Source organism: Centroberyx gerrardi, chromosome 4, assembly GCF_048128805.1.
Source record: "Centroberyx gerrardi isolate f3 chromosome 4, fCenGer3.hap1.cur.20231027, whole genome shotgun sequence".
NCBI lineage: Eukaryota > Metazoa > Chordata > Actinopteri > Beryciformes > Berycidae > Centroberyx > Centroberyx gerrardi.
Window position 1 is genome coordinate 15,031,063 of NC_136000.1, and position 69,577 is coordinate 15,100,639.

At 42.8% G+C, this 69,577-nt stretch overlaps 1 protein-coding gene across 1 annotated transcript; it reads left to right on the forward strand.

The window, feature by feature from the left end:
- The first annotated feature begins 8,540 nt into the window (after positions 1 to 8,540).
- tln2b (talin 2b) lies at positions 8,541 to 57,474 on the forward strand. The gene is made up of 56 exons (XM_071915542.2): positions 8,541 to 8,676; positions 8,771 to 8,868; positions 9,004 to 9,133; positions 9,793 to 9,948; positions 10,447 to 10,589; positions 15,276 to 15,403; positions 15,729 to 15,792; positions 15,975 to 16,079; positions 18,210 to 18,365; positions 19,158 to 19,259; positions 19,366 to 19,442; positions 20,790 to 20,973; positions 21,550 to 21,663; positions 22,501 to 22,609; positions 23,292 to 23,500; positions 23,747 to 23,845; positions 24,561 to 24,728; positions 25,162 to 25,456; positions 26,422 to 26,588; positions 27,502 to 27,630; positions 28,924 to 29,037; positions 29,250 to 29,363; positions 29,537 to 29,671; positions 29,894 to 30,022; positions 30,146 to 30,248; positions 31,527 to 31,735; positions 32,162 to 32,281; positions 32,535 to 32,732; positions 33,378 to 33,517; positions 34,104 to 34,197; positions 34,719 to 34,808; positions 34,926 to 35,048; positions 36,075 to 36,218; positions 36,449 to 36,610; positions 36,837 to 36,977; positions 37,731 to 37,912; positions 38,436 to 38,568; positions 38,688 to 38,789; positions 38,930 to 39,100; positions 39,289 to 39,435; positions 40,040 to 40,141; positions 40,674 to 40,793; positions 41,475 to 41,621; positions 42,772 to 42,938; positions 43,305 to 43,488; positions 43,971 to 44,096; positions 45,354 to 45,470; positions 46,041 to 46,226; positions 46,756 to 46,863; positions 48,272 to 48,377; positions 49,883 to 50,007; positions 52,076 to 52,201; positions 52,303 to 52,365; positions 52,764 to 52,946; positions 53,032 to 53,157; positions 56,290 to 57,474. Exons 1-56 carry the CDS (start codon positions 8,541 to 8,543, stop codon positions 56,416 to 56,418), a joined length of 7,635 nt encoding a protein of 2,544 aa, XP_071771643.2. The 3' UTR covers positions 56,419 to 57,474.
- Positions 57,475 to 69,577: the final 12,103 nt, after the last annotated feature.

The window sequence follows — 69,577 nt, forward strand, 5'->3', positions numbered from 1 at the left end:
GATTGGAGTCACCTGATTTACAGGACATGACACTCCAGGCAGAATATATGTGGGAGCCGGAGCTGTGAGCATGCTGTCTAATACTGATGCCCACAGCCCACTGCAGGGTGATCCATTTTGAATATTTATGTGAATGAAGTCGACTGAGGTTTGCCTTTTGTAATCTGTGTGTCTGTGTGTGTGTCATTTGCTTTGCTCTCAAACTCCCACATTCGCCTCACCCTCCACCTATTGTGCTATATTTGCCTGTGTTACAGTCTTTTTGTTATACAACTAATATGTGATTGTGCTATTCACTGTGCTCATGCTTTGTCCGTCTTTGTCTTCATTTTATATTGAAGTATTGTGTGGTAGATGTGCCTTGCATGGTGGGAAAGGCTGCACCAATTTGATTTTGTTGTATGGTGTAGGCTCCGCTGTGTGAGACACTGGGGTCGGAGGGAGTGTCTTAACTGTGGTCTTGGGAAAACTGTAGTGCAACGATTTCATGAGCAAAGTCTGCAGACATTTTCATATATTTTTCAGAAAGGTCGGAAACTCAGATTAGTTAGTTTCAGTAGCCTTGTACTTGCATAATCTTGCGCTAATTACTGCCATATTACATCTGTGGAATCTTTTCACCCTGCTCCTCTTTCTCCCTACGCCTCTCTGTCTGCATCTGATAAAATAGCATTTGAATTGTGTCATACTGTTAGTGCTGGCACACACCAATCATGTTCGGTACAGCAGGAAAGAGAGGAGAAACATCAGCTTAATTGAGTCTCCCTATTGGTTTCAGGGACATGGCTGAAAGAACCTGGAAGAGCATTGTCCTTGATTTGATTTCATTTTGCAGTATACTCTCATTCGCTCCCAACTTGAAATACTGTATGCTTTGGGGAGCTTGTGTACTGTTGGGGAAATGTATGAACTCCTGCTGGGAAAACATAGATTGTCAATAGGCTACTGCCAAAAGCCTCAACCTTCTTGGATTGCTGAGATGCCTGCAAAACACAATAGTTTAATATTTGGCTGTTAATTACCATGAAAAAATAGGGATAAAATGTCAAATGGATATAATCCTGACTGTCGTTTGACATCGTCCGCTGAAAGTTTTGTGTTGAAGTTGTACTTGGGAGGCCCACTGCACCATGGGCACTAACTCATTCTGCTGTCATACGCATTCACATACTAGGGATTCTGGTTCCCCACATCATGAGTTATGGTATGTACAACAACTCCATGGTGTTAAGATCGTATGCTCAGGAACAGATGCGCTGTATGCTGCTAATGTCACCATAGAGTTGCTGCTTTACAGCTGGTGTGATAACTGAGAGGCGGTGGTAGCGTTTCTGAGAACATGAACTCAACATGCAACTGTGTGGGTTGAGCTGAATAACAGAGAATACACTTAGAGAATGCTTCTAGCTCCACACAAAAACATTGCAACGTTTGAGTAGTGATAGTGATACTATTAAGCGGGTTGTTATCCATTTTGGTTAAAGATTATGTGAGTAATGTGAGTTATATTTATATTTCTAACAGTATTTGGTGGATTTGACAAAGATTAATTGGTCTGTTTGCTTGTTTATGCAGTGTTAGGGCACAAGTTAAAGTAAGCATATGAAGACTTTTATTTCAAAAGTGAAATATCCACTATTTTAATAAATGAGAAATCCTGTTTTGCTGGCATGAAACTCTGTATTCAGTAGTTAAAATTAGACTAAAAAAATGTGTTCTCCTGTATGGATGTGTAGCATTTGGGAATCAAACTCTTCATACAGTATGTAGTGAACAGTACATATTAGGCTAACCTGTGTGGGTGAAGTGGTTCAAGCCAATTGACTAGCGCCTCTTCAATATTATTATGCTATCAGAAACACAGCAATTACATGCCCAAAGGTGCTCTCCAACATGAGATAAGTAGAAATGTGGGCAGCAAAAATGTGATATAGTGTGTTCCCAATGGTAATAAATGCACACACATTATTCGTTAGCTTTATACACCAAAAAAGATTGAAAATTCTGTATTAGCACAACTTTAGGTTTAATAGTGAGAGTAGATGTTAAATTTTGAAATGCTTGAATCAGTCCAGAAAAAGCAAACTCATTTTTATCTTTATTTTTATTGGCTTTTATTTTTATCTTGATTTTGCTAGACAACTCCTTTTTGGGCTCAAATTATTTTTTTACAGTTCAGAAAGCTGAACTTTTGACTCCAAACATGTTCACTGTTTCTGTACATCAGTTTGTCTCACACAACCATCAGTCTAAAACCAGATGTAGTGTACCAAAAGCCACATGAAGGATTCAGCAAAATTGAGATTTATGGATGTGAAACGTTGTTGCTGATGATGATGATAAAAATCATCATGGATTGAGTCCTTTGTTGTTGTAGGCAGATCCACATTCATCAGGGTATGTGAGGTTCTAAAAAGATTTGGAGAACATCTGTCTGCCTCCCCTCCTCCAGCCACTCCCATTGAGCTAGAGAATCAAGACAGACTGACTGACTGACCGAAGGACTGATTGACTGACCGGCTGGCTCACTGACTGACCGACTGCAGCTGCTGGGTGGAGCTCTCCTCTAGTTGCCGTTTCCGCCTCTGTCTATTAGTAAGCTCATCCTTCACATCTCTATATGAGATGAGGGATGGTGTATACTGAAGAATACTGTGTGCTGTAAGAGCCTAATGTATTGAATTCAGGACTGTTAAGCATTGTGGTGTGTCGTAACTTAATCATTTAAATGCTTTACAATTAGTTGGACAACCTAAACCAATAAGATCTTATAAAAGTAATGTAATTGGGGCAAGTAAATCCCTGAGCCACTTACATAATCGACTCATCATAGAGAACTGACTTTCTGATCTGCCTAGTACAACTTATTGTACAAGACATTCAGCTGTTATCTTCAAGAATTAAGATTTAAGAATTAATGAAATTCCTTTTGGTCTAATGCCACATTATAAGTATTAGTAAATGCCAGACAGAATTGTCTTTAAGGATTAGGAAGAAAAGGTTCTATTTCTTGCACCCAATCCTGGTGCTGGATCCTTTTGAAGCAGTGCTGCAGGACGTTCTACTTTGCTGGATATTTTTAGCGTAAGAGGAGCTGCTCTCTCCCGCCCTGCGACAAGGGCAAGATTCATAATTTCTGTCAGTATCTGTGCCCTCAAATTGCATTACGGCAAAGCCTGTAGCCCAAGAGCAAAGCCTATAGCCCAAGAGACTGGGTCATTGAGGCATGGTCCATTTTTAAATGTTGCTGAAAACATATTCGGTGGTGTTGTGGTTGCCTTGGGATTTTGATGGGGGCTTTACTACCTTTATGATCTGAATTAACAAGCACTGTTCTACCAACAATCTATTGATGAAGATATAACTGTGCAAGCCACTTATGATATGACAGGCTCTTTGATAGAATTCCTGGTGAACTGAAAATAGCAAAGGCTAAGCCAAATTCATAATGCTGGCCATCCGGTGATCACTGTGTTCCACGGGGGGAATGACTCATTTATTTATCAAATGGTTGGAGGAAATGATAAGCGTGCAAGTGAAAACCTTTGACTGATGGTTAATTACGGGAATTGTATTCAGTTAGACTCTAGATTCAGTGAGTGTTCTGTGAAAGGAAATGGGTGCAAGGACATCTTGATAAGAAAAGAATATAGTTTCCACACAGCATAAGAAAGTGGACATTTGGAATTGGTACGTGTTAACCTAGGACATTATTAATTTTAATCTACCAATTTGAAATGATGTGATAATATACAAAACTGTAATAATTATATTTTTACACCCTTGCCACCTCTGAGAGAGAGAGAGAGAGAGAGAGAGAGAGAGAGAGAGAGAGAGGTTAAATCATTTTGAATAAACTTGCACCATCCATCAATCATTTGGCAGCTTACAAACATTTCACTTTTTGCCCCAGTGTTCCATAATCATATTCTCCTGATGTTGTTAGTGTGGTGAAGGCGAGCTGACAGAATGATGTGTCTGTGGCCCCATGTGCTACTTAGAGGATGGCCCTGGGCTATTAAATAGATGGATAATAATTTGGTATATGTTTGCAGTAAATCAAGTATGCCTCATAACAGAGGATGTATTTACGATGGCTGATTAATGCCTGCTCCTTGCACACTGTTCTTAAGACCCCTGATTTACCGAATTCCAATTAGGATGTGGAATGCTCAAACTGATAGCTTGAAAGTCATTAAATTTAGAAACAGAGCATGAGGGTTGCAGCCTCAAAATCTGGTGGGATTAACACACCTGACCTTGACATTTCTCTCCACTGTGGAGTCGAACGGTAATTTCAGTGCAGAGTTGCAAAAAAAATCTGAATCGAAACAGATGATCAAGACAATAACAGATAGTTTGCGAGCCTTGTTTGCTATTACTTACACGTCTATATGACCCACTTTTGGACCGTGTGCTTGACTGTGTGTGTTCCGGGAAACACTAAGTGTTTGTCTCCAGAGAAATACTGTGGACCTGCAGGAAACTGACCCTGCTTTCAATCATACAGGGATAAAAGGCTAATGTTGCGCTCAGAGTGTCAGTGCAGGATGTAAAGATGAGAGAAAGGGAGGTGAGGTGAGGAGCGATTGAGCTTATTAGCATATCCTCAGCACGCACACGCGCTTTCATCCTGCCGCTCTCAACAATCTGCAGAACTGCTGATGATGGAATTATTTTCAACCCTCCACTCAATGCCATTGACACACTACATGGTTAAATTACAGCATAATAGTAGTCTACAAGCCTGGAGATACTATGCTATAGTAAATGCCAATTCAATGCGTTTGTGAGGTTAGCGAAGGCTGCATCCACTGTATTTTACTGCTATTTGACTAGCCATTTCATTTGAGCTTTGGGGTTGTTTTCAACTGTATTACAGCTTGTTAAAATCTCATTTTCTTCCTTTACAATAGTTCTGCTCGCTGTAGACATGCCATACTAATCTAGCTTTGATCCCAGAGTGGCTGTTTTTTGTACTCACAGCAATTGCTGCCAGTTGAGAGAGATGCCTGATTGTGTTATTAAGACCAGAGATGTCTGTATCTATTGTATCTATATTTCTCTCCTATACACAAATGCTACTTGAGGACACGCAGTCTAAAATGTCCTGTCTCTTACTGAATCTCTACTGTTTCTCCTGCCTGCGACCTCAGTTAAACAGCCTGACCTTGAAATTCATTTAGTGATGATGGGGGGATGGGTGAGGTTTGACGCTGTTAGACTGGGGGATTCTAATCACATTATAAATATATTATTACTGCCTCATCTCATTTCAGTCTAAATCTTGCATTTTATTGTGTTTCTTTCCTCCTGATGTTTTTCTTCTATAGGTCAGGAAGGTTTTGTCATCCTAAGGGATGAGTAATTACTTCATCAGAGTAAATTGTTGAGTGTTTGTTCTCCGTGTATCGCTGAATCTTCAGCTTCTCGTTTGTTGTGACTGAGAGAAATAGTCACTGTATGGAGGATAGGGAGAGAATCTTGTATGTCTTTGATGAAACATAAAGTATGCATTCGATAGACCACAATATACTAACTTTTGATGTAAATCGCAAGGGACAATATTGTACAATATTGTGGTTGACATGTGATTATGACTATTGCACTGAACACTTTTGAAGCAGCTGTAAGAGTTTGTTTACCCATCACAGCTGGAAATCACGGCCATGGCTCTCTTCCCATGTAGTCCAGGAATTCCTCCTCCAGGAGGACAACTGATCCTGGCTTGTGTTGTACTCTGCATGCTCTGCCTCCTCATATCCACACAGCATGAGAAAATGTTGCAAGCAGTCACAGGCATTTATTCTGGTATTGTTAATATGAAAACCACAAAATTGAAGTACCCGAATCATTGTTGTAGTAGAGGAGTGTTATTCTTTCCGACTTACACCCTCGATTATGCTCCAAAGGGTCATTCTACTCGAAATTTGATGTTCTACTAGAAACATTTGGAAGAACCGTCCAAACAAACTGATCAACCCTTGACAGACCGACATCACTTAAGTTTCCTGTCCAACTGTCTCCCTGGTTGTTGTGTGACAGACTGGTCCAGTAATGGCAGTAGTTATTGCTCTCAGGCTCTGTGCTGCTGCTGTTATTACAGTCAATCATTAGAGCTATATCCCCTCCAGATGGCTCCTGCCTTCCCTGGTCTCTATTGAATTGTCCATGTTTAAACTCCCCACCAAGCTGCTCTTTGGCCGTTTTCATATCATGTAATGTTTGGAGTAGTAAACAAACCTAATTTCAGTGCAGGAAGCTTTTCAGATGGGCAATTGATGGTTATGGGAGATGGGGTTTAAAAAGTACGGTTTTAGGTCCACAGTGATGTCGAAAAGGGTAATAAATAAGATAGATTCTTCTTAACAGAAAGTAACATAAGCGAGCTGATCCTCATCTCTCCTCTCTCCGAGATGGATCCATCCGTGCTTGAAAGCTGAGCTAATGAGGAGTTGGCTGCACTGGAGTGTTTGCACGAGGATCCTTGTGAAAAATGGGCTCTCACACCACTGTAAGCTCGGGGATTATGATTATCCTCCTGGGTTTCATCATGTGGCTTCTTCAGTACTTACTCTCTGAAGTGACTGATGCTAGTCACAACAGATACTAAAGTGATTGTAGCCATAATGTCAGACGTATTCCTCAGCGAACATCTGGTGTTGCAAGTAACCTTGGCTTTTTTGTCATCCCTCAACCATTATAGTAAGGCTAAGATGCAGCTGTCAGAAATATACTCTCTAGAGACAAAAATACAACACTTTCTGTGCACGCTATGTAGTGTGTGTGTGTGTGTGTGTGTGTGTGTGCCTGTGTTAGTGTACACCTTTGTATGTACCCATGTGGCCTGCTTTGCTGTCAGTTTGGGGCCTCAAGCTGCTTGTCTAGGAGAGAGTATCTGTGCAGCAGCGGGATGACAAAAACTCGGTGGGGCTTCTCTGCCAGGCTGTATGGAGGAGAGCCCATGCAGCGCCATTACCCCTTCTTCTTTGTGCCTGTCTTTGCCACTTTGCATGGAGAAAAGCTCAGGCAAGCAGGGGCTCTGAGGGGGGGCAATTGGAGAGGAGCGCCTGGCCATGACAGAGCCACAGCCACAGGCGAGCTCATTCACAACACCATCATTATAGAAAATTTACCTCTCTAAAACTAAACTCTGCCATGGCTCAAAGGGGCTTTGGATGAGCTATGAATCCTGACCACAAGTAAACTTTTTGTTTCCTACTGCGGCTATCCTAAAGCTCTGAATTATGTCAATTCGAAGATTTGAGTTTCTTCCTTCATATCATCATACCATGGCAAAAAAAATGCTGAATTTCTTATAATAGTGTTGACATAGACAATAGGGTACAGTAAAATCTATGCTTGGAAACTTTCATCTACTGTGAACTACCCATCTTTTGCAGCATTTATCAATACACAGGATATGATGTTAGTATCCCTTGTGCCATAATCCAAGGTGAGCATTCATATAGAGGCCCAATTCAGAGTTTAACAGAATGATATACTACCATACCAATGAGTACCATAGAAAACATCAGGCTACACTGTCATAAATCTACAGCACCATAAGACAGGCAGCAACATTCACCAGGTACCTACTCTAGTTTCAGCGTGAGTGAGTGAAACTAGAGCTAGAAAACAGTAAAACTAGAGCCAGAAAACTGTAACAAGATGGATCGGCTTTGAATGAGTAACAGAATAATTTCTGTAGTCAAAAAAATAGTAACGGGACTTTAGGTCTATAATATCTTTAATTAAAGGGCAGGCAGTCCCTCTGGTATAGATGGCCTTATTTTGAACAATTTACACTGTTCATGCCTTTCCCTGTTGACGCCAAGGACCAAATAGCAGAGAAAGCAATAGCACTGCAGTATAGGTCTCTTTTTCTTTTTCATAGATATGAGAATTTCAGAGTAGAGTACCTGAATTGATTCACCCTAATTGCAGTATGTGACAAACAGCCACTGATTTGTCTCAGAGTGTAGTCTGCTTCTGGCAGGGGGGACGTGAGCCAGGAAAAGCGCACATAATGATGCGGCTGTGGAATGTCATTTTCAGTGTTGTGACTTGGCTCCTGTTATTCTTGCCGATTAGAGAGACGTGCTCTTTTTCCCTTTTCGGCTGAAAGGTTACATTGCTTACCTTGGTTCAGCTAATGCTAAACACACTGATATCAGGTAGAACTTCCCCATACACCTAACCTTTTAATATGAGAGCAGTGGGGAGGAATGAAGAGCCGCTGAGGCAGTGCTGCCCGGCAACGCACATTCACTGTCACATGTAGAAATGTCCCTGAGGAGATAATTGTGATGATTTATTTTGTACCCTGTGGTGTTGTATTATACAGAGTCTTATCTGTCACCCCGTTTTTCATGAGAGCAAATTTTAATAATGGCCTGTTGATACCAAACAGAGTGCAGATGGTCAATTTGTGCTACTGGCCAGTAGTGTGAATTTACTATTTACACTCTAAACTGTTTCTGTCCCTGTTATGTTTTCCAGGTGTGAAGGTTGGTGAGGCCATTATACCACCCGCCAAGATGGTGGCCCTGTCACTGAAAATTTGTGTCCGCCAGTGCAACGTGGTGAAGACCATGCAGTTTGAACCATCCACGCCTGTGTATGATGCCTGCAGAATCATCAGAGAAAGGGTCCCAGAGGCCCAGACCGGACAAGGTACCAGATGACCAGATGAATGGCAAAGCTACTTTACATGATGGGAACATTTAGGCAGCTACATTTGCATGCTCTGTCTCTCTTTGTGTTTCAGCCTCAGATTATGGGCTGTTCCTGTCTGATGACGATCCCAGGAAAGGAATCTGGCTAGAGTCGGGTCGAACCTTGGATTACTACATGCTGCGAAATGGGGTAAGATTAAGTACTCACTTATATTGACAGAGGTTTTGAGGGGGATCTGAGATATTCATGCCTCCCTGCTTACAGTATGTTGAGGACGATCAGTAGTGTTGTTGGTGTCACCATGCTCCCGCTCTTGTTTCTCAGGATGTCTTGGAGTACAAGAAGAAACAGAGGCCGCAAAAGATCAAAATGCTGGACGGTGCAGTTAAAACCATCATGGTGGACGACTCAAAAACGGTCGGGGAGCTGCTTGTAACCATATGCAGTCGAATAGGTTAGTGATATACTCCCCGCTACAGCTGATATGAATCTTGTCAACCCATCGCCCAGGCTTGAATTATTCATCCTCTATCTTATTTTTAGTCCGAGGCATATCCAGTATCCACTACATATGGAGATAAAAGGTTCCCTTATGTTGCTGTGTTATTACATAAGTTCATGTTAGAACAGAAAGGCGTTTGTTAAGTACTTTGGAGCATTTATGTACGCTTGATAAAGTCCTAATCACTTTTTGTTTAAAGCATGATGGGCATGATTTATCAAGCTTGTTCCTGCTAAATGATGGAGTGTTCTTGTGAAGGCCCAGACAGTGCCATCCTCGCCTGTCTCCCTGGTGTTGCCGAAGCCGTGTATTTCAATTATACTGTGCCGCAATCAAGCTCAATTGGGTGAGGAGAAGAGGGACGTGTGTCTGGCAGATCTCTTTATTGGCCACTGTTTGTTTAGAGTAGGTCTTTCTGCTTGGCTTCTTCTCCTCCTCAGCTCCCATTTTAGTTTGCTGGCTCTGCACCAGCTTTCCTCGATAGGTGTTTCAAGGCAGAGAGAGGGAGAATGAAAAAGATAAAGAGAGCGCAAGAGAGCAGGAGAGAGAGTGTCTCCATCATGGCACGAGTTATCACGCTGGTCCTAAGCGTCTCTCCTCCCCCTTTTCAGGAATCACCAACTATGAGGAGTACTCCCTCATTCAGGAGACGACGGAGGACAAGAAGGAGGATGGGATGGGGACGCTGAAGAAAGAAAGAACCCTGCTGCTGCGAGATGAGAGGAAGATGGAAAAGCTGAAAGCCAAACTCCACACAGATGATGACTGTGAGTTTGAGAGCGGGCTTCTCAAAGCGGCCAGAAGTGTCGTCGACATCTTGATAGCTGTACACCCTTCCTATTTTTACATGAATGAATCAGACTCAACGCCATCATCTGAACATGTGCTTTATCACTCAAGTCTAATTTATAGCATGGACATATCAAAGTTTAATGAAATTAACACTGTTATCTTTTGCCCAGAGGACACCAATTAAATTTTGAAACATGCGAATATATAAATCACCCTCCAACTTTGGCTGAAAAATAGCTTTCTTCTCAGCAGAAAATAATGCGGATGACAGTCTTCATGCCCCGTCAAGACGTTCACTTGCCTGTGATTAATTTGGTAGATTGTCTGTCTAAGTCTATCTGTCTGCCTGTCTGCCTTTTCTAACTGCCTGATTAATTTCGCCATCAGTATCCTCTTCTAGTAAAATCTTTATCAAGTGAGTGTCAATTCATTTCAGTACGTATGGTAACAGAGTATGTATATTGATCTGATAGTGAACTGGCTGGACCACAGCAGGACATTCAGAGAGCAAGGAGTGGAGGAGAGCGAGACTCTGCTGCTCAGGCGCAAGTTCTTCTATTCGGACCAGAACGTAGACTCACGGGACCCTGTCCAGCTGAACCTGCTCTATGTTCAGGTAAGGCTATTCATCACATGCATATGCACGGACACACACTCATGAACACATACACACACATGCACTCATGCACGCCCGTGTGCATGCAGACTTAAATATTTCCTCTTGCACATTCAGACAATCGAGCTTCCTGATAATTATCCCTCATAGATCAATACTGTATGATGACTTGTCTATATTAGCCACAGTATACTGGCTTCAGCCCAGCTAGATTTAGCTCTGGTATGGTGCAACGTGGATTGCATCTTCTCGCAAATATTTGTTTTGTGAAGTAGACATCAAGTATATTATTTGTATTGCATTTTTGCTTTATTGGATAGCACAGTTGGGAATGAGGAAAAGCAGAGGAGAGAGAAGATGACATGCAACACAAATCTAGAGCTGGACCCAATCTCTTTATGCTGGGAGAGCACTCCATAGCCCACCATGACACAATTGTTCCAGTGAGGCTAATGAATGAAATATTGAAATACATTTAACAAAAGAGACAGGAGACATTCTAATTAGACTCAATAACCATTCGTCCTCTATATTGTAGCTTGCAGCCACCTTTTGTCCAGGTCTAGACAGATTGTGAAAGGTGGTTGGCTCAGATGCGGTCCAGACAGGTTTGACTTGGTTCTGAAGAGCCAGCCAGGCAGCAGCACAGCTAAACCTGGCATGTGAAGGCAAAGCTTCAGTCTTAGATGTTTAGTTCCTATGTGATTCCCTTCACCACAGTGTTCCACTCCCCTTCATCCAGCTGGCCTTGCAAGCTCACAGCCTTCTACATAGGTATCAGCACCACTACAGCTGCTTGTATTGCCCAAGGTGGGGCTCCAGCTCCTAGATGTCCAGGCTATTTTAATGTGGCTTTTTCACTTAGCAAAGGATGATCTGAAGCTGGGCATGTCTGGGTGAGGCTGCCTGTGTTTGCTGCTCTGCTTTTGCTGGTGTGTTTTGTGCAGCTTAGTTTTTCTCTCTCTCCCTCTAACTCTCTCTCTATCTCCCTCTCTCTCTATGTGAGTGTGTGTGTGGTTGGCAGCGCTGGTTCTACCAGTGTTGTAAACCAAGGGAGAGCTTCTGGCACCGGGGGCTCCCCTGGGGGGTCAGCTGAGTCGGCACCACACTAGTCAGGCTTTGCTCACTGCACACCTCACTGCATTCACATTAGCCCCTCCAGCCTTGAGGTGGGGAGGAGAGCTCCCCACTGGCACCTGGACTCACAGAGCAGGGTGTGGAGTACCCGCACACACACACACACACACATTCTGTCAGATAGAGAGAGAGAGCAAGAGAGAGAGAGAGAGAGAGAGAGCAGAAGAATGGACTGCAGAACATGCACACACAAATGAATGCAAGACATATTGTTCCAAAAAACACACGAATCATGTTGCATGCACTCCCACACGAAAATAAAAAGCTCTGATGTCGTGAGGAAAAAGCAGCACATATGTATAGTCATTCATATTTGACTCCCTTCATCTTTTCAAGCCCAGCTGCATTGGGAGTTCCTGAATATGTCCATAACAGACATCCACCCATAGATGACTCTGCTCTCCTCCCCTCTATCTGTCTGTTCCTGTTTGTACCTCTCTCTCTCTTGCCCTCATTTTCCTTCCCGCCTGTCTTCACTCCCTCCTCGATCTCATACACACTCTGACATAATCGCTCACGTCCCCACCCCTCTTACCCCAGCACATATTATAGTACAGTGCATATCATGCTCTCCTCACAACACAGACTCATATTTCCTTTCACAATAACAACCCCACCCCCGCCCCCGCCTCCTTTTTCTTCTCCGTTGCCCTTCCCCATCCATCTCTCCCTCTCTCTCTCTGTCTCTCTCTCTCTCTCTCTCTCTCTCTCTCTCATGCTCAGATTGTTACACAGGCAGATCACAGAGCCTCTTCACATGGCAGTGGCTCTAATTTGTCACTGTGTTAAAAAGGGCAGTCAGAGCCAGAAGATAGATGCCTTTCTTAGGCTGGATGGAACATACCCCAGGCTTCACATTCGCCCCCTGACTTATCTCACTGCGAGGCACGGCACGGACACACTCTCTCCTTTCACCCTCTTTTCTTTTCTTTTCTTTTCTTTCTTTTCTTTTCTTTTCTTTCACCAACCCAAACCCTGTAACCCCTCAGAAACTCAGTTAGTAGGTTAGTTCAGATTGTACTGATTATGATGTTATTGCTGGCATTTCTTTGGGAGAGCATCCTAGCGATGAGCTCAAATGTTTATTAATGATGTGAAGCTTCCATGATTTCAACCCCGCCCACACACACACACATAGTGGAAGCTCTGCCAGCAACAGACTAATCTCTTTTACTACACAGCCACTCCCTTTCTGTCATGTATCTATGCTAAGAACAGGATAAACCTCCACAGCAAGAGCATTGCCCTGTGCGTGATGCTCATGCACTTTTGCTCACTTTTCTTGATTATGTGTATTTATTATATGTACTAAGAGACAGAATAGTCCAAAGCAAGAACAAATGAGCCTTGAATCTTGTTCCAAAATGCTACATATCCACTAGAAAAAAACCCAAAACAAAATTAAACGAACAAAATACATATACATATATAACCCGAAGTTCATCATTCAGTATAGAGGATCCAGTACCAAGTACCATTATTCCCTTTTGTGCAATAGTTTTGTAAGAGGTCAATCTTCTGGCATTTTTTTTTGCTTTATTGGAATATTTACATTAGAGAGAAACAGAAAAAATGGGAGATGCCATGTGAAAAAGGTCCATGGTTGGCTTTGAAGCCAGGACATTGCTGGTATAGCATGAGCCGTAGCCAACTGAGCCACCAGGACGTTCCCTCTCCATGTTTTCATGCTGGCATATTTGCACATTGCTTCCAGAATAAGCTTGTGTGTTGTGCAGGTCATGAGGATCTTTATTATTCATTTGCTCATTGATTTATTAGCGAGCCTGTTGATCGAACACAGCGTGCATTTAGTTGCTTAAGTGTATCCCTATGTCAGCATTTATTTTTATGGCCGTATTATACTCTGAGCTCTGCTGGGGCATGGTGGACTGGTCGACCTCAGCATTGTAGCCTTAGGCTGTATGTGTCACCGCTTCTGATGTCTTGTGGTTCACTTCCACTTGTGCAGCTCCATTAGAATGTCCTAGAAATCAGCGCCTGTATCGCTTGCCATGTCCACTATGAGAGATTCAGGGTCTTGCCTCGCTTTCTTCTCTATGGGCAAGAATGGTAAAATGATACTCTAGCCAGTCATCTTCCACACAGAAACAACGGGTTGGCCAAATGGACACATGTACCTGCAGGACTTCTCATTATTCAGAGGTTTGCTTATTGATTTGAAATGATCCAGTCACGGTTGAATTCAGTTTCACCAATGCCCTTTATTTAGATATCATTGAAAGCAACTCCGGGAATAGTAATGCCAGACTGAATAATGTAGCTAAACAAAGCAATGTGGAAATTCAGGATGAAGACTGGTCCCTAGCTGTTCTCTTTCTCTTTCTCTCTGTGTACGGGGGGAAAATGGTGATGGTGGCTTTTCTGAATAAATGAGGTCCACTGGCAAATTCAGCATACACCAAGCAGCACTTATTTCAAAATTTCAACTTTCATAAATAGCTTGCCTGTTATTCCTACCATCTTATTCCACCAAAATGCACTATGGGTGGCAGTGAGCAGTGTGTCAGGGCCAACTTTGGAGTGTCTTCTTGTGTTCAGTAAGAGCTTATATACTCCACTGTGAATTAGACTGGGGAAATGGCTTGATTGCCAGTGGAGGAGATTGTTGTCCTCATAACAGCAGTAAGCTGCAGTTTAGTTTGCCGTTGATGTAGGCCTAATGGGACGTAAGAATGAGATGAGTTGGGCCTGTGCACTGATATGCTAATGCTAAAAGCTCTGATGGAGCCTTTCTCACTGTCAGCTAGCCTCTCAGCTTTGGGAGCCATTAATCTTGCAGCAGTGAACTAGAGAGAGAGAGGGGGAGAGAGAGAGAGAGCTGACTGCCCCCTGGAGAAAACAGCATATACTGACAACCATTTGAAAGATGTCAACAAAGGCTTCTTCCCTCTCCAGCTTCCTAAACGGTAAAGATAATGTAGACAGCCTGCTAGAGTGTGGAGTTGACTGAGAAGGCATTGAAATATAAGCGAGTTTCAGCTGCACCAAACAGACTTTGCTGTATTATTGTGCTTCACAAAAAAATCATTCAGTCTTTAGATTTCTTAATGATATGTTTAGGACTATTTCGTAATACAGATGGGATATTGTAAGAGACTGATGTGTTTGTATGATGTCTTTTCCTTTTTAATAACACGTAATGGGCTGTGATGACAAATTGTTGACGCTGTTACATTTGAAAGCCTGGAGAATGGCTTTTATTGTCACAAACAAATCTTATTTGGCTCCCCTGTGTGAATGAATCTAAGTTATGTGTTTGTGTGATGTTCCTGTTCTGGAAATACACTTACTTATTCACTTAGTACTAGACACCCTCTCTGAAGCTACATTCAAAGCACAAAACGAAGTGCTCATTATGGAGCTCTGTTGGGTGAAATCCTGGATAATTCTCTTCTCTTCCTTTGTATTTCTATGATTTTTCCTGGATCTGCATGTGAGAGCGTGTGTGTGTGTGTGTGTGTGTGTGTGTGTGTGTGTGTGTCTCACTTACTCCCCCCCTCTCCTTTCATCCGTCTGCCTCTCCTCTAGGCCAGGGATGATATACTGAACGGCTCCCACCCTGTCTCCTTTGATAAAGCCTGTGAGTTCGCTGGGATCCAGGCTCAGATCCAGTTCGGACCCCATGTGGAACACAAACACAAGCCTGGATTCCTGGAGTAAGCTTCCCTTATCAGAGAGATGCATTAACACCAACATGAACCTCATTCGTCAAACACTCCGCACAGTGTGTGTTGTGCTTTTCACATGTTCAGTTCACAGCCATCCATATACAGCGGTTATCTCCTTGCACTTCGGTACAGGCCATTCCTTCAGGGATTTCCTCTGCTGGAATGCTCAGGGGTGATGTCAGCTGTTACAACTGCTGTCTGATATGTAGGCACTAGGGCAAGAATGACCTCATATGTGGAAGTATGTTAATAGAAAAGGAAATGCCTGTAGCGCAAAAGAGTAACCGTGTAAAAATGTTATTTATCTCCATAGCCTGAAGGAGTTCCTACCTAAAGAGTACATCAAGCAGAGAGGGTCCGAGAAGAAAATATTCCAAGTATGTACATTATTATAGCGCTGTTTAGAATGTCATGTATATATTATGTTTGCCCGTGGAGAATATATTAATTGCTTCTGTGTTTGGGCATGAATTGACAAAATACATTATGTAGATCACAGTGTCTAAGGCATATTAACGGGTGTAATGTTAATGAGATCTCACTGTTGTTCTCTGCCCAGGATCATAAGAATTGTGGCGAGATGACAGAGATCGAGGCAAAAGTGAAGTATGTGAAACTTGCCAGATCCCTCCAGACCTACGGAGTGTCCTTCTTCCTGGTGAAGGTAAGGTCCGACACCAGTCCCGACGACTTGATTAGGGGGGGTTGAGCAACACAGAGCAATCAGGAATCAAGAATAAGGTGAATAATCTGGCGCTAATTTACACATTTGGTAGCCCAGTAAATGGGGAAATTAGTGGAAAAGATGCAAAATGTTCAAAACAAAAAACAGAAACCATGGCTAAAATAAGCACATGCTTCCCAGTCTGATTTATCAAGTGAGCAAGTGACAATTCTCCATGTTAGTTCCCTGATGCAATGGCCACCCTTCATCTCTCTGCATTGAAGATGAACTTGGCGTTCATATTGACCTCTCATCTAAACAAATCCGTCATACACACTCGACACACATAGCACACTAGACAATATGCATACATTTCTTTCAAAAGCGATTTCTGCAATTAATAATTACTGAGCAATATCAATTTAATGAGTAATCTCGTTACAGCTAACAGACACATAAATGCTCCAGTACTAATGAGTGGCAGCTGTTGTCATTAGAAAGCTGTTGTGATATACACTGTCAAACACGTATGGAAACATGTCGAAAACTCCAAAAGATTTATATTCCCATTACAACAACAAACCAGCAGATTCACTGTGGAAGACCGAGCGTTTGCCAGGCAGTAGCACCACACAGTGCTTTGAAATGCTTGTGACGATGGCAGTTCTGTGCTGGTTTGGTGAACGGAGCAGTGGAATGGGAGTGCAGCGTGCGAACATGATGAAGTCGCACCAGCAGGTATTTTAAGAGCTCTTTGGCAGCAGCCCATTTGGTCCTGTAGGAAAAAGAGGAATAGTGCTGTTGTCTGCTATGGTCTTAATGGACTATAAATGGAATGTTTGGCCCAGTAGTTAAAGCAGACTGCAAGGTCAAGATTCTCTTTGTGTGTGTGTGTGTGTGTGTGTGTGTGTGTGTGTGTGTGTGTGTTTGTGTGTGTGAGAGAGAGAGAGAGAGAGAGAGTGCACGTGTGAGTCCACATTTGCAAGCGCTGTCTGTGTGCGAGGTGGAAATGTAGTGATGGAGATTTCAAGAAACTGTTAAATAATTCACTCCGGCTGCACTCTTCTCTCGCTGCTAGCAGAGGCAAAAAGCACAGACTCATCTTCGTTGAAGCACAGTCTGAGAGTTTGTTGTAACCTTCCATTTGTCATCTGTCAGTCTTTAATCACCACAGGTTCCTAGGACAAGCTCTCTTTTGCTGTAAACTTCACAGATATGGAAGGAAATAAGTCTGCGTGTGTGTGTGTGTGTGTGTGTGTGTGTGTGTGTGTGTGTGTGTGTGTGTGTGCAGCCGTGCGTGCAGGTCTGTGTGTGTTTCAGGCCAATAAAAGACTTCTGACATTGATCCACCCTTCTGTTGTGAATTCCTGCACCAGCAGATGTTCCCAAACCTTAACCGAGGTTAAACGATGTGTGATACGATCTCATTCTTTGCCACGCACTTCAGATTAGAAAATCGAACTTCCTGCTTGAATACAACCCGGATAACTATGATGCTCAAGTGGCATAACCAAAGACAATGGAGGTTTTGAATAAATCTCTATACATAGCTATCGTGATTACTGGGATAATGTTATCTGTCCTTGTGTTTAAGAGCATTGAACTGTTGAAGTTGTTCTACTTCGTGGCTTTTGTTCCATTCTCAGAGCTCTACATTTTGACCCAGAGATGAAAACAATAGCCCGGAGGCATGAAAGGTATTTTGAACTCCCCCGTCTCCACAAACCGCTAATTTCTGTGTCGTCCTCTGCACCCCTGGAGGAAAGCCAAGTGTAGGCTCAAGCTCTGAAGTGAGCTGTAATAGATTTTCAGTGGGCAGAGAGGAGAAGGCACTGGAGCCAGGCGGGCAGAGAGATGGTGGAAGCTCCATGCTGGTGTGCTGACAGTGACTAAAGCCTGGGGAGACCCTGCTCAATAGAGCAGCAGTTAAACAAGGCTGAACTCTGCAGGGTCACTTCGCTTCTGCCCCTTTCCTCCTCCTATTGGGGCTTCGAGCCTCAGACACAGCGTGCGTGTTACAGCAGCACCAGCGGAAGCGCACAGCAATTTTGCGTTCATGCCTTGAATGAATCATCTGTGTAGGTGTTTGACACCTACAGAAATGTTGTCTGATGTTTTCCTATCCGACAGGAAAAGATGAAGAGCAAAAATAAGCTGGTCCCCCGGCTGCTGGGGATAACCAAAGAGTCGGTGATGCGAGTGGATGAGAAGACGAAGGATGTGGTGCAGGAATGGCCCCTGACCACAGTCAAGAGATGGGCTGCCTCCCCCAAGAGCTTCACCCTGGTACTGTCCCATTCTCTCCAACAAGTCCCCAGCCCCACTTAGGGAGTCAGACTCATAATCTTATGTGTTTCTACTGTACACAGTCAGGTTTACACAACTCTACATCAGGTATCTATTCTTTCCCAGATTTTCATTTTCCCACACAAACAGCATCGTGAAGATTGTTGAGACCTCAAACTACAATATTGAATGTTTTCTGCATGCTAGTCGGCTATTTCATCCGAGTTTACAATAGATGCCAGGGGAAGAATATGGAGAATTTGGATGTTTTATTCATCTGAAGGCTTTTTCAATTTTGTATATCGGCTGTTGTCAACAGCACTCTCTTTTTTCTCCCCACATTGTCTTATTAAGCCAGACTGCTCTCAACTGGAAAGCAGTACTCCATTTAAAGATTGATACAATATGCAAATTAAAGAAAAAATACTTGGAGGTATATTTGCCAACATTGATTTGCACTGAAATATTTCACCCGTCTCTCCATAGAATGCTTTGAAGTGAGTAGTTTTGCGATTCTGAAAACGAGAACATCTCATTTTTAATCAGCTCTTTGAAGAAGTTGGATGTGGTGTGGAAGCCAGTCAATTTTTCTTTTCATTAATAGTATGAATGATGAAGGTGTTGCCAGGACAGTTTATGCAAAGCTTCACCCTCAGTAAGGCATTTTTATATTTCATCTGTGAAAAGACTGTAAAGCTCGTTAGGACGTAAAAGGAGAATGTTGGAATACTGAGAGTTTAAGGACACTTGGTTTGCCCTGAATCTCTGCTCTGTCTTCAATACACTCTAAAGGATTTTGGAGAGTACCAGGAGAGTTACTACTCGGTTCAGACTACAGAGGGAGAACAGATCTCCCAGCTTATTGCTGGATACATCGACATCATACTCAAAAAGGCAAGTAATTATGAATCAAACGTAACAACTTGGTGAATTACAGTGCAGAATATGATCCCTAGCATACATTGTTCACTGTGATTTCTGTTGTTCGTCTTCTCTACAGAAGCAGAGTAAAGATCGTTTTGGCCTCGAGGGAGATGAGGAATCCACCATGCTGGAGGAATCGGTCTCCCCTAAGAAGTGAGGAGGGTTCATGTACTAACCACTGCAGGGTCTTTGCACTGCTAAGCACAGGAGTATGCTGACCAGTCAGATTCAGGCAGCACAGCCTAGTTATTCCTCATGTGAATTTAAACCTCACAGTTTAATTGTGCATATAATTACATTTCTGCATGCCCAGCATAGTACCCCCAAGAGGAGTAATGTTAGAATTAAACACACAAACAGCGTTTTGAATTTTGAAATAACACGGACACCAGTCTCTATATACCAGAATAGAAATTGGTCTTTCTTGTGCAATTTTTGTTTCAAACCTAAATACAAAAACTGCCTCAGGGTAAAGCTACTACATTATCATATTAATTCACAAAGGAAAGCTAGATTGTTTGGAATACACGAGTTAAGATATCATCTTGTTGGAAGCTGTTTTCTTCAATAATTGTCATCTCCCAGTTGGTTGCCGTCTCTCCTGATTCTGCTTTGTAGCTAAGGCAATGAAGGTAATGCAGATGGACCAGCACTCTGTCACACAGAGCTTGGAGACGTGTTGATATTGGAAATCCGCACGGCTCCTAGTGAACCCACTCTATGACAGAATGGGGCATGATATTCCTGCTGCTTATGGGCCAATTGACTCATGTTGTGGTTCTCAGCACAAAAACATAATTGCTGCCTCTCAAAACAAGCTATAATTAACCAATAGAGTCGGCAGCATCTGTTGAGCAGGGCAAGAAAACAGACATTTTTCTGAGCAATATTTTTTCAGTTGTTATTATCTAAATGAGTAAAAGTTAGATTTTAATAGTTAAAGATCCACTCACAAGTAACGGAAAAGCAACTACTGAACTATAAACTCTGAGAGATCACCGTAATCCCATAGTGAATTTCCTTTTTGATCCAAAATGACATTGTCCCTCTTCACAGGCACAAGTGGTCACTCAATAATTTGAGGAGCATAATGCCTTCTCAATGACCAGATCATAGAGACAATCATCTAAAAATGTGATGGCAGTTGATATAACCATAGGCCTTGCCGTAAAACACCATTACAAATTCACCATCCCTGGGTAAAATCATTATGCTGGTGTTTCTTTTATTTTGACCATATATTTCTGATCTTTCCACTGCACACAATCTCATTTAGATCTTGACTTTGGGCAGCAGGATGACTTAGTGGTTTGAGAAACTGCCCATAACCAGCAGGTCACAGATTTGATTCCTGCAGCAGTGAGCATTTGTAGCATACACACACACAAAGAAACAGTTTCCGAAATTCAGCTGTAAAAGCTGCTGTAAAATTAATTTTGAAAAACCTGTTTTCTCATGCACTTCCTATCTCTTTCTCTGTCTCTTTCGCTCCTATCTTAGGTCCACAATCCTGCAGCAGCAGTTCAACCGGGTGGGTCGTGTGGAGCACGGCTCAGTAGCACTACCAGGTATCATCCGCTCGGGGTCCATCGGCGGCCCTGACACCTTCAATATGGGTTCTATGCCCTGTGCCCAGCAGCAGATCACCACAGGGCAGATGCACAGAGGACACATGCCCCCACTGGTGAGTATGACCATTTTCAATTGCAAACGCAGCAACAGCAAACATGTCGTCCCTTTGGAATAATTCCCTCTTGTAATTTTGAAAATATAGGCCTATAGTGCCCCCGCTGGGCTCATCTCTGTAATTTTGAAAATGGTGGATCACAGTGGTGAGATGCATCATTCCCCCAAGTTTTGTCAAAATCCTATCAGCGTCTGAGATACCATGTGTGACACATGGACGAACAACAGTGTAGCTCCCTCCTTGGGCTGATCAGTGTCATTTTGAAAATGCCGTAATGCAGTTGTGAGATGCATCATTCCCCCAAGTTTGGTCAAAATGTGATCACTCCCACAATGAACAATATGACAATAGGACTGTGTTTGAGAGCTGGAATGAAGAGTTCTTCACACTCGCACTAAAATACCTGTCTGTCTCCTGCAGTTTATGGGCATCACTTGCAAGATTAATATTTTCTTAATTTTGCACTTACACAAAATGCATGCAATGCATTTTAGCCCATTTTGTGTTGTCATTTACTTATGGTATGTCTTGGTTATACATTAATACAGAGTGTGAAACGTGTTGTCTTATCAGAGTTTGGCCCAGCAGGCCCTGATGGGGACCATCAACAGCAGTATGCATGCAGTGCAGCAGGCCCAGGCTGACCTGGGACATGTAGATAACCTGCCTCCACTGGGCCACGACTTGGTGAGTTCAGCCCATAGTTCTCCTTAAAGCCCCCATCCCCCTCCCCCACTTATGTATGCCTGCTTTCTCTATATAATAGCCTGTTCTGTGAATCTTTTCTGTTCAGTGAAGATTTAATTATTTTGTATTTTGTTTTAAATCAGTTTATTGAATTCCTAGGTAACACTTTACAATAAGGGTACATTAATTAAGGGTTAGTTAATGCTTAATAAGCATTAACTAACCCTTAATTAACAGTTAACTAATCATTTACTAATGGTGTTCATGTTAACTATTATTAAGTAATTAGTATTAATTTATACATTATTTAATAGTCATCTTTATAAACTATTAAATAATGTATGAAGTAATACCTTAGTTAACATGAACACCATTAGTAAATTACACATTAGTTAACTGTTAATTAAGGGTTAGTTAATGCTTATTAAGCATTAACTAGCCCTTATTAAGCATTAACTAACTCTTAACTTAGTATACCCTTATTGTGAAGTGTTACCAATTCCTACATTCCTACTAGTATTAAATAGTATTGTAAAAGATGCCGCCTTGGCCTTTCTTTCTCTCTCTCACTGACACGATGTGCAAGCGAAGCCTTAGAAACAGTCAAGCATTCATATCACACCAAAATCCATCTTATTTCTCAAATTCCATATAATTAGGTGGTAGAACTGACTGTAAATATGGAGGATGTGTTTTAAAGCTTGAGATGAGTATTTCCAAAGCTGTGGGAGTTGTGAAGCCCTAGTCCTTTAATCCTTGCAGAAAAAGTTTATATGAGCTGAAAATCACCCACTGTGATGAAAGTCAATAGATCTCGTTTTCCTCCTCTGCTGAAAGGCATCCAGGGTTTGGGTTCAGAACAAAGTGGATGAATCCAAACATGAAATACACTCTCAAGTTGATGCCATCACCGCTGGAACAGCATCTGTGGTCAATCTCACTGCAGGTGAGTGTCCAGAAGAATACTAAAATGCCAATATGGAATATATCTTTTTCAGTTTTCATTCATTTCCTTTCACCAGAATTCACCAGAATTCTTGTTTATGAAGCCTTTGCTGGACAAAGCTCTAAAGGAAATCGCCCTGTTATTAAAAAATATTGTTTATCTGAAAGTCTTAGCAACCCCCAGCGTGTAAATCAATAAACATGTCAAATGCACACTGCGGATGGACCCTGAGTTCTCCTTTAATAATGGAGCATTTCCCATTTTCCCTGGTAAATATTTCTATTGATAAATAAATCTTGAACATGTTGTTCTGAAGCTCGACTTACTGGCAGTGTCTTGCCTTGCTCCCCCTATTGCTTGGCACAGCGCCAGCCAAGTTCCTGCCAGCCTTTTGCTGGGTTTTAATCTTACCTAGCCATCTGTTAGATGGCACTTAGACCCCCCCCCCAACCATCCAATAGAAAGTTTTTCTTCTCCACAGTCACTTGCTCCATCTACGTACTTATCTCCATGGAACCATGTCAAATGGGCGCTAATTATGACACTGACACTGATGTGTGTGTTACAGTATTTGACAGGCAAGCTGCCCCGTGGATTAGGTAAATCAATGTGGCAGCAGTGCAGCAAATTAAGATGCACAGCAGAGGTACGGTATCTAATGATGGTGATCCGTCCTCTGCAGGTGAGCCTACAGAAACTGACTACACAGCGGTGGGCTGTGCCATCACCACCATCTCATCCAACCTCACGGAAATGTCCAAGGGCGTCAAGCTGCTAGCAGCACTAATGGACGATGAGGTGGGCAGCGGTCATAAGCTGATGGGTGCTGCCAGGACGCTGGCAGGCGCTGTATCAGATCTGCTCAGATCTGTTGAGCCTGCAGCCGCAGAGGTGAGACGCACTGACACTGAATATTGTACTGACCTGGCCTTCATTCTGCGCTGTATCCCAGCAGATACAAAGACACGCTTAACATTGCATGTTTTTCTTTTTATCAATGTCCTGGTGAAGATATATTACGGTAGTGTTTATTGGTGTGATTTTCGATCCAGGAGTCTGTTTTAGATAATACATGGAAGCCTGTGTGAGAGCAGGCCAGGCCAGTGTAATGAATGTGATGATGTCATCCCCATGCAGCCCAGACAGACGGTGCTGACTGCAGCAGGAAGCATCGGTCAGGCCAGCGGAGACCTGCTCCGTCACATGGGGGAGGGCGAGACCGATGAGAGGTTCCAGGTTGGACACCACCCACACACTGTTCCTATGACACTGCTGCCAAACAGGAAGACACATATACTCCTAGACCCCCTTTTACATTTTCAACACACGCTTATGTAATGACTTCAGGCTTTATTATTAGACCATTAGTTTATGTGAAGTTCATGACATTGTTTCAGGAGGAGAGCTTTGAGTATTGAAATGACAACACAGTATGCCAGACACCCAATAGCATAAGCTTATCCACAGCCTTCACCATCTGCCTCATTTATCCCTTTATATTACAGTCATATTCATTTAACTGGCACATACACATCCTCTAGTTTTCTTACATCCTTACATCCTTACATTACCTCCTCTTTAGTATTTATCCTTTCAAGAAGGCATGGTATACTGTATGCACAGTCTTGGTCTCCATGATCTTAGGCCAACACTGCTCTGCTGTATACAGGTTAATGTAGTTTGCAATCATAACTTAATATTATATTTATTCACATAGTATATCGTATTATTCACTATCTACTTCATTATCACTAGCCGTCTCTTATTAAGAACTCACCCTTTGCACTGTTACAATAGGATCTTTCCTTGTACAGCAGATATCCAGTATACACACCATATGATTAAAAATAATGAGTTGAAAACATAAAGATTGTAGACATCAATAGACCTTCCTTGGTCCCTTCCCACATGTGCGCAGCTGTGTTAAACGACATTGATGAATGTGTTTCAGGACATCCTGATGAATCTGGCCAAAGCAGTGGCCAATGCAGCTGCTATGTTAGTCCTGAAGGCCAAGAACGTGGCCCAGGTGGCCGAGGACACCATGCTGCAGAACCGGGTGATCGCAGCTGCCACTCAGTGCGCCCTGTCCACCTCACAGCTGGTGGCCTGCACCAAGGTACTGATCCAAAGCCTATTCAACTCAACAGCCCGTGTAGTAAAGGACACAGCACAAGCTAGGGGATGATCAGAGTAGAATGGCAGCTGGGAATTAATTACAGTAGCTGCTTTAGCTCCGTCGACTGCAGGCTTATGGTCAGTTCTCTTTTAATTCAATTCATGTGAGAGGTTGATTTTCTTTAACATCCAAAAACTGAACTTTAAAAGGTTTGTGCATCATATCCTGAATTAAATAATTAAGAGTGAATGCTTTATCATTAACTAATGAACAGCAGTTTCATTTTACATGTTAAAATGACTGAACTGAAAGTGAATTGACCAACACTTGGTTGGATGAAACAGGAATTAGATGTAGTCTGTCGAATTTCAAAATAGTCTTCAAGAGTTTCTGATTGGCTCGAGTTCTGTGCCCATGACTGTCTGCGGTGCAGGTGGTGAGCCCTACCATCAGCTCCCCAGTGTGTCAGGAGCAGCTTGTGGAGGCAGGGAAGCTGGTGGACCGCTCTGTGGAGACCTGTGTCAAGGCCTGCCGCTCGGCCAGCGACGACGGGGAGCTGCTGAAGCAAGTCGGGGCGGCAGCCGGTGTGGTGAGCCAGGCTCTCAGCGACCTGCTGCAGCATGTCCGCCACTACGCCAGCTGTGGAGAGCCCATTGGACGTTACGACCAGGCCACCGACACTATCATGAACGTCACAGAAAACATCTTCACTTCCATGGGTGACGCCGGTGAGTTCAAGGGAGAAGCAGGGGGAGTGTGGAGAGATAGAAATGGTTGTGAGTGAGAACAGAGATTTCTGATCAGTTTGGTATTCCATTAGTTTGTCACAAATCAGTTTGCTATCTATTATCCAAGGACTTGGAAAGTTAAAAAAAGATGCTTGTCATCTGTTGATCTATTCTGAATCCTTTCTTTCTTGTTCTGATGTAATTTGACTGGGAGGGACTTAAGATATTGTCAGGTTATGTTTCATATTAAGTGATCTTAAAAATTCTCCTGCTGAAACATTTTCAAAGCTCAGGGTATTTGTTATGGTTCAAGCCATGAGGCTGAAGAATTTCCAAACTCAGCCAATCCTCAAGGGGTTGTAGAAAACATGTCATCCAAAACCACTACAGAGCTCCCAATCTGGTCTCAATCAGCGTCAGGGAGGCTTTGAAACTTAAAAGGAAACACATGACCTGGGCATTTTTTGTGAAGGCAAAACTCTTTCTTTCCCAAATCATCAAAAAAAGAAAGAAAATATGTAGCCGTAGATCAACATTCAGTGATCAGAGTTCATTCTGGAGATAGAGAGTATTGCTTGATTCCCAAGGCCAGGATGTAGTTGTAAAGCACCTAGATGTCTTGTCTTTCATAGTCTTCTCCTGCTTGAGTTATTTCCAGCTGGTGGTGGGTGTTTGGGAAATACAGTTTTTTATAGCAGGTGTGTGTGGGGAGATGTGTTCCATGTTACATATATTTCTAAAACTCTAATTTATGTGAGAGAGGATGAGTCACTACAAACCTTCAGCTGTAAGGATACATGAAGGTGAAAACCATGGTGCGACTCCTAAAGAGTAGGACAATCAAATAAATATCCCACTGTTAGCTGTTCAATACTGGAATGTACATTTTCTTTCTGTTCTGTGCGTGTACATGTGTACTTGTGTACATGTGTACTTCATGTGTGTGCATCTGTATGTGTAAACAGGGGAGATGGTGCGACAGGCCAGGGTGCTGGCCCAGGCCACCTCTGACTTGGTCAATGCCATGAGATCAGATGCTGAGGCAGAGGTGGATGTCGACAACTCTAAGAAACTGCTGGCTGCAGCCAAACTGCTGGCTGATGCCACAGCTCGTATGGTGGAGGCTGCTAAGGTAAAATAGTGACAAGGTTACTGTCCAAATGTAATCCAGTAAAGAATTAAACATGTAACTGGTAATGTAATCCACTGTAATACTCCAATTTAGTAACATAATCTGATTACTTTCAGTTACGATGATTAACTATGTTGATTTATTCCAATTTAAAGGCTTTAATTTGAATATGGTTGTTACAACAATGTACAACTACTATTAACTGTTATTTCAAGGTGTGTAAAAATGATGTTAGCTTCTAAACAAAGTCTTAATACCTATCTGTTGTTGTGTAATCTGTTGCTCCCCAACTTGAGTATTGTATTTTATTTTTCTTATTTTCTAATATTGACATTAGCAATGTCACTGCCATAGTGTTCTTGTATGCAGCATGTCAAATGTGATAATAAATGTCAAATGCAATGTTAAAAAATGAAATTGAATTGCAGTCGCTTGATGGAAAACAGATTTTTAGTATTACTGTATGCAGTTGCCAGCATCATTTCACATCCGAAATGAAAGGGCACAGCATCAGTGGTTCTTAATAAGCCCCTGGCACTGTCGACAAGTATAAATGAGCAGGATATTATCAATGTGAAATACGCAGGCAAGTGAAACGCTGCTTATGGCTCGTTAGATGTTTTTGATCTGTGACACATTAATCACCACATCACTGCCATTATCAAGAGGAAATCGGAATCTGGCACTGACGGTTTCCTTGGCAACTGTCAGAAAGCAGACTGAGCTAAATGCCTCTTTGCATCTATTGTACAATGTCTATAGCCAGAGTAGTTAAACTGTAAGAGGGGATTTGATGTCTCCTTTCACCGCTGAGCTCTGATTATTAAGTATAGTGTCGTTATTATGTATGTATGTTTATATATATATGTGTGTGTGTGTGTGTTTATGTGCGTGTGTGTGTATGTTCCCTCAGGGGGCGGCTGCCTACCCAGAGAATGAGGACCAGCAGCAGAGGCTAAGAGAGGCAGCGGAGGGGCTGCGTGTGGCCACTAATGCTGCAGCTCAGAATGCCATAAAGAAGAAACTGGTCAACAGGCTGGAGGTGAGTCATGACGGCAACGTATTCTTATCTTTGTATTGCTCGACCTTTATCGAACACAACCCTCCTCCTAGCTTCTCCCTATCTGCAAAAGTGTCATGCAAAAATGTTCCCATATCTTCCCAACACTGTGACTGTGAATTACAATGCATATTAGATCAGATCCATGCAGGTATAGATTTATAGTTTAGTCTTCAGGCTAAAGGAAATGCACGTCAAAATGCTGAAATAATTCAGCCTTCATTTGTACAAATGAGGCACATTTAGCATATTTGTCTGTGTTATTTCTCTTTCCTGCAGCAGAGGGCTGTAAATCCCATTAGTGCTGTGAATGAGCTAATCTAAGTGTAAAGATCTGTGTTTAGCCCCCGGTATCAGTTTGCCCCTAATGACTCGCCCCTCTCCGCTCCAGAGCTCCCAATGTTCAATTTCCCAAGCACATAAACTGTGCATTACCCAAGGCTGGGATCAGCCTGCTATCAGACATATATCTCAGTCTGCCTCTGTTGCATCAGACGGTCCCAGTAATGGTGCTAATGGTCGCCTCCATCGAGGAGACACTGAAGACCATTTAGAGTGTCATGAATCTGCAAGTTGCACAGTGAAGTGTGTGTGTAACAGCTATCACAGACACGGGTGTGCGTCCTTTAAGACCCCCTTAATCTCCCCTGTTGTCTCTGTATCTGCTCTGGTGTCACCTAGATTTCCTTCCCCACTGTCATTTATACAGTTCCTGTGCAGCTGTGCAGATGCTTTTGTTTAGGAGCACATAGAATAAGTCACTCCGTAGTTCCACCAGAGATAGGAATGCTCCTTCTGCCACTCATCTCACTTCCAAGTGCAGCGCAGTCTTGTTTGTTTTCCGCAGGACAAAGATATCATTGTATTTCATGTTTCTTTTTTCATCCTCACTTCCTCCATCCACAAAGCAAGGAATGTCTTCTCCCTCTATTTTCAATCTTGCCGTCACTTCAAAGCTAGCCTTGTGCCTGCGGATTAGTGTCAACTAAGCGGTATATTTTTTAATGCTTTGGTGTTGTAAACATTGCAAGGTGAAAGCAATGCTGAACATCTCATGAAATAAAGAATGAAAGGTCCATGGACTTGGACTAATCCCATCAATTTCCTCTTCTCACAAAACCTTTTGGTTTGTTACCCCTCTTAGTTTGATTAGAACAGCTCTGTCTGAATATAGAACACAGCAGTATAATACTGAACAAAAGCCAAAGTTACCCTTAGCCATTTGCTACTATCCTACTTTATCCTAAATGATTTCCATTGGTATCTTCTGAACAGATAGCTGCAAAGCAGGCAGCGGCTGCTGCTACTCAGACCATCGCAGCTGCTCAAAACGCTGCTGCCTCCAACAAAAATACCGCCTCGCACCAACAGCTAGTGCACAGCTGCAAGGTATGGACATACACTCTTGAGACTAATGCATGGGAAGGAATCATAATTGTTATTGCTGCATAAAAGTCATTGTCAAATCATGTATTGAAAAACACAGTCCTGAAACCAGTAGAATGCATGGTGTATATTGGTAGCCTTTCTGATGCAGACTTAATCACAATGTTCTGGACTGTGTGGAAACAACACATATGTGTGTCTGTGTGCACATGCAGGCAGTAGCAGATAGCATTCCCCAGTTGGTCCAGGGCATGAGGAGCAGCCAGGCCCAGCCTGAGGAGCTGAGTGCCCAGCTTGCCCTTATCATAGCCAGCCAGAGCTTCCTACAGGTTGGACATTTCACCACTTCACAGTTATCACCTATCAAAGACTCCATCATTAGACAAAAGAAAAACAAATCTGTTCTATTAGTGTTTGTGCAATTTTATAACTTTTTTACATGCTTCTCAGTGAGCGTGTGTACAGTATGTGTTGATGTTGTTTTTCCGTCGCCATCCCCCAGCCTGGAAGTAAGATGGTGACGTCTGCAAAATCGGCAGTTCCCACAGTGGCTGACCAGGCTGCTGCTATGCAACTGGGCCAGTGTGCCAAGAACCTGGCTACCTGCCTGGCAGAGCTCAGGACTGCTACCCAGAAGGTATCTGTACACAACACTGCTAGAGACAGCAGGATACATGTCGCTGATGCAGGAATTTGTTGCTATCTCTTGTAAAATGTTTTTTGTTGTAAGGCTGCTCTTAGCAACACCCCAATCTCTGATCCCATAAAGATAGAGATAACAAGCACAAAATACAGGATTGCATCCCATTTATTGTGGATAGTAGAGTGTGAGTAACATTTGTGTCTGCACTGGTTGAAGGCCCATGAAGCCTGTGGTCCTCTGGAGATTGACTCAGCCCTCAAAACAGTGCAAACACTCAGGAGTGAGCTTCAAGATGCCAAGATGTCTGTTATCGACGCTCAACTCAAACCTCTTCCTGGGGAATCGGTCAGTACATAATATTGCCTCCAGTAAAGTTCATTTGAAACGTTATAAACATCAGCCTGTTGAGATGAGGAGAAGAGGGATACAAATCCAATGGTTTATTTGTATTTTCTGTTGTATACACAGCTGGAGAAGTGCGCTCAGGACCTGGGAAGCACATCTAAGGCTGTGGGCTCCTCCATGGCCCAACTGCTGACCTGTGCTGCGCAGGGCAATGAACATTATACAGGTAAAAGAAGCCTATTCTACACAGAGAGCAGGTCTGAGAAGCTTAAAGAGCCATTTACTTCAATAATGTACTTCTGTCTAAATACATTGCTGTAGCAGATTAGATATAATTTATGCATATATACATAGATTGCTGAGTGTAGGTTTTTATTGAAAAAAGTAGCTCCTGTTAGCTGTGCCAACTGGGATTCAGAGGATAAAGCAGGCAGAGGAAATTAAGACTCCTTTATTTAGTGGTGTTATCACTATTGCCTAAAACTGAGCCCCGTGGATCCAGCATGGCCCGGCTGTTTTGCCCTCAATTCTAGCTCAATTGATGCTCTCAGGGGAGGAGAGATGAAGACAGATAGTGAATAGCGTATTGTAACAATGAAAGCTCCCAGGCAGCACTTCATGCTGCGGCCCAGGGTGCTGCTAGCTACTCATTAATCTTATTTTCACTAGATTTAACATTCCATCAGCAAATGGCTCCACTTGGCTGGATAATGCAACTTGATGCAATTTGCTGCTTTTCTTCTCAGCTTTATGTGTAATAAGTTAAGGGCACCTCCCACGTGGGGCCATATTTTACTATATAAGCTAATTTATTTAAACAATGAGGGTGTTTCAGATTGCTCTCAGTGTGGTACTGTTGGCTTCTGCTGGTTGATTTGCACATTACCAACACAATAATTCAAGACAGTAATCATACATACCTGATTGTTTGCATTACTTAAACACAGCACTGCTGCAAAGAGAAGATAATGAAATTGAAATGAATTTGGTTAGTAAAATGTCGGCTTCAGTATCTATAGAAACATGGTTACTTGGTCTCAATACATAACAATGTAAAACACAGGAGAATGTGAACACCATGTTCTTAATTCATCCTGATCTGGAGAGTTTCCAGCCATAGTTACTAGATGTTGTATGAAGTGCACACACAACCATCAGGCTGTATCAGTGTCTCATATTTATTGGTATATGAAAAAAAGATCACACCACACCAGTCTTGACGTTTCAGCAATTGCCTTCATCAAGGTGGCTGGTGGTAGATGACAAAGCCAGCCTGATAAAGGCATTCACTGAAATGTCAGGACTGGTGTGGTGTGATCTTTTTTCATATATCAATAATTATGAGAAACTGAAGATGCAGCCTGATCATTGCTTGTGCACCTTGGAGCTTTTTCTTCGGGTGTGCACCGCCATTTAAAATCAGACACACATTTATATATATCTCACTCTATCCAGCTATATTGAAATTACTCATTATTATTTAACTGTGCCTGATTGTTCCTAGGTGTGGCTGCAAGAGAAACGGCACAGGCTTTGAGGACATTGGCCCAGGCAGCCAGAGGCGTGGCAGCCAGCACCAAGGAGCCTCAGGCTGCAGCTGCAATGCTGGACTCAGCCCAGTGTGTCATGGAGGGCTCCGCCATGCTGATCCACGAGGCCCACCAGGCCCTGGTTCACCCAGGAGATGCTGAGAGTCAGCAGAGACTGGCACAGGTGAGCATGGCTCCCACTAATGTATACCCCAGAGGCAGCGGTATTCATGTTGATATCACATTGTTCCACTCAGGCCCTTCTCTCCCCTCTACTGATTTGTAAACATTTCTCCTTTCCATAACAATTATCCCCTCTTAGCGTTGCTATTTTCTCTCCTCTGTCTCTTGCCTAGCAATCCTCTCTCAGGAGTGCCTGAGTAAAACTGCTCATTCTCCGGCAGCCCTCCAGGGGATAAACATATTGTTTGGCATATGTCTGTGACAGCAGCATAAATTAGTGACACGGATTGCTGTGCACCGCTGTGAGCACAATTTGCATTTGAGATGTTTTTCCCCTTATAGCTGTGCTGTGGGACCGTGTATTGTGTAGCGCATTGTTAGAATGACTAATGGCAGCTCATTGACAGAGTGTTGTGCTGTGTTTCAGGTGGCCAAAGCAGTGTCCCACTCCCTGAATAATTGTGTGAATTGCCTGCCGGGCCAGAAGGATGTGGACATGGCCCTTAGGAGCATCGGAGAGGCCAGCAAGAAGCTGCTGGTGGACACCGTGAGTCCTGCTGCGAGCTTTCACTTTGGGTTTCTTGACATTTTTCAGTACGAGGTGCTAGCAGAGGATCATATTGCTTTTACCACAAAATTAAACACGTCTCCTCCTCACACATCACCCGAAGAATTGAGTCTTTACTGTACAAGTGCATTCCAGTATCAGCCAAGATCTAAACTGGTGACCTCCATCTAACTGGTAATGATGTCCTGAGTACTACAGTATGGTTTAATTGATGTGTGTGTTGTCTTTGAAGCTTCCTCCTTGCAGTAAGACATTCCAGGAGGCCCAGACCGATCTGAACCACACAGCAGCTGAGCTCAACCACTCTGCAGGAGAGGTGGTCCACTCCTCACGAGGGACCAGCAGCCAGCTGGCTGTGGCCTCAGGGAAGTTCAGCCAAGACTTTGATGAGTTCCTGGACGCCGGCATCGAGATGGCAGGCCACACCCAAGTAGGTTTCGCGATCTGTCACACGGCTCCTCCACACGACATAGAAGCAACTGAATTGAATGATTCCCCACTGCCAGACAAGTTCCAATAATTTGTGATGTGCGCCTGATTATTCTGCAAGGTGGGAAGAGCACTCAGAGCTTTGATGAGCTAAATCAGAACGCCTCTTAGGTAGTCAACTGTTGAGTGGTTGGTTTCATATTTTTATGTCACTTTAGCACCTAAGCTATTTAACTCATTTGTTAATTAGACCTTTTCATCTAATTCACTTAGGCACATGATTGTCCCCGAGAGCACGAACAGTCAGATGTAATGAGATCTTTGATGATGTTCTTGTTCTGGTTATTTTGCTCATTAATTTGGATAGATCTTCTGGGAGTGGAGTTGATGTAGCATGACACCCGGGCTTTAATCAGGCTTAAAGAGGCCTGCTGAGTGAGGAAAGAGGGTATAGGTGGGGGGTACACACGTCAAATACACACTCCAGACTTATATACAATACACCTGCCATTGCTAGACGAGGTTGCTGAGGAATACTGCAGAATTGCTGTTAGAGAGACATCCTGTCCATATATTTCAATCATATTTGGTAAAGCTCTGCATCCATCATCAAATAGCTGTATTGTCTTTTTTCTTGGCTGTGCAGAGCAAAGACGACCAGATCCAAGTCATTGGCAATCTGAAGAACATCTCCATGGCGTCCAGTAAGCTGCTGCTGGCTGCCAAGTCTCTGTCCGTGGATCCAGGAGCAGCCAATGCTAAGAATCTTCTAGCTGTGGCAGCAAGGTGCGATAAGACGCAGATAGTGCCAGATATGATAAGATTCTCTTTGACAAACCAGAAGACATTTCTTACATATATCATACTGTATGTGCTAGTAAATTGAAGTATTTTTTTCCTGACTATGAATCCTGGTCCAGTTTTGACCCTCTAGCAAGTTTTGAAAAATTCACATTTTAGACTTAAATGTCACAAATCATCTCTCTGCTGCATCTGTATGCCACTCCTATGCCGTGTCTCCTTGGCAGTGCTAGAGGGAGTATCCTTCCCCCTAGTGGAGAGAAGCCAAGCCGCCAGTCCCGCAGGGCTTTGGGCCTGACTGACTTCCCTCTGTCTAATTAGGAAGATGGAAGCCTTGGCTAGAGCCTGTCTGTGCTCAGCAAGGCTGAACACAAACTCAATGCAATGCCGGCACGTCTGTGCACGGAGTTAGCCCATCGCAGTGAGAGGCCAGCGATGCCATGCTTGCGTAGAGGAGCTGAGTGTGTGAATGTGTGTGTGACAGGCGGTGTGTGAGCGAAGGCAGGCTGTGTGTGCATGCAGAGAGAGATGTGAGAGGTAAAAAGGCTGTGTGGCTGCCCTTGTGTTTCAGGGCGGTGACAGAGAGTATTAACCAGCTGATCACGCTCTGTACCCAGCAAGCAGCGGGGCAAAAGGAGTGTGACAACGCCTTGAGGGAGTTGGAGGTAGCCGTCCTCACAGACACACACTGTACCATACACAGTCCCTCTTGTCTTCAGGCCTACAAGCCTGTGTGTTTTTCTTCAGGGGAAACTGAGTAGATTTTTTCACCACTGCTATCCATCTATTTTGCATATGGTTCAGTACTGACAATATTGTTATATGCAATGCAGTGATCTGTCTTCATGGGAAATAATTAGCCGGTCATTCTGACATTCATCACCCGTTCACTGCCTGCTGTAGTTTTGATGGACATCACATTCAGAACTTTCTGCACTAATGACTCTTATGCATACAGTCGCCTTCTCTCATTTATGTCAGAAAATTTAAATTTACAATAATGGTGTGCATTTTAAAACCATTACCATGACTTATTAGGACAATATAATCCAATCAGGTTTGCATAAGAGTTTACTGTTTCAAATCTGAATTGAATGGCTGAAAAAAGCTTGGGGGTATCATAGCAGAAATGCTCAGTGGTGTGTCCACTGGGGTTTAACTTTTTACCATCTCCCTGTGTGCCCAGGCTGTCAGAGGGCTGCTGGATAATCCCAACGAGCCTGTCAGCGAGCTCTCCTACTTTGACTGCATCGAGAGTGTCATGGAGAACTCAAAGGTACGGGCCTTCAGAAGAATTGCGTGCGCCATATACTTTTACTGTCAGAAATATTTTATATAATAGGCAGCCGAAGATCTAATTCCTTCACATTTTCTCCATTTCCACATGCCTCAGGTCCTAGGAGAGTCCATGGCAGGAATTTCTCAACACTGCAAGACGGGCGATGTGCCAGCCTTCGGGGAGAGTGTGGGCGTGGCCTCCAAGGCGCTGTGTGGGCTGACAGAGGCTGCAGGACAGGTGAGATCACAGCCTGGTACTAACTCCCTGCGACTTCTTTTCCTTTCCGCTTCTCTCCTTTCCTCTGCTCTCCTCTGCTCTTCTCTGCTTTCTACTGTCCACCTCTCTTCTTCTCTTTGCCCAGTCCTGTCCAAGACTTGCTCCCTATTCTACGTCTGCGCTCAGAATTAATCATAGAGGTTATTTCTAATAAAGATACTAAATTTGTAAGTATCTATCACCTCAACTCCTTCTAAGGCAGAGGGAAGCTGAAGTAATTAGAGCTGCCAAACATTCTGCACATATAATTTTGTCAATTTTCATGCCAAAAAATTGAAAAAAAATTAAAGATTCAGGATGTCCCCCAGAATCTTCTTGGCAAGGTGGAAAAGTCTGTGAAACAGCATTTAGACCATCATGGGACACTTGAAATTCCATTGAAACCCATACCCAGTTCTAAAATTATTTTAGGTGGGTTAGGATTGACTTAAAGTTGTAATGAAACTACATCTTGAGAGCATCTTGCTTCCTTAATGTGATGTATTTCCTGTTGAAACAGGATGTTGGGGCGGGACTCAACGCAGGGAGGGATCATTCAAAAGTGTAAACCAATGGGATATGAGTTAGGGAGAGAAAGGCAGTTTTATTTGATGGGAGGGGCGGAGGGGCGGGATTGTTAAAAAATTGTTCTGTGATGGTTTTATTGGTTGGAATTTATATGTATGCCTCCTGGTACACAATTATGTCACTACTAAAGATTTTCCATTTTCCAGGAAGTAAAAGTAATGAGATTTTGATACAAAAATACAATAATATAATTTTTTTGTCCTTTTTTTTTGGCATAAATTGTCAAATATGATAGTTGATAGTTAGAATGAGCAAAAAAGTCATTTCAGTGTGACTTTAAGGCAGTGTGAGGCAGATTTCATTGCAGGTTCTATAGACTGCCACCCCTAAAGCTGTTGAGTAAAATCACACCCTCAGCTCCATCATATCGGCATTTGCCAAACCTAGAACTAACCATGCATTTGTTTTTCTGTCCTGAAGGCCTCATATCTAGTAGGTGTGTCTGATCCAAATAGCCAGTCAGGCCATGAGGGGCTGGTGGATCCCATCCAGTTTGCACGGGCCAACCAGGCTATACAGATGGCGTGTCAGAACCTAGTGGACCCAGCCAGCAGTCCCTCACAGGTGAGAAGATCCACCTGGGGCTGCAAAACATTACAGGGCCATTCATTGGCATATGGAGACTGCAATGGGGACTATATAGATCACTTGTGACTTGAATTATTTGGCCCATTAAGTTCGAAAACCTTAAAATGGACCTCAGATGTCCTAAGTAGTTTACCCTGCTCACCTCACCGGAATGCCTCATTTCATACAACTTTGCTTTCCTATTTGTTTGTGTTTTTGTTTGTTAGGTCTTGTCTGCAGCAACGATTGTAGCCAAGCATACCTCAGCGCTCTGTAATGCCTGCCGCCTGGCTTCTTCCAAAACCTCCAACCCCGTGGCTAGGAGACAGTTTGTCCAGTCAGCCAAGGAGGTGGCCAACACCACAGCCAACCTCGTCAAAACCATCAAGGTCAAATCCCCAACTAATCAAAACGATGAATGTGAATTTGTGGAACAAAAGATTTTTTTCATTGCTTGTAACTGGTAGAAGATTTCAGTGAAACTTTCTGTGAAAAGTTGTGGATTTCTGTATAATATTGATAGTCTAATTACAGTATAATGACATCTTATTCAGTTATTAACTAAAAATATGAGGCCAAAATGATCAAATATTCAGTGGCATTCTCTTGTTACAGGCCTTAGATGGGGATTTTTCTGAGGAGAACAGAAACAGGTGCCGTGTTGCTACAACCCCGCTCCTCGAGGCTGTGGAGAACCTGTCCACATTTGCCAACAACCCGGAGTTTGCGAGTATTCCTGCTCAGATCAGCAATGAGGTATGCATGCAAGTGTGAGCATTTGCAGGTTGTTGTTTTTGATGCCAAATTTAGAATCGTATTTTCCCTTTTTGTATGGTTGTTAATGACTAGTTTAATTTTTGTGCATAAAAAAAAATGGAAATGCAATATTTTATGAGATTCTTTGTTCTCAGAAACATCCTATTTGTACGGTTCTTTCCTCTCTTCATATGGAAGATCTCAAAGCTACTCCTCAAAGAGATATAATGAATATGTTTGTGACTTCTGCACTCAATCCCCTTGAAACAGGGTCTCTTATATTGAGCCAACACAGAAAGGTTTGTACAGGGAAGCTGGGGGGAATTGGATTGATGTGCAATTTTCCCTTTTCTTTTAATGTCAAGAAAAGGCTCAAGGAGAAACTGGATGGATTTTTATTTTACAATCTGAGCGGAACAGTCCTCGCACACCTCTAAAAGCTTTATGGCTGTAATCTGTTGGAGGGCAGTGTTTAACGGCACTCTCTCTCAGCACAGCTGCTCTAATCTTCAGCTTGTTAATCTAATTGTCGAGGGAGGCTTTGGCTCGGATCATAAAGACTGAAGGTGTTTCTTCCACCGTCTCTGTAAAGCTGCCTTTCTAATCTCATCCCCCCTTTGATTGCACCTTTGATCTCTCCAAGGTAGTCAAGGAATATTAACAACTCTGTCATACCAATGTGGTTAGCATTTCACTGTTGAGCTGTTACCTGGGCTGTTGTTTCACCTGCACTAATCTTTTTCTTTTCCCCAGGGTTCGGCAGCCCAGGAGCCTATTGTGCATTCAGCCTGGTCCATGCTGGATAGCTCCGCCCTCCTTCTGGAAACAGCCCGCTCACTGGTCCTCAACCCCAAAGACCCTCCCACCTGGTCCATACTAGCCGGCCACTCCCGAACAGTGTCCGACTCCATCAAGAGCCTCATCACCTCCATCAGGTCAGTATTAGTCCGACCCACGGCCACATCCATCTCTGTAGGATTATCTGGGATGAAAGTTTATGACGGTTTGCTCACAGTTGGAGGGAAACACAGAGTCTGAAACTGGAGGCTCACTCTGTACAAATCTGTTCAACTGTGCAATAAATTGCCACAGTAGTTTATAGCTGCGGAGATTCCCCCTGCCTTGTAATAAGATAGTGAACACTACAGAGCCGTGATAAAGACGAGTTCCTGTTTTGCCACGGTGGATCTGCAACACATCTGCTTAAATCATCCTTTATTTTACCGAAGGTGTGTCCCTCCCACTGTTTGTAACAGAAGTGTCTTCTCTCTTCATTATCACCCTCCAATTACATGCATACACCATTCTCACAGCAGCTAAGCCATGGAATAGTCTGCGTTTGATTTCCCTCTGCAGAGCAGTCACCTCCAAATCTTATATGGATTTGGATTACTTCTATACTCCCCAGTCTTACATAGTATTGTGCATAAAGGCATTATTTGTTATCTTTGTTGATAGGGACAAGGCACCGGGACAGAGGGAGTGTGATTACTCCATTGACAACATCAATAAGTGCATCCGGGATATTGAGCAAGCCTCACTGGCTGCCGTTGGACAGACTCTGCCCTGTAGAGATGATATCTCCATGGAAGTGAGTTCAAATACCTCATCAGCTCTGTCATGTCCCAGAGAAAGAACTCTGTCTTAATGGAGTCTGTAGTTGTTCTGTTGTGGCTTATACTGCAATTCTCTGCTGTTGCATCTCATCAGGCTCTCCAGGAGCAGCTGACATCCTCTGTGCAGGAGATTGGCCACCTGATTGATCCCATCTCCACAGCAGCCCGAGGCGAAGCTGCCCAACTGGGGCACAAGGTGCCGCTCTGACCGCATATCCCTTCATCCCCTCTGGCTTTCACCGGCTTTACTAAGAAAAACCCCATTCTGTCGCTTATATCTTGTGATGCAGCCCTTCCTCCGTCTCTCAGACAATTCTCTTAAACCCCTTCTCCCAGGTGACCCAGCTGGCCAGCTACTTCGAGCCCCTCATCGTGGCATCAGTGGGCCTGGCCTCTAAGCTTCATGACCACCAGCAGCAGATGACCATCCTGGACCAGACCAAGACTCTGTCCGAGTCCGCGCTGCAGATGCTCTATGCCGCCAAGGAAGGGGGAGGAAACCCTAAGGTATTAAGCAGTTCCCAATTATAGATGGCCTACCATGACTGTGCAGCTGTCTCCCACTATAATATTTAGTATTGTTCTGTAGCCCATAGCACTTATCATTTGAAATTTGTGTGAATTATGGGGACCAATAAATTAAAAAATATATGTACTGTACTGTATGTGGTTTGAGCTGTTGACTGTGTCCCTAGGCTGCCCACACCCACGATGCCATCTCTGAAGCTGCCCAGCTGATGAAGGAGGCGGTGGACGACATCATGGTGACATTGAACGAGGCAGCCAGTGAGGGCGGCATGGTTGGGGGCATGGTGGAGTCCATCGCTGAGTCCATGGGCAGGGTGAGTTAGGCTGTGTGTGTGTGTGTGTGTGTGTGTGTGTTTCGCTGGAGAATGTACTGTATGACCGGAGAGAATGCTATTCTGGTAGTTTAAAGGGATTTCAGTTTTGACACTTATTCCCTGTCTTAATGGTCTAAAGGCAAAGTGAGCTTTCCCTGTAAGATTAATTCCACAGTGGGTGTGCCGGAGAGCATGTCCTTCTCAGTGACTCTCATTAGTCAAATAGATGACAAGTGTTGAATCCACAGCCCACTGGTGATGTTCGCTGTCACTCATCCTGCTGGGGGACATGTCACTGCTGTGACATTGCTGTTAATAATTGAAGATGGTTTGCACACAGTCACATATCTACATATCTGTCAGATTTGACCCTCATTTTATCTTTCCTTTTTTTGTAATTTCATTTTACCTTTACCTTAAACATAGCATATCAATCATCATGAAGATACTATTAGCATTTATAAAGCTAATCAAAATGGGACAACTGCTTTATAAAACCTTATACCCCAATTAAACATATAGAAGTCTCAAATTAATCAGTATAATTGGTGTAAATGGCGTAGGATTAATGTGTCGATAAATGCTAGTGGGTTGACTTCCACAGCTGGATGAAGGAACGCCTCCTGAACCTGAAGGCTCCTTTGTGGACTACCAGACCACCATGGTGAAGTTCTCCAAGGCCATCGCCATCACCGCACAGGAGATGGTGAGCAAACCACTGCACTTAAATATCCATATCCTCCCTGATTTTCTTTTCATAACACTTCCAGTTAGGGATGCGACGATACGATGCGATTCGTTTCGCGATATGCGGTTCACGATTTGATACAACCACGATATAATGTAATAAATAATCAATGACAACAAAGTATGAGAGAATTATGTTTATTTCTGAGCCACAAATCATTCTAGCAATGGCATTGGCTTGACAGGATGTAAACAACAATTTAAAAATGTCATTACAAAGTGCAAATAATATAATTTTGATGGAGAGCTTGTGAAACTGCGATGGGCAAGCTAACTCATTTGTGATTGCTACAGCAGAATAAAATGGAGCTAATATCGCAATTCATTTTTCTGCCCCACGATACGTATTGTCACTGTTTTGTATTGCGATATATTGAATTGCGATATATCGTCCCATCCCTACTTCCAATCTGCATGACAACACTACTTGTCATCATGGCTGGTGCAGTTAATCCGCCTGTAATGATGATGTATGTTCTCTCTTGCCCCAGATGACTAAGTCAGTGACTTGTCCAGAAGAGCTTGGTGGCCTCGCCTCCCAGGTGACAGTGGACTATGGGCAGCTAGCACACCAAGGCCGCCTGGCAGCAGCCACCGCAGAACCGGAGGAGGTAAGAAGACATGCTGTCTATCCCTAGTGGGAAAAATGATGTACGCTTATGAAAGATATATCATATCTCTATATCACATTGCTATTGTGTCCCTGAAATGTCAGTCTGAAATATCAGCTCAGGCCTGCATTTTACCCTTAAAATGAATTTGGATGTATTTACTCATACACAGATCAGAGCAGATGTTTGCTGTTCTTTGATATGACGCCCCTTCCTAAAGGCTGCTCCCGACAGTGTGAGATCAAACAGAAATCTATTCTCACCCCTCCAGCATCCATCGCTCTCAGCACCCACATAGTCTTGTCTTAAAGCTTCTGTGTAGTCCAAAGGACGGCAATGTGTGAAAACATTGGCCTAATAAGCACACAGCTCTTATCAATATCTTGTATATAACAGGCTGCTGGAAACCCTGCTGGTTACCATAGCGACATTGTACCTCTACAAGTCTAAAAGCCTATAGTGATGCTTATAATGAAGTACCACCCACCCATGAATCTCAGTCAGGAAATTAAAGGTGTAGTGCCAGCATTCCCTCTCTGAGGGTGCTAGAAATCAGTTTTTCATCCACCCAGTGGATAAGAGGCATGCCAGTTCAGGACATGATTGCCATTGTCTAGTACACTGACACACAGAGAGGAGAAGATGGACGCAGTAGTAGTAGCTGCCTGGCTGTGCTTTCAGGTGGGTTTCCAGATAAAGACGCGGGTGCAGGAGCTGGGCCACGGCTGTATCTACCTGGTCCAGAAGGCTGGAGCCCTGCAGCTCAGCCCCACCGACAGCTTCTCCAAGAGGGAGCTCATCGAGTGTGCCCGCGCAGTCACAGAGAAGGTAAGCTACGTGGAGCTACTTGGAAACAAACTGGTATAGCGTTCTATCTATACCACCTGCAGAATGAAGCTTTTTTTTATGTCTTCATTTTCTAACTGCAGTCTTCTTCTTGCAGTCATATTAAGAATGTCAGATAGAATTTGTCATCTCTGCCGTTTGAAGTTAAGCAGTAGCACAAAGCCGACATTATCATTTTTTATGAAAATATATATTTTTGCAGTACTCAGTGTTTTTATATGAAGACTTCCCATTCAAATGAACAGATAAAGAGCATATTTTAATTAGTTTGTTTTCAGTTGCAGGCTTTAAGAAGAGAGTTTGGGTGTCAATAGTTGTTTACTGTACTGTAGCTGACAGAGATGCTTCTCCATGTTTTCTCTAAGGTTTATTCGCTATAATACCATCTCCACTTCTTTGCCAGCCATATAATCCCAATTAGCCTTAATGCTGAACTGGTACAGTGAATCAGAAGAATACACGTTTTATGTTCAGCATTTTAGAAGGTAATAGCATGGGCTTTACTGTAGCAGCCTACCAGGTCATAAGAGCAAGCTCTCCTGACCAGCCTCACACAGTGTAGTTAGACTAATAATGTGTTCCTGCTGTGACCCTGGCAGAAGCTCGCCCTGCTGATATCACATTAGAATTTCTCGCCCCACCCAGCCCCTGATTTGATTCAGGACTCATATCAGACTTGAATAATTTGTGGCCTCATGCGTATTGATATCTGAAGCTCGTGCCTCATTGAAATGTACCTCTCAGGCTTTCCATTTGTTTGTGAGGGATGGGCAGACGGCAGTCTTAGAGGGAGCTGTGTGATTTGCAGAGTTAGGCTCATTGGCTTAATGTGATTGTGCAGCAGGCTCTGATCTAATGCATGTTTAACCCTGCTCTCTCCTCTCGCTGCCAGCCTCCTCCCTTATCCAGATTGCTCATGGTTTTTCACTACAATGATTTGCTACCTGGCTCAGCTGGCACATGAAGGCTTCACCAACATGCTATTAAGAGGAAGAAAGACTGCTATTTGATCATGAAACATACATGTGTAGAAACTGTAGTTTATTGATATTTTTGCCACCACCTTGTCTGGAAGCAGTCATTTGGAAGGCCCTGTACACATATCCATTGCTGTGCTTTACATATGTTCCAGGTGTCCTTGGTGCTGTCAGCATTGCAGGCAGGGAACAAAGGCACCCAGGCCTGCATCACAGCAGCCAGCGCTGTTTCTGGCATCATTGCTGACCTGGACACCACCATCATGTTCGCCTCAGCTGGAACACTGAACCCTGAGAACGAAGAGTCTTTTGCTGACCACAGGTGTAGTGACCTTGCCACAAACATGAGACCAAGATACTGCTGCTGTCAAATTCAGGGATTAGGAAAACTATATTTATTTTCAATTTGACAACAATGTTGAAAATAGGCAATAGATAATAGTAAAACTACACACTTTTCTCACTGCAGTACTTAGTAGCTCCATGCTCCTTTGATTAGTCAGTCAGGTGAAGTGCAGTTTGCCATTAAAGCTGAATACTGAGATACATTTCACATAACAAATGTATATTGAAAATGGGCCTTATTGAAGGCACCTTCTGCTAAGAAAATGGACAGCTTCCTTTCATATTGCTAGTCCTTGAGTGTGACTGTAGAGCAGATTGTGACACAATGTGTCCGGTCCCTCAGGGAGAGCATCTTGAAGACAGCCAAGGCGCTGGTGGAGGACACCAAGCTGCTGGTTGCTGGAGCGGCGTCCAGCCAGGAGAAGCTGGCCCAAGCCGCCCAGTCCAGTGCCAAGACCATCACCCAGCTCACTGAGGTGGTCAAAATGGGAGCTACCAGCATGGGCTCCGAGGACCCCGAGACACAGGTGACGCACTGACAACAATCAAAAACGCATTTAGAGTAAATTAAGTATACTAAAACCACAGATTATGCAGTTATATGCTTTAGTTTTCTGAAAGATTTACATCAAGGCTCAGTTGTTATATTTTGATTATTTCATAATTCAGCCTCATGCCTGTTAGCTAGGGAAGTTTTAACCTGCTAATATTATCGATTATTATTATTTTCTTATTGCCTAGTGTTAGCCCTCTACAATGGATTTCCTTTATCTTTCTATACACCCAGGGTTAGATTCTCTGTGTAATTGCAGTCTCATCTGATACACACTCTCAGTCTCCTCTTTCCCCTGTGTGTAAACCTCTATCTCTGCCCTCCACTAAGTCTGAAGTATCATGACTCTAGGTGGGAGTGATAAGCGCTGCAGTGTTAAATCCTCTCCCCGGGGAGCTGCTGATAAACCTATACTCTGTCCATTGTGCTGTATTGATTCCAGCTCTATCTCCTCAGGTGGTTCTGATAAACGCGGTGCGGGATGTGGCCAAGGCTCTGGCCGAGCTCATCGGTGCCACCAAGTGCGCTGCGGGCAAGCCGGCCGACGACCCGTCCATGTATCAGCTGAAGAGCGCTGCCAAGGTAAAGGAATACACTGCTCAGACAAAGGACCAAGATATCTGGTTTAACACAGTATTGATTCCGGCACCAGGAGTCCTCAATTTATTATTCAGCTGCTGCTTTCTCATTGAGATATACTATGTCAGGATATGTGGATATACATCCTAGAAATGCTGCATTACAGCTATGTCGTGTTTGACTTATCTGGTAGCGCCAAGCAAGGCTTTGTCACAAGAAAGATATGACAGTCCTTATCAGGGTGTGTTTGGCATTCTCTCTGTCTGTCATATCTGTATCTGACACTGTCCTAGTGTCACTAAGATGGGTATTGTGTGTGTGTGTGCGTGCGTGTTTGCGTGTGTGTGTGTGTGTGCGTGTGTGTTCATGTGTGTGCAAGTGTGTGTTAGTGTGCTTGACTCAGAACTGTCTTTGGGTGTAGAAACAGTTCTTTCTGCATTGTGACCGTTGTGACTGTAGGAGTGGAAGGTTTTCTTATCTCCTCGACTTCAAGCAAAGCTCAGCCAAACCCGTCTTTTTTTTGTCATTTTACTCACTCTCCATCCTCTTGATCACCGTCACAGATGCCGGCTTCTTAGGGATAAAAACTGGAGACCAGACAAATCTTTTGAATCTCATTCTGTCTAGTTAGTTACTGTTTAGTTAGTGACAGCTGTACAGCAAGCATCAGATAACTCTTAACTAGAGGTTTGCTTCTCTAAAAACCCCTCTTTAAACCTCTTTTTCTTCCAACTATCTATCCAAGCATGTAACCTAACTGTTGCATAGGGATTCTTATACTTTCTCATCTAAATGGAATTAGGGCCACCCATGGATCTGGCCATGCTGACAGATTGTTTCTATTCCCCCCAACATATGGTGACCTCCAAATGGGACCCTCTCAAACTCCTGGTGCTCATGTTGCTCAAATTCTTAACCTTCCATGACATAATGTACCCTTTGCAAAATGCTGCACAGTCTTAGATGAATGTGTTACCATGAGTATCACTTGAAATGTTTCTCTTTCCAACCTGGGTTTCAGTGAATGTACTATCAGTACAAGAGCGGCCTCTTTGAATGTGGAAATACGTCCTTCATGCCTCTGTTTCTTGATCTCATTAATCAGATTGAGCACAGCAATGCATTAGATAACCACCTTCAACATTATTCATTGTAATAGAATTAGGAACGGAGCAGGAAAGCAGAATTTGGTGACGCTGAGGAGAAAGAGCTCCACCTTCTGGTCTGACTGTGAGCATCATTATCTCCTTTATTCGACAGGTCATGGTGACCAATGTGACGTCCCTTCTAAAAACAGTGAAGGCAGTGGAGGATGAAGCCACTCGCGGGACGAGGGCACTGGAGGCCACCATTGAGTGCATCAAGCAGGAGCTGACAGTAAGAGTGGCTGACAGGCTAAACCCCTTCTCTCTGTTCTTTTGGGAAGCTCCTGATGAGACACAGCCTCTCTGCCATGCAAGCTGGCTCAAAGCAGGTCAGGTGTATCTATGTCTGTAATGCTAAACAAAACAGGAGAGCTTTTTGTTCCCTTTCTTCTAATATCTATTCAACTCTTTTCCTCCTCCTTCCCCCTCAGCCCCTGCAGGTTTCTCACAGCTCTTATCAGGGATTGGGTAGCAGGCACAGGGAGGGTGAGAAAGGAAGAAGATTTCAGGAGCTTGTTTTTTTGTGATTTACTGCTAATCCTTATCAGAGGACCCCCAGCCCCAGAGCAGCTTTACCCAGGGCTGCAGCCAAAGCCAAATTAAACACAGTCCACCTAGCTCCCAATTATACTGCCATCAATATCAGGGAGATCTGTCCTCCTCGCTTGTTTACACTTCCTACTGCTGTGCACCTCACTTCTCCTCTAAGAATTCTCCCATCTGTATCAACATACCTGAGCCTCAGTCAAACCTGTATCAAAGTAGCTGCATCAGTGGTGTGACTGACTCATCTTGTGGCCAGGTGTTCCAGTCCAAGGACGTCCCCGACAGGTCCACCACACCCGAGGAGTTCATCCGCATGACAAAGGGCATCACCATAGCAACGGCCAAGGCGGTGGCTGCCGGCAACTCTGCCCAGCAGGAGGACGTGATCGCCACTGCCAACCTGAGCCGCAAAGCCATCTCCGATATGCTGACCACCTGCAAGGTGCTAATCCACGCTGCCACACTGCCAGTGCAGGCCGCACACAGACAGCACCAGGCTGCCAGGGAACATGTGAGCCCAGCCTGCTGAGCGGAGATAGGACAGCAGAGTGGAGTTTACTTTAGATGGCTGCTCCCGCTGTCACTGCTCATGGTAGTGACTCACTCACTTTTCAAAGTCACGCCGTGGAACATCAGTCAGGATGTCCTTCAGCTACAGCAGAGCACTCATAACAAGGAGAAAGACGGGAGAGCATTATATATTATGTTGTTTTCCTGTTGGAAAATCAAGGCGTTTCAGTGAAGAATAGGAGAATCTTTATTAGATGCAAATTTGCTTTGTGTGGTTGGTGCTGAGATAATGTTCATGTAACAACCTGACACGTAACATGATATGAAGGATATCCGGGACCTCACATAGCACATTTTCACTGTGCCATTTAGACCTGTCTCGGTTCTTGACATCCCTGTAGGAGAGTATTTCTGTCTCCTCTCTATATTTATCATATGATGTTGTTTTCTTTCCCCTCCAGCAAGCAGCATGCTACCCGGAGGTGGGCGAGGAATTAAGGAGCAAGGCCCTGCAGTACAGCTATGAGTGTACCACCGGATACATCAACCTTCTGGAGCAAGTGCTGCAGGTTAGAACGAGGCAGTCACGTGTCTCATAGATGGAGAGGTGGTGAAGTGGCTTGCGTATGTGTGTGTGTGTGTGTGTGTGTGTGTCTGTTTCTCTGTCTGTCTGCAGCTATTAATGGGTGGATTACGATCTTTACTATTAACTAGCAAGGTTACAGGTCTTATCCACAAGATTAAATCTTTCCAGTGCTTGACAAATCTTCCCTGGATTCCTGTCAGTCATGCTTGCTTGTCACTGTTTTCTCTGTATCATTATCATGAACAGATCACTGGAGGAAGGGCTCATGAATGATTACCATGCTCACAGCAGTCTTCAGCCAGGCATGACAGAACTGAAGACTTGAAATCCAAGAATTGCTTTATATCCAAGGGCATTCGCAAGGCAGCCACTGTCATTAGTGATGTATAATACTTGTCAAGTTGTGCACATATCTTATGTCGTCTGCTGATAATACCCCAAATGCTGTTCATGATGAGGAGCTCAGAAGGGTGTTGATTTTAGAAGAGGGTTGTACTTTCAGCTCAAATCTCACAGCTCAATTACAGGTGCCAGCTATTGTTTTTTTGTGTGTGTGTGTGTGTGTGTGTGTGTGTCAGTGTGTGTGTGTGTGACACATTCTTGTGAACACAATAACTTACATGATAGAATCTTCAGACTTACACGACAGGCACCCCCTATAGTGTAGATGATCTGATTAGATTTTGGAGCACCTTGCTGCATACATTTGCATATTAATGAAGAAAAACTGATACTCCTGAAACTACGATAACTACTTAATGCTTTAAGATACAGTGTTCATATTAATACCACCGTGTGTTATTTGAAGACATGTTGACATAGAAATATTTGCTAATACATTAATTAACTTAATTAATTACCTCATTTGCATTAGCACTGGTTGTGTTTAATATATCATGGTGTTTATGGCGGGGCAATAGGCAGCTCAAGTGCCTCTTAGAATCTGTAGTCAAGGCACGATCATAAGATGGAAAAACAGATACAGATAGCAAGATACTGTTTGGTGTTAGCTACTACTGGCAGACATTATTAGTTTGAGGAATCTTTGGCAGGTAGACAGTTTGGGAGAATGTGCTGCGTTCTGTATCCTTGCCTGTGTAGCTGTGATCTGTGGATTAAGCACTATAGCACGTCTTTCAAAATTGCCTGAGTGCATCTTTGCATTTTACATCCTTGTGCTGTGTGCAGTGTGTGTTTATGTGTATGTGCTTGAATGAGAGCAGGCATGGATGTCCAGGTGCAGGTACGCATGTGTGTATGTACTGTATGAATATTTGAAAGCGAGAAAGAAGGCTTTTTCAAACTTCCCTGCTGAAATGGCTTTCATAATAAGTGTGTGTGTGTGTGTGTGTGCGTGTGTGCGTGCATGCATGGGTCCGTTATGTTTTCAGGTGCTTCAGAAGCCCACAACGGAGCAGAAGCAGCAGCTGGCCGTACACTCTAAGCATGTGGCGGCGTGTGTGACAGAGCTCATCCAGACAGCTGAGGCCATGAAGGGTGAGGCCACACACACCGCTGCTGCACACTGCGACACACTCTTACACACACACACACTCACTCACACAAACAGCATCTAGAGCAGGGGGTTCACAGCCTTTTTTCACCGGTGACCCCATATAGAGGTCAGACGTTTTTGGGAATCCAACATTTAAGACACATAGAAGTTATGTATCTTTCACATTGTATGTGTTTGTGGTATGAAAAAGTGTAAATTCACTTTTTCTTTCCTCAGGGTGTCAGAAATCCAGCCACTTTTACTGTAGCTGCTTAATGACAGCTGTGCTAAGGCTAGTAAAGCCGCATTAATTTTACAGACGCTTCTGTGCTGTCCAAAAATTGCTGGCAGTAGATTTTAATTTTAAAATGGCTGTCAGACATTATTGTAGTCATTTTAGTATTAATTCGTTTTTCAAGGACTCCATTTTCATATCAAAGGACATGGGATCCTGCCCTCAAAATTGCGAAAGCCTGAACTAGCAGAAAAGAGTTTCCACTGTGTTCAGAGCAAGGGGATACCCATTAGGAATCGACTAATTTAGTTAAAATGTAAAAAAGAGATGTTAGAAATTACGCAAAGGAGCGCTAATCCTCTTGTGCATGGATAATATTTATAGTATTACTGAGTCAAGCCACCAAACCTGTCTGTGTCTCCAATAAAGATAGGTTATGAAAATCACTCTAGAATATTGAAATTGTACTGTCGAGTGATTGCTGTGAAAATTGTTCCAAATTGAGCTCAGTAGTGTGGTTGTGACACAAGCTTACCAGAGTGTTGCCTCTAGAAGCCGCGTTGCCATATCTCTGACAGGAGTAATAGATTGTGTTTGGATGAGAATTAAATTTCAGCGTACAGCCTGAGACCCAGCGGGGCTATCCACTTCACCTCTCTAATGTCCCCTGTGCTCTCTCTCTCTCCCTCTCTTTCCCTTTCGTTGCTGCCTCAGATGGAGGTAAGTGGGATATGGTGTGTTTTGTTCCTCCAGATCACCTTTCATAGACTCAGAAGGGGGCAGAGGAGTAGAGGGGCTGGGGGTGGGGGTGCAGAACAGATTTCCCCAGGGCTCGACATAATCTACGAAAACATCGTTCCATCTGCTTCGCCAAGCTGTTCCCAAACAGCTCCATTTTATGGGCACTTTAAAACCTATAAAAAGACAATGATCCATCAAACGTGCATTTCTTCTAAGTCTTGGTTAATCTTATTTAACTTTGAGGCATTACAGTCATACTGCAAACAGTTTTTTTGGAGTGGAGCTAGTGAACTTTGCTGTTGTTCAAAGAAGTTGTGATTCACCATCATTATCGATGCCTGGATTGCATGAATGAATATGCGAAGAAGAACATTGGCTTGAGGCGTAATTGTGACTTGTTTTGTGGTAGAGATATGCTGTTTTCTGAAGTAACTGAAATAGTCATCACCGGAGATGTTTTGACATTTCTTTTGTGAGTCTGTGCTTGGAAAGTATGTGATAATGACTGTCTGGGTGTGTGATCACTTCCAGGTTCAGAATGGGTGGATCCTGAAGACCCCACTGTCATTGCTGAGACCGAGCTCCTAGGAGCTGCGGCGTCCATCGAAGCTGCGGCCAAGAAACTGGAGCAGCTGAAACCCAGGGCCAAGCCCAAGGTATTAGTGCCCCTCTCAACCCTCTCCTCCCACACAACCACGCACAGCTTTTTGCCTTTAATCAGCAGGGAGACTGTGAGCCGAAGGTAGGAAAAGGTGACACTGACTTTGAACTGGAGTCATCTTTTTCAGTGACTAAGCTGCTATCTCGATGTCATTAAAATAAAAAAGGTGTTTTTTTATACTATGTTGACTCATACAAATGGTTCGGTGAGCTGACGTATGATCATTGGAAAGTTTCATCAAGGTCACTTTTGGAGATCATTTTGAGTTACGTTGCCAGGAGACGCAATTACATTGCCCGGTCCTAAAGCTTATGTTGGATTGAGTTCAAATGTATGATGAACTGTGTGGCCCGTTTTGAAGAACAGGCCGTCTGTCTTATTGAACCTATTTCCTTTGTTTTATTACAGCGTTCCTCGTTTCTAAACTAAACTGAGGGAGGCTTTTTCAGCCTGTTATTTGTCTGCCCCATGCTGTGGTATTGCATAAAAATCAAAACAATGTCAGCATACAACACCCAATGAAAATATTGTAGTAGACAGGAGATGATAATGATAGTGCTTTCTGAAAGTGAAGTTAATTTTGTGTTGTACAGTATGCAATGTGGGGTTGTGTTTGTGGTGTGTCACTGCATGATTGTTTTGTTTGTTTATCTGTCTCTGGAGACTGGATAGCTAGATCCCAATGCTCTTCCTTCTGTGCCTGTAGTGCTTTATCCCCTTCTCTATACCTCTTCCAGTATACATAGTGCTTGTCAGTTCACCCAGTCCCTCTGTCTGTATGATATGAAGGAAAGCATATCTAGGTAACCCCAGTTTTTATTAAAGACCTTATAATTCTCTGTCTCATACTATAATTCCATACCAATATACTGCACTTATGAGGAGCTTAATGTTTATGAGGGGGATTAGAGAGCTAAAGGCTTTTCCTCTTTTGTATGTCAGTGTCTCCCTCTAGTGATCTAATAGGATGTTGCATCCAGTCCTACTAAGAGGCATTTAAAGGGGGATACCACTGAATTTCACTTTTACTGTTTTCTCCCATGAAGACAGTTCATTTTGTATTTGTAAACATGCATTGCTATCCCCTATAGCCATAAATGAGACAGAATAGTTTGTCCTGTCCCCTAATCTGTGAAGGTATACTGATGTAGAAAACAGTTTCAGTCTCACATGTGTTAATGAAGCAAAATGTATGTCCTGTTGACATCTCAGATTAAAGTCTATTGATTGAAATGCCCTATGGTGGAGGAATAGCATATATGATTTATTAGATTTTGTGATAATCCCCTTTAAAAATATGTAAAAGTGTTGGAAAGTTCTAATTTACTTCATGCTGAGGAAGAGATAATAAAGCAGCAGGACTAATGCTTAAAAGCATCAAGCCAACATAAAATCTATCAGTTACTTAATATAAGAAGAGCAGGTGTTCAGATGTTTCCATCAAAGAATTATCTGTGAGTGACTAAAACACCTTTGATTCTCCTTCTACTTCTTCTTCCATATTTCCTCCTCTGTGCTCCCTCTCCTTCCTGCTCCTTTGTCCCTCCCACCCAGTAGGGGGGGGCTCTGCTGCCCCAGCATGCTTCCCTGTCCCCCCATTCTCTGAGCCGTTGTAGACCTGGAAGCCTTCTCTGCAGGGCTCTGTCTGATATGTTTGATATATTAGGTTGTTATTCAGTCCAACTATATATCAAACATATTCCTACAGTGTCCCGCCCTGTCTCCAGCCACGTGTGCCTTGTGTGTTTTTGGAGATCTGTGGTCAATGACGTGTTGTTGACTGCTGAGGCAGAGATGGCCGTTTGTAAATTGTCCCCGAATTAATGCATTGATCTTCATACTGATCTTCAGTTCGGTTTTGTGGGAGTGGGAGGTGGTAACTGCCACGAGAATGTCACCCTCACTGAAAACTAAACATTGTTGCTCTATTTGAAAGATAAAGCTGACCATTCTCAATTATGCTATTGCAGTTGGTGATACAGTACTAACAACACTTCTGAAATCTTTTCCACTGCAGGACACTGTAGTTTAAAGTCTAAGTTGATATGTGGTTCTACTTTCAGCAGGCAGATGAGACGCTGGATTTTGAGGAGCAGATCCTAGAAGCAGCAAAGTCCATCGCTGCGGCAACCAGCGCTCTCGTTAAATCTGCATCAGCAGCTCAGAGAGAACTGGTGGCACAAGGCAAGGTCAGTCGACACCCACTCACACACTCAGCAAGGTAGCCATACGTCTGTGCTAATAATGTAACACTATATTTGCATCTTTTGTTCCTCGCTCTCTACCCCAGGTGGGATCCAATCTAGCCAACGCAGTGGATGACGGCCAGTGGTCACAAGGTCTCATATCCGCTGTGAGTTGCTATGCGTATTACCTGCTAACTTTATAGCCCCCTTGAAATTAACTCCCATTACTTTTCCTTCCTAGGAAACAGTGTATCTTTAATGGTGATCTCATGCTGCACCAACTAATAAATTCCAACTAATAAAACCATCATCGATTTTTGAAAAGTCCCGCCCCTCCGCCTCTCCCATCAAATCAAAGTCTTTCTCTCCCTGACTGATGTTCCATTGGTTTAGACTTTTGAATGATCCCTCACTGTGTTATGTCCCGCCCCAACATCCTGTTTCAACACATCAAACCAAGGAAGTAAAGATGCTATTTCATGGGGTCTTTAAGATCAAAAACTTGCTGAATGTAACCCAAATGAAACCAGACCTTAATCATGTGTGAATGTGGTGCTTGCTGTAGGCGCGTATGGTAGCGGCGGCCACCAGTAACCTGTGTGAGGCAGCGAACGCCTCGGTGCAGGGCCACGCCAGTGAGGAGAAGCTCATCTCCTCAGCCAAACAGGTTGCAGCCTCCACAGCTCAGCTGCTGGTGGCCTGTAAGGTGAAGGCTGACCAGGACTCTGAAGCCATGAGGAGGCTGCAGGTAACCAGCTAGACATTTCTGCTAATTTTCATTTACCCATTGAAACTTACTGTGTCTGCTAACTTTGACACTATTCTGTCCGAAGGCTGCTGGCAACGCCGTGAAGCGTGCGTCAGACAACTTGGTGAAGGCGGCTCAGAAAGCAGCGTTTGACAAGGCTGAAGATGACAGTGTGGTGGTGAAGACCAAATTTGTTGGAGGCATTGCTCAGGTGAGACAAAACACTGAAAAATATTTCTCTATGGTCTAGAAATCAAATCACATTCCTATTTTATGGTTTGCCCTTTCCATTGAACTTTTGCGCCCCTTGCTGTTAGCTCTAAAAGCTAAAATGTCTCAGTCATTTCTTTGGTGCTGTAAATGATTCTGAAATGGCGGTGAGTCACTGTAGATAGACAGCCCATCAGCTGGATTTCAAAGCTGTTTACCAGGCACCCACAGCTGCATGAACATCAGGTCTCTTCAGGAGTTTTAGCTTTCTTCTCTTACAGCAAACAACTCACTTCCTTTTCATCCTTGCCCAAATTGAAAGTAATTGCAGGCTGGGTGTCTACTTATTCAGAAACTCTGGGGTGCCACAGGAAGCTTTAGTTTTCATCTTGAGTGATTGAGTTCATATCTCAGTCAGTGGTGCACCCCAGGTGGTAACCTAGGCAACATGCCAAATTTTAGCACCTGACCAATGAGGCTCTTCTACCACTTTTTGACTGTGACTTCCCGTTTACTGATCATTGTATACAGTATGTACATAATAATAATAATAATAATTATAATAAATTCAATTGTAGCCTATTTCCATTTCCCAATGAAAATTCATTCCTGTTCGAAACATTATAGACTAATCCTAACTAAGATCATTAGTTCCCTGCTGGTATGAACTGCTACTGTAAAACGATCTTACTCTGAAAACAGCAGGCGGAGTGACAATAGGAAAACAGTTTCTAAAATATAAATAAAAAGAGTAACAAACTGATAGCTCTTTTAAAAAAGTTTTAAAAAGGTTGAAAATATGACAAAGACTTACATTTAGATTTAAATTAAGCTTAGATTTAAATGTTGAAAAACGTTCTAAAAAGTTGTGGTCGAGGATGTTGTCATGTCCGGTTATCTTCCTCCTTAAAGACGAAATGTGCCACGCCACCCAGGAACTCAATTGCAGGCTCAGCTTCAGTTAAACCTTCCAAAGTGTGGCATTGGTACATTTTAAAATGTAATTTAAAATTCTAATTGATTTCAAAAACATTGACAACTATAGCAAAGTCCCTGCATCATAATTGGCCACTAAAATTCCCCAACCCAAATATTAACTAAATTCCTGTGGACATGTGGAGCAATTACTGATGACTGACAAGATGTTATTACTTGGTCAGTGTAATAACTTATTAGACATACAGTAGATCACCAATCTATCAACTTAGAGGGCACATTGGTCCTAATGCTCTCCTGATGCTATAGCCTAATCTTCGTTTCCCTTTCCCACGCTAAATTCAGTATTTGTTAGAAAGGTTATTGCCTAATCCGGATGACGACAATCAGTTCCCTGCTGCACATGGCATAAGGGACTGGAGAATGGTTGGAATGTACTTTTTAAGCACTCAACCCTTACAGTATGTCTTTCTTTTTCCTCTGACCCCCACGGTTTCTGTTGTTGCAGTTCAAGCAGTCGTTCGTTACTGACATGTGAAATCAGCATGAGAATATTCTGTGAAGGCAGTAAGCTCTTTGCACATTGCCTGTCTGTTCAATCTTGAACAATTTTCCTATTTCTCGGAAAAAATGACAACGCTTTACAATTATTAATCCCTTCGATCACACGGAAAGTGAGGGGCAATTACATCTACCATTTACCAACAGACATACCAGTAAAATACCCATGAAGATGTCAAATACAGGAAGATAAGGCTTGGTACATTGTAGCTCACCCTACTGAGACAAATGTTCTCATTATTATTGCTGTATCCAGAGACATTCACACTTTCAAACACCATTGTTTGACACTAATGAGGCTTAAACGATCGATTAAAGATCAGATATAGAGGAAAAGTAGCAGCTATTAAGGAGGGATTGGCAGAGTGTCACAGTTCTGCTATTAGAAGTTGTTAATTAGAAGAATGTGCGCTAAATCTTCCCTTATCTGCATTTGAAAATATTGTACTGATAGATGAAACTATAAGGGGACATTTTGGCATGTAAAATATTTGGTAAATCTGATCATTGTACCATACTAATTAGTGGGCATCTGGAATAAAGTACATTCAGTCCAAAAGTTGTTATGAAATTGCGTTTTGATGGCCTTTTTATAATATTTAAATGCTTTATTCTACATCACAGATCAAACATACATGAAATATACACTGTTAAAAATATACACAAATACATGAAATGCAGTATAACAATGCAAAAGCATGGCTCATCTTTCCTGCCGAGAGAAACAGTTTTTAACTGACAAATAAATGGATGGCATTGAGAGTTTAAATAATTTGTATTAATGAATTTGATTATATTGCCTCCTGCCCTTCTGTTATTTTCTCTGTGGATTTACGATAAACATTTAAAAATGATTCATAAATGTTTCAACATAAAACACAGTTAAGGGGAACTATTTTATGGGGTCAGAAACTCTTACAAGTGTGTTGTATCTATCAAAGAAATAGAGTGTGCGGTCTCAAAGCGCAGCACTTGGCAAAAAAAGGCAGAGTCCAGCTCCTTCCCTCAGCGAGGTTCTCAGTCTTACCCAGCATGTGTTTGGCAAGCTTGGGTGAACCCCTTCCACAGATGTGTGTGTGTGTGTGTGTGTATAGTTACCACCCTTCCTGGGACATCTCTCCCCAGGCTGGTGTCTCTAAAGTGGGACAGTCATGATAATCCACAGTCCACCGTCGCCCAAACCAACCAGCACTCTGCACTTCAGAAAAGAAAATGCATACTTACTCACTTACTATTAAAGAAAACCCCTTGTGTAAAGTCTGCGAGAGACTTTTTAATACATAATAGAATAGAGTATAACCCACATTCCCCATGTTCTAAGGAAAGATACTCAATAGATCTCATATCTATTATATATCTATAATGAATATTCTTATGAACATTGGTTGATTTCATTATACTGTATATGCCACACTTTCTCACTGGGAGGCCCTGCTCTGTATTACGTTTATTATATTATGTATTATTATGTATTATGTTCTCCGTCCTCTTGTACTCTTGGATTGCAAACGCTGTATAGTGTGAGCTGAGTTGAATGCAGCCATTGATTTTGCAGTTCAAGTCATCCACAGGAATAGGATTATGATGAGTAGAAGGCACACTTTCTGTTTCTGCCAGCTGTTCCTGTCTTCCTCAGATCATCGCGGCGCAGGAGGAGATGCTGAGGAAGGAGCGAGAGCTGGAGGAGGCCAGGAAGAAGCTGGCTCAGATCAGACAGCAGCAGTACAAGTTCCTGCCCAGCGAGCTGAGGGAGGATGAGGGCTGATTGGCTGAGCGGGCAGGATACGAGCCTCCGATTGGACCGTCTTGTTATGGAGAGACGTTGCCGATGTATGATTGGCCGCTTTGCTCTCATATAATTGAGGAATATACAGCACTTGAAACAGGCCTGTTTGATGAGAAAAACAAGTGCCTGTGCTCTATAGTGTATTTGTACGTGTGTGTGTGTATGTGTGTGTGACGTGTGTATGTATTTGTCAGAGAATGGAATTGACATTCAGACTTCAATATGGAGAAGGTTGTTACAGTTGTCACTATAAGCAAGTTGAGACAGTATATCTTAATGATTACGGCAGGCTGTATGATAATAGGCATCACTGCTTTGTGAGTGTTACTGCTTCATGAGCGTTACAATCATGGATCCAAATGTTATGAATGCAGATATCTTCTATAATTGAATGTGACAAAAGCAGGTTTAGGGCAAATAGAAATGGACTGATAATATCTCTGCAGCTGGCAGAACTAACCTAGGAATCTATAGCTTCTAACAAACCCACTGAGTCGATCAAATGGCAGGAACTTGATGCCTCATTTCACCACTGTCTTGCATGCACCATAATGTCTATACATATCAACGAAGCTACTAACCAATAGAGTAGTATAGAATGGAAAGGCACTTGTATTTTGCTAATATAAATGTGAACTTAGGGGTTTGCTGTTGGAACTAGCAAACCTTTAGAACTTAAGGGTTTTGATGAAACTATTGTTCAGCTTAACACCAAACAGCGAGTGGTTCTGATCGGAGTGGATGACAAAGTCAAAAGGGTAACAGGCCATCGGCAGACATCAGCTATAAAGATACATTGATTCTCGACTCAATCATTTTCAATCTTTTTTTTTTAATTTTGGACAGCAGCTGAGGTCTAAACAAGCTGTGACAGGTGAAATAAGGGTTGATCAGAGAATAAGGTCTATCTGTGACCAAATCCATCATGCTCCTTGGGAAGACCACCACACCATGCCACCCAGCCCCCCCCCCCTCTCCCCCCAGCCACCCCCTCCCTCCCCCACAACACCCTCTCCCCCATACACACTGAGCTGTACAAGGAAGATATGTTTACATTATTTGTCATGTTTGTTCTCTCTTGTCTTCGTGTTTTAATTCCACTCCTATTGACAGTGGCCAGATTTTGTTCGGGCGCCCACTGTACACACACACACACACACACACACACACACAGTACACACTTATTCTCCTCCAGTCACTGTCCCGTCATGATAGAGGCATTCTCACTTTAGACTCTTGTCTATAGCAATACATTACATTGAATATTCTAGCAAATCAACGAGAGTCTGTGCAGTATTGGTGGAAAGACTGTGTGTGCAATCATATTTGAACATGAAGAAGGCTGCAGAATGCACTGAGATTGCTCATAAAACCCTTATGCACTGAGGAAGGCAATTAATGGCTTCCATTATCTTCAATATGGGACACCCTCCTAACAAACTAGAAGGAAAATAGCTTCAAGCTCTGATTGGGGAAACGGATTCAATGATAATTCTGTTTGTATAGTATATTACATAGAATATATTAGCAATTGTAACCAGTACATCTCCTCAGTCCATTCTTGTCAGCGTCTGGTCTGCATTGTGTACTAGTGCCTTACTTGAGCAGCTGGAGAGCAGGCTGGGTGGGAGCCTGAGCCTTGTCCTCTCTGGATCAGAACATTATGCCAGTCTAATCCCTGTGGGGGTCTTAAACTGTCACCTAGTCCTATGCCATACAATACAATGCCTTGGCTGGTGGCCTATCTGCCTACCATCTTATATGCTGATATTAAAAGGGCGTCTGTGGATACCTTAGGATTTAGAGACTATATCGGAAGACTAACACTACACTGCATTCCATGAGCATGTGGCAATTTGTGATTTAAAAGTGGAGAAATTGTTCCGCCTTGAAATTCATGACGATACCAAGTCCCTCGTAAATGTTGGACCGAATAACTTCCTTGTTTCATTGTTTAACCACTATTAAATGAAGTTTTTATCAGTAAATGTAAGAATTATCCTGAGATATATTGTCTAACCGATTTGTTCGAGTATTAACTGAAATAGGAAAAGTTACTAGCTCTGTTATGAATAGGTGTTGTGCTTTCTTTAACAGACTGCATTAGTTTTATGATTTCATGCTGTATGTATAATATTTATCTGGTCACAAAAGTATTTTTTGTATTCACCAAAAATAAAAAGAGTTTCAAACAACCAGTTCAGATAAGATTATTTTGTTATTTTTTATATGAATGTATATAGTTGATACTGAGGAGCTTGAATGAGATGTCTACACAGAAAAGAAAAAAAAAAAAAAAAGCTTTACCAGTCAACCTACATTCTTTCCAGTAGATGTCAGCATTATCCTTCATAGTTCAGATGGAGGGGTCAATGGGTGTTTGGAGAAATATGCTCTAGTGGAAGGCTTGGCAAAGTTAGCCAGACCAAATATGGACATGGTGTATGTGGTTTTTTCCCCCCTTGGTTCATAGACCAGACCTTGAACTATGCAGAGATTCCCATTTAGATGTTTTGGTGCAATGATGAGACTCCAGATTCTAGATCTTGTACTCCAGGTTACACAGTCTGGTATGAATACAGAAAGATGAAACGTGAAAACCATTTTCAGTGTTGTTGATAAACACCCGCGTGTTGAAATCACGTCAGCCAACTACTGTGAGGACAAATCAAATTGGGTTTGAACTTGGCCTTTTTTTTTTTCTCAGGTGATAGCTATTCCATTCTGAAGCTGATTCTCTTTCAGCATGTGGACCTTATGGGGACAGAGTGTGTAAAGGATGGTTAGAGGTGGCCAGCACAATACACTGAGTCTTCCTAATGAGCACCATATTTGGTTGTTTGAGTGTTTGGGTCTCATGCAAGGCCAGGCCACACAGTGGAGAGGGGAAACTGAAGCCATGTGTTTAACAGGGAGTGCCGCTCTACAACTCATTCTCTCTTTCTTTCTTTCTTTCTCTCTCTGTCCCTCTCTCTCTCTCTCTTTCACACACACACTAGTCCAGAGGAACAGGAGGATGTTTGTCTGGTTGACTCTGGCATTTGTATTGAACTATCAAAACCCTCAGTAGATGAGTGATGTTAAGCAGAGCCCATGGTCTAGTCCGGTCCGTCCTCTTATTGTCATGAACTCCATGACTGCAGACTGATTAGTAAACCGCTATATTATAGCTGTAATCAAGTTTCCACAGAGACCATGCATTTATAGCCTCCTTCTGCAAAATTTCCATTTGGCACCGAGGCGCAAATACCTCCATGGCCCCAGCATGATTGTTGCACCAAATAGTGATTATTTTATTATTTATGCTCGTCTCCACCACCATTCACTTTTTCCCCCCATATCTCATGCTCTCTTTCTCTTTCTATCTCTCATTCACCTGCAGTCAATGGAGTTTCTTAATCATGTTTCTTTAAGGGAAGAATGGAGGCCTAGAAGTCAGTTGGGTGGCATTAAAGAGAGTTCCTGTCACCCATGTCCTGCACATTCATGCTATATGGAGACCAGATGCACCTTGTCGGCGCTATGTTTGATGTCTGATCTCTTACACCGTGGCGTATCCTATGTCATTAATAACAGCCCAAGCAGTGATAGATTCTTTTGGGGTTTCCAAAAGGCCCATGAGACACACAGTGATCCTTAGCACCCACACCGGAGGAACTCTGACCTCCCAAATGTGTTACATTTGCTGTGTGGAGGGTTTGCATTGCAGGCGCTGTTGCTTGTGCCGTGCCTAATCCCCACAGCCTGGCAGCCATTTAGCTCAGGCTTTGTTCCACGCTCAAGTTCACAAAAAATGAAGCTGTGTCAACCCGTGGCTAAACTAACTGACACTGGGTCAACTCTCCAATTTCACCATTTTATTTTTGCACACAGGTGCAATTCATCAATGTGTAAGCCACTGCAGAGCAACAACAAATACACTTGGCTAATAAATGTGCTTCTAAAACTTTAAATATTCTCCAGCTTAAGGAAGTAAGTTCAATTTCATAAGTGAAGCTGTGCAGAACTAAGGAATGGAGTCATGGCTTGTGCTGAGGACAGTCTCAGTGGAATTAGAGTGGTCACATCCTGCAGCATGGGTCAGAAAGCTATGTATGGTATTATGACATTGTTAATAATGTTCTTTGAAATTTCAATACATGTCAGTTTCTCTGTTGTTCTTTTTGGATTTGCTTATACAGTTGTATTACTAGACTAAACAGCAGTGAATTGTTTATATATTAAAACAGCACAAATAGAAGAAAAACTGTGTGAATCGGCTCTGTCTAGTTTGCAGAGTGTTTTTGTTTTTTGGTCATTGTTGTTATTGTTGTATAGGAAACCAGTCCAAGTCAGGCTAAGATTGGAAAAGGTTCAGAGGGCATCACGCTCTTTTCTCATTCGCAGTATGGGCAGAGGGAAGCAGTCACTGCCCCGAGCCAGATGGATCTGTTTCTCCTCCTCCAGCAGAAAGTGAAGAAAGGGGAAGCAGGGTTTGGAAAAAAAAACATATGTCAGGAAAGGATTTTTGGTTTTGGGTTGTGCATTTTTAACAGACTGTATTGGGATTGTGGTGTATATACTGTAGACTAAAGAAGGAGCTTAGCTGTGAGAATGTGAAGTTAAAGGTCCCATATCAAGCATCTTCATCTCCATCTTACCAAAATTGACAAGAACGAATCCAGTATTGTTCCCAGGTTAAATACCTGTAGTTCATGTTTAGCTTCAGTCTATTTTGTCAGGATGTTTCACATAGCGCAGACCCAACAATGGCAGGGCAGTTTATTTGAACTGAATCCCCGAAAGTCAAGTTGCAGGTCGTCATGTTATGGATAAGGCACCTAACAAGTTGTGAAAAAGAAAACCTCCCAGAATTTTTTGGCCTTGTCTAAGGTGTTTTGACAGCTGGTTTGCCAGTTTTCTTTTTTCCTCATGGTCTGCCTCTGTTTTATGTAACTTCTCATTTAATGTAGCCTACATTCACAATTCAGCTCCATCGTTCATGTCATGGTAGCCTCTTTGTTAGAGAGACCGTCCTGTAACTGAAGGTCATAGGTTTGATCTCTGTAGCAGCTAATGTATCTTTGTCCAAATGTCCATGAGCGAGACACTGAAGCTCTACCTGCTCCCAGGATGCTGCTGGTGAAACGTGTACATGTACTGCACGCGTGTCTAAGAGGGATACGCAAACACATTTCTACTTACTCAAAACACTTAAAAAAAAAAAACCTGTGGAATATAGTGACTTATGGTCTTACCTAAGCGAGTGAGGTCATTGTGTTACAAGATGCCTGTCTGAGACGCATTGCTCCCTAACATAAACGTGGGAGACAGCAGCTGATGGATCTAAGAGAGCCTTTTACTCAGGTCTGGAACACATGACTATTTTAGGCCATCAGTGGGGGCTCTCCCAACGCTCTGGCTCCATAACTCCTCTGCTGCACAGTCTCCTATCTGGTGAGAATAGTAAACAGTCTCTGTCCAGATGACTTCTGTGGTTTCATAAGCAGGAACTGGTGAATGTCCGTTTGCTTGATATCTCACAACCTTTATATTAAAAAAAAAGATGGGAAGGTCATAGTAATAATATTGCTCCGAAGGACGTGTTGGTTGATTTAATTGTTTCTTATTTTATATCTGAGAGATATTTAACACATGGCTTTTGCCTGAATTTGGAGAGCAATGTAAGTGAGCTTTAGGAGCTGATGAAATGAAATCCAGGCTATCCATAAAAAATGACAAGGAGATTTGGTTCATAAGTTCAAGCCTCGACTGCCCAGCCGCACATCATAAAAATGATATTTTGAGTGTCAGATTGCAGGAAGTGTCCTACATTCTAGCCCTTATGTAATGCTGCAGCAGACAGAATTCACCCATTTCCATGCGATATCTTTGGACAGGTGGGTGGGGCTTTGATGTAGTGCATCTGGGTTAGTGGTAGTCACCTTTGGCGTGTCCATCCTCTGCTGTGCGGCAGTATTGGCTGCCCGCTGCTCCCAGGACGGCACAGCAGCTCCTTTAGCCGTCATGTAAGGAAGGCGCAGTATTTCTTAGTCAGCAATGACAGCAGGGCTATATTGGGCCAGAGCTGAGACTTAAACCTTGGAGGCTAATTTTGGACAACTCTACAAGTAACATACGGAATATCTATTAAATCATTATGGTCTGACTCCAACACCCAGTCTTCCAAAGACAGGCTTTCCCGGGATTTGTAATGATTTTTCTCGGGGGTTTTTTTTGCTCACGTCTGAAACAGTGTTGAGAGTGAGCTGTGGAGCGGGAGAACCGTCTGTCTCAGTCTGTGCTGCAGACTGGAACTGATCTGCAGTGTCTCCTGGGATATAAGCTGTCTAGAGTGAAATGTAACACTCGTCCATCCAATCCCCTCTGTCTTAATAAGGAAACTTTGCTGAACACTAGTTAGATGACAGGCCGCATTTCTGCACAGAAAAAGTCCTTGGCTCCCTTTTTTTCTCTCAGTTCTGCGGCCTCCCCACCCCGTATTAAAGCTGAATAAACAGCTCCACTCAATGCTCAGCAGATTTTTCTCCACACTGACGCCGTTTTTCATGAGGGGATTTAGACTGAGGACAACCAGAGTGATTAATCAATGTGACTCCACGCTACTATCTCCATTACACGGAGAGTTTGCCTGTCTGCCCTCTTCCTCTGCTGTATTTACCCAACCAAAGACTGACCCAGAGACTGAGCTGATTGAATTTGATGGATCCAGGGAGTGATCCAAAACGTCCTTCATATTTTCCCTCTGAGCCATTTCCATTCTTTTGATAGGAGTGATGTCTTTAAGCAGCCTCAGAGGATAATTATACTCTTATCATGCGTTGTTATCTCAGACAGCTAAGGCCTCGGGGCAGGAACTATAGCCAGACCACACCAGATGGACGTCTATTTATCCTCGCGTCTATGCAGGCGGACAGTTGTTTTATGACTTTGCACAACTGCTTTAGCCAGCTACCTAACTGTGCAGTGAGTCTGAGTCTGGCTGGAAAACAGTCACGGCATCTGATCAAACATAGGGGCACAGACAGGCTTTGGTATAAGAATGCAGGTACCGCAGAGCTGTGGGTTCCTGTGGCATTCCTCACTGTAGGGAGACCACTGTGGCCCAGTCACAGTGAACACGCTCTGCAAGCTTTCAAACAGTCGCTCAAAACCACACTGGAATGTCTCATCACCATAGATTCTCACACAGCCTCCAAATTACGGCTTTACTTCAGCCAAGCTATGGTCATTTTGGGGTTTGGAGTCCGCGCTCATAAACTAGAATTAGACCTTCACTTTCTAATTCAAATTTAGAAAACTGAGCTTTTTTACCAAAAATGGAAATTGTAAGGGTTTTGATGAGGATTATTCTATCTTAAGAAAAAGCTCAGATGGATTCTGTTTTTATGAGTGGATGCGTTCATGAAGATTAGTTTGTTTGTGAGGACCAAAACATACAAATAAACATTTAGCTCTGATATACGGTGCTACCTTACAAGTAGCTATAGCATCCCCCTCTACTTGCCATTGTTTCATTTCTGTGTGCCGGGAGGCTCTGACAGGCCGGAGTGTAACAGAGAGAACAGTGGCTCAGCTGTAAGTGCATACCAAGAAGTTTTATAGCCCTCTGGAATGGAAAGAAATATCAAGTACGTCTTTGGACTTCACGAAAAGCTTCCACAACCTATCCCTCTCCTCTGTCTCTGTCTCCACTTCGCTTACACAAGGCAACTACACCAGAGAGCCCATATATGGACACATATATGAAAGATTCTCCCTCTGTGTGCAAACACGGAAAGTTTTACCCTTGTGACATAAAGGGCAAAGGATTTAAGGCAAATATTTAAAGAGTCCTATCAACAAGATGCTGGGCAAAGCACCGAGATACAAAACCAGCAAGAGACCAAAAGACAATAATTGTAAGAGGGTGAAGATATCAACAAGAGCAGAATGTTGTCTAAAAAGCACCACTTAGAGGACAGTGAGTGTTTAGGTCAACGACTGAGAAATATCTCCCCCATATCGAGAGAGAGAGAGAGAGAGAGAGAGAGAGAGAGAGAGAGCGAGCTTTCAGCAGTCCCTGAAGGAAGGATTCCTGAGCAGGACGCAGCGCTGATGCTGTGGGAGGAATCTCTTATCTGGAGCTGGGAGAAATTCAAGTTGCCTGTAAACAATCATTTACTCTCCTCTTCCCTGTTGGCTTGCCCTTTGCTGTGTACAAACAAGCACAGTAAAAGTGTAAGGAAACAGGAAACGGCGTTGTTGTTTTTCTAATTTGAAGAGAGATTCATATGTCATTTTAGCAAGCTTGATTTTAGTAGAGTGATTTTTTGGACCAGTATCTATGCTATGACATGTCTTGCATTTCGGGGGAATTTAATTTTGCACTGGGATTCTAGCATGGCAACCCGCATGAGTTTGAAATGAATCGTGACAGTTCCCCCCAAATGCATTTCCCCCCTTCCAGTCGCTAAGCTGACTGAGCAGCATCAGATATGGCCGACATTCTTTGCCTCTGTGTGTCCCCATCTGTAGAAGGGGAACACAAACAAACAGTTTGGGAGGAGCCTTGGGTTGGCCACAAATATTCCTCCATTATGACTGCCACCCACAGTTGTCTTTTTAGTGCAGGAAAACCTTCACTTTTGGTACTTTTACCCCATAGCTCAGCTTGTTTTCTTTGAATGAATTGTAGGTGCCAGAATACTATCCTTAAGGCTGTGAAACGCCTTCTTTGAAGCGTCTTCTCTCTTAGATATAAAAGTTTAAACTGGGAAAATGACATCTTTCATTCAACTGTGACCAGTTGTACTTCGAATCTGCACAAGAACAGGATATGAACTTGAACTTCTGCACAAACCTTCAAGTTGAAAATTGTCAATCAGGGGATGCACTGTACACATTACCACAATTTCCTTTAAGGTCAGCCTCAGCAAAGCTATGTTTGTGCTCCTAAAAATGCCTTGATTGTACCTTGATTTCTATAAAAACCAAGACAGTTTAAGCCTCATTCCTGGCCTGTAAGAGCCTCGGTGCAGGTCTCAACAGTCCAAGAGATGACAGAGCCTGTCTCTTATCAGCAGCTACTTGTACCATAGCAAAAACCCGGTGCATGTGGAATTCTACCCATCTTCAATGGAGCACCTGCAGCTGAAATATTTGACCTCCCTACCTCAGGAATTTGACTCCTCATATTATTAAGCAGGGGTCTACTGCATACTGTCAGATTCCATTAATTAAACAGAAGATTTAAACAGATTTACAACTGATTGAAGGGAAATTTATGTCTGATTCATACTGTTTTAATGACAAGTTTATCATCACAGACCTGCACGAGTCAAGGTGTCACAGCCTTATTGTATCTATCAATCATCTAATATACTGTAGCTGCATTGGTTGTGGCCAGATGTCCATCTGTGTTCAACATATACCAGTTGAAGTGTTAGGACTATAAGCCAGTGGAACATAACTGTGAAGAAACTCAATGGCGTTAGGGCAGCGGCTGCACTCGGGTTACAGCTTGGGTTGCGCCCTCCCAGTACCCCCTCTCCCTATTTGCTGTGCTAAATGAATATGCCCCTGCATGGAGCTATCTAATCCCGAGGGTACTGTCACTGGGAGCCAAGGGGCTCTCTATATATATCTGGACCATGTCTGCAGAAATCCTCAGATGGTATTTGACAAGGAGCCCACCAACACTGTGCTTCTCAGAGTTTCACTGACTGGCTGTGTACTCGAGACGGAGGGAGAGCTATCCTCAACACTGTTGTCCCTCGCTGCTCCACCTCAGATGGTGATCAGTAGTATAGTTTCAGTAAAGACCTGTCAGAATGGTATAGCTTCACACCAAAAGGAACAGCTTTGGTCAGGAGCAAACAAAGAGCAGTGGTGTATTTGTTATTCCCCAAGGAAGGACCGCACACTTGTCATTCTGTGTGGCAGACAGGCATTATCATTGAGCTACCGCAGAGGCAGAGAGGTAGCTGTGCATAATGCAATGACATTTTAGCCGTGATAGAACCGTAAGCTTCTCTCCCGTGGGCCCTCTTATGCAAACATATTTTCATCCACAACAGCCAAGTAAAGCTCAGCTCCTCCCTCAGCGGCCATGGAGGAGAACCGGACATTCCTTATACACAGGGGGCGGTCACTGTAGGCCCACCAGATTAACTGATACAGTGGCATTAGCATTAGCATTAAAACAAATGGAAATATCGCTCTGTGTCGTTCACAGAGGCACGGCTCTGTCGGCACGAGCTGAAGCTGAGCTCCAACCTCCGGGTCACTGTTTCAGAGTCCAGGATCTCCTTTGTCTCAGTTACTATTGATTTCCTGAATGTGCATCTGAAATAGCCATTGCATACCTGACACCTTGTCTGCCCCTTTTGCACATCAGCTCCTTTTGCAGTGGTCTGATTCTATCACTGTTGTGTTTTTTGGTCTACGTGTCCTGAGTGTTATCTCATGTTTTGATGTGGTTCTGTGTAATTTTCCTCGTTTTTAACCATGGCTGCAACCAAAATTTCCCCTAGTGGGACAATAGAGATAATGATAAGATAGTGAGTGTGAATGTGAATTCTGCTTGAATGTTGCACCTGTCTCTAGAATCAAACTGCATCCACTCAACTGATGCCAGCTGGATCAATGATGTTCACATTCACAACATCACATCAGATCACAACTCAAATCTGTCTCTAAATGAGCAGTGTGAGTGTGATGACAAGGCTTTTACTTACAGCCAGACAAATAGGAAGCTATGAAGAATGAATTCCTGATCTAGTAATGTCTGGCTGGATCACCTCAGCTGTCTGCCACAAAGGAGGGTGAATAAAAAAAAAAAAAAAGAATGAATGAATGTGATGATTCCTGGCTCTTGATCTCATGCATCCATTGCATTTGCATTCTGTTTTCTACACAGACAAAGCCTTGTCGAAGTGCCAAATGTGAGTTTCCCCATGTAGAAAGACAATACAACCTTCACTTAGCAATGGGTGATGTGACTGTTGGAAAAGCAGATTGGAGATATAAAAAAAACATCAAGTAATTGGTATACATATTGTTCTTTAAACTAACTTTCTGATTTTAATTTCAGTGGGTTTTCGTGTTGATATTTGAAATAACATTATAAACTTAAATAAGATACTACTAAAGCTGTAGTATGTATTTTACAGTGTAAATGTTTTTTGGAGGCTTTCATCAGCTACTCTGAGAAAATGCTTTAGAAAGCCTTGAGAAGCAGAGTGGGTTTTTTTCCAAAGAGCACAAAATTATACCTCTGGAGAATTTTTAACTTCAGTGGCAAGGAAAAAGAAACATATTGTAGCTCCAGAAAGCTAGCACAGCCAAAACACTGCTAACACTGACATACTGAAAGAGTTTGTCTGTAATTGTTGCTGTTCTCATAATGTTTCAAACTCTGAATATGCCTTTTCATTCCTTTAACTCTCTCCTAACTGCACCTGTAAACAACTGGACCTGGATCTGGATGTGTGAGAGCAGTAAAGCTTCCATTACCTTTAATTTCCCAATGGGATGTAAGTTTTAATGCTGTCTAGACAGAGAAAGAGATTTGTGACTACTTATATCAAAGCAAGTGCATGGGACCTTGGGCTATTTCTACTGTGTCAATATGTTAAAAGAAAACATCATAATGGAGCTTATTTTCATTCCCAGAATGCCACAGCAAATCCAGCATGCCACCACAAACCTCCCAAGTGCCCTAAGTGAAAATACTGTGAAGACAATTAAGATCAAATTGCAATTCAAAAACATATAGAGGCCATGCAGGCACAAAGCACTTTACTCTCAATGAGCAATAAATCTGAAAATATGTAATATGAGACTGGAAATATATACAGAATTAAATATACCTATAGTATAAAATATAGACAAATACAAGACTATAGATTTATATATTTACTTTTTTTTTATATTTTATTTGAAAATATAGAAACATATAACAAACAACATGATATATCAATACATACATACATACTATATACATTATACAGTATATTATCATTATTATTGACTTCATTTAGGGCCATTGCTATATGCAGAAGCTATTTCCAAGCTGTGTTTTTTTTTAATGAGGATAAATCATTGTCACTCTGCAGATTGAGAAAAAGGTGAAAGAATGTAAGTTTTCCAGAACCCTGATCCTCAAACCATATGTATTAAGGCTGGTATTCTGAGCCAGAGGACAGAAAAACAGGCAGAAATAAGCCCATATGTATGGCCAGTATTTTTTCACCGCCAATCACAATTATACAAATGCCTATCTATTACAACACAAGCTGGCCCTGCATGTAGGATTATCAAAATATTTTTGTATTACTGCACCTGTCAGTCAAAGTCCATGACAACTTTAAACTCCACTGGCTGAAGACTATAGGCTTATGTCCGCATTGCCAATGCAATAACTCAAACTACAGTAATGCAATATGATGAACAAATGGTAAACACCGTTCCTGATCTTATGACGCTCTGCTGTTGCCTTGATCATATGTTCCTATTGATTGACTGAGGTAAGCAAGCGTTGGATTTGATTCTACAAGCTTAGCACATGAGCAGTAGAAGCTTATTTTGCTGCTAGTTGAGCCTACCAACAATAATCTAAAAAACAGACCCAAGCCTGAGTAAGACACAGATTATTTTAGGGACGTATCTAATAGCGGTAGGCCTTGGACACTTGGCAGAGTGTCTTGGATCCATTTTTACAGACCAAGGCAGGTGCATGAAAGAGAAGGAGATCCTAAAAATATCTTCTTGAGAATCTTTGTGAAGACTAGACGAGACTCAGTGTGTCCTCACTTACCACCCATGTATGTTTCAGCTTTTTTAATTAGCTCAGTGCATCAACATATAAAATGTTAAGATATTAAAAGCATAGCAAGTCTGTTCTACTCAAATATTGGTTGAATCAGTTGATTGGTGGATCAAATAACTAACTCAGAAATTAAATTAAAATACAATTCAAATTGTATAGATGAAACTAGGCTGCAAAATGTAACACTCCTCCCCTATTTCAAGTTTTATAAGCTGTTAAATAATATATAAATTGAAATATTCTTCTTCAGCAGTTTGGAAAGCAGTTAGCATTTCTCTAATCCCAAGATAAGCAGCTGCTCAGCTGCTGTAATTGAGGTATAAAAGC

Bases quoted from the DNA above. Each gene is read 5' to 3' on its own strand.
- tln2b (XM_071915542.2), top strand. From the start codon at position 8,541: ATGGTGGCCCTGTCACTGAAAATTTGTGTCCGCCAGTGCAACGTGGTG. The intron at 36,611-36,836 runs GTCAAATCCCCA...CTCTTGTTACAG, and splicing joins ACCTCGTCAAAACCATCAAG to GCCTTAGATGGGGATTTTTC. The intron at 40,142-40,673 runs GTGAGCAAACCA...CTCTTGCCCCAG, and splicing joins CCATCACCGCACAGGAGATG to ATGACTAAGTCAGTGACTTG.